Source organism: Pseudophryne corroboree, chromosome 10 (genome assembly GCF_028390025.1).
Source record: "Pseudophryne corroboree isolate aPseCor3 chromosome 10, aPseCor3.hap2, whole genome shotgun sequence".
Classification (NCBI taxonomy): domain Eukaryota; kingdom Metazoa; phylum Chordata; class Amphibia; order Anura; family Myobatrachidae; genus Pseudophryne; species Pseudophryne corroboree.
The window spans coordinates 29,572,775-29,644,863 of record NC_086453.1 but is presented as its reverse complement, the minus strand read 5'-3'; the positions used below and the strand labels follow the sequence as shown (position 1 = coordinate 29,644,863).

Below are 72,089 nucleotides of genomic sequence, written 5' to 3'. Positions count from 1 at the left end.
AATCATCCAGATCCAAAACCAAAACACAAAAGGGTGGTTTTGGCAAAACCAAGCCAAACCAAAACACAAAAGGGTGGTTTTGGCAAAACCAAGCCAAAACCAAAACACGAAAGTGGAATTAGAACCAAACACAAAACATGAAAAGTGCCAGCCGCACATCTCTACTTTAAACCAATGAGTGCTAATGTATTATACACTAATAACCTTCCTTTCCTGTTTTTTCATATTCCCCTTATAAATCTATTGCTAGCAAGACTCTCACAGGATAAGCTGCCTTTATTAATTCTAATTATATTTTTAACATGTTTAGTTTTTTTTTAACGCATAGAAAATCAACTGAATTCTTAAGTGTAAAACAATTAATTAAAAGCTTAAACACAATTTTTGGCAGTCATCTGGAATAGATGGATTAAGTTACTTTTTAATATATGTGTTATATCATGCACTTTAATCAATATCATTATTATCTGCCATCTTTATTATTTAGAATATTAGGTCGGTACCTTACATTCCAGTGCTCTCTTCCATTTAAACACTTTTGATAAACCATATCTACCGTATGTATATTTATAGAAATAAAAATAATTAAATATATATAAATAAAACTTACTGAAAGTAAAAATCCTCATCAAATAAGGTGAGATTTGAGTCTGGAATCTTCATGTTCACTTTGAATCTACAAACACATCAATACATGTATAGTAAGAATTTTGCAAATGTTTTGTCTATGAAAACTTTTTATTACAATAACTATTTTTTAAAATCATTAACAGGATAATACTTTAGCTGGGTAAGCTGTGTAAACAGCATTTACATTACCGAAATAGTGGTAGGTGCTGGAGGACCTAAATCATACCTCTTGTAGAAGTGAGGAGTAGATGTCAAGCACTACCTATGCCCCAGTAGTATTTATGGGGTCTATTCATGAAGCAGTGAAAAGTGTGTATAAGTGAGAAAGTGGAGAAGTTGCCCATGGCAACCAATCAGTGTTGAGGTAACATTTATAAAATGCATTCTATAAAATTATACATTGCAGCTGATTGGTTACCATGGGCAACTTCAACACTAGCTCACTTTTGCATACTTTTCACTGCTTCATGAATAGACACTTAAATTAGTTCCCATCCTAACCATTGGCAACAGAACTCTATATTGCAAAACATTAATGGAATACCTCCCTTAATGTTTCACAAATGCTCACAGTTTTTCAACGGATTCCATATGTAAAGGAAACAACAGAATGGCATATAGTGTAGTATGTTTATACAAGGGTATTTAATATTTCTGTAATAGCAACTTCTTTATAAAACTTAAACATGTAATAAAAATTACAAATTAACACACAAACAATGTAGAAATCTTGTTAAAAAATGCACCCAAATGGAGGGTGATATTAGGGTGGAGGATTACCAGATAGTAGTGAAAGTCAGGCCTTAAGATGTAAATATGGGATGACAGGCTCCGGATGTCAAGCTCTTGCGAAGATCAGATTGACACCATGAAGAAGGGTTTTGAACAGAAAGGTTACGATAAAAAGAAACTAGAAAAGTTTAAGGAAGATGCACTTAATCGAGATCGAGTCGGACTATTGAAAAACTCTAAGAACAAGAAAGTTGATAACGGAAAAGCACAGTTTGCGTTCATTACACAATACAACCATAAACACAAAAAGATGGAATCTATTATGCGGAAACACTGGCACCTGTTACTAAAAGACCCAATATTGAAAGAAGTAATTCCAAAAATGCCTAAATTCATCCACAGGAAGGCTCCTAATCTTAAAAATAAACTGACTAGAAGTGCTCTGCCCTATCAAGATTAACATCCTATAAGGAATAAAGGATTCTACAGATGCGGAACATGCCAAGCGTGTAGGGAGATTAAGATGGAAAGATCAAAATATGAAGAATTTACAGTAAAAGTTAACAACTATAAATTGCATCAATTTATGACTTGTCACACCACGAATGTGGTCTATCTCATAGAATGCAGCTGTCATCTTGTGTACATCGGGAGAACCAGCAGAGCCTTAAAAACCCGGCTCAGTGAACATATACGAAATATAAAAAAGGGTCTGACGACGCATTCACTCTCTAACCACTTCAAAGAGAAGCATAATTATTCGACCAAAAATATTATTCGCTTCCTGACGATTGAAAATGTTAAGAACAACTGGAAACAAAGGGATGAAGCCACACGCCTAGCCAAGAGTGAAATGAGGTGGATACACAAAGTAAAGAGCCTTATTCCGCATGGTCTGAATGCAGACTTTGAATTAAAGTGGTTCCTCTAAGCTGTCCCATCACTTTAGTTCACCACCCTATACACGTGCCTCTTTCCTTTATCTATATAGTGCTATATCTATATAATCTTCATAAAGTGATCAAATTACATTGCAATTGGGTTAATCATTGGTTGTTTTAATTTTAGGCATTATTTCAATAGGAATTTTACACATATTGCCATCAAATAACATGGAAGCATCAGGACTCTGCAGGAAACGCATCACCGGAAGTGACTGGATATCCATCATGCGTTCCAGGATGCGTTCCATGTGTTTGTTTGAGCACTAAGTATATTGGACCAACAGAATAATACTGACATATATAGATTGTGCTAAGAATATGACTGCTATCCAAGACTGTGTAAAACGGGGAGAATAGACGTTATCCACGGACCCAAACAGAAGCGGAAATACGTCACCGCAAGCTAACAGGAAGTCCGCAATGCGTTCCAGAATGCGTTCCAGGAGGAAACTACGCCGGGACCGGGCGCTACACGTCGGGCTCCTGGTACCATGTAGATCATTATTTAAGGAGTCCGGACATTATTTAAGCCTGCCATGTTATGATGTTAAAAGATGTTTGTTTATGATTAAAGGAAGCCGAAACTGGAAGTTGCGGAACGATCACTTCCGGTCATTACATCCCATGAAATCCCAGGACTTAAATGATTTACAAATACATTCAAAGTTGCCTAATTATGAATTGGATTATATCAAGTTTTATTTATCAGGTTATATGATGATATGTACTGTGTAAAATTTTTAAGATAATTTATTACATCATTTGACCCCTAACCTGGAAGTGATTACGGAAGGGAGTTTAAAAGGAAGTCCATCACACTCCACCCTCACTGACTGAGGAAGGGAATACCCCGAAACGCGTTGCAGCTGGAGAGTGGAGTGTGTGCCTCTATCTAATTGGGGAAAAGGTGAACCAGACGGAAGAGGGATACGGTCAAGAGAACAAGGTTCCGGAGCCTGACATCCCATATTTACATCTTAAGGCCTGACTTTCACTACTATCTGGTAATCCTCCACCCTAATATCACCCTCCATTTGGGTGCATTTTTTAACAAGATTTCTACATTGTTTGTGTGTTAATTTGTAATTTTATTACATTTTTAAGTCTTATGAAGAAGATGCTATTACAGAAATATTAAATACCCATGTAAAAACAGACTACACTATATGCCATTCTGTTGTTTCCTTTACATATGGAATCCGTTGGAAAACTGTGAGCATTTGTGAAACATTAAGGGAAGTATTTTGATTCCATTTTTAGGGGAATTTTATCACCATTGTACAAAGGATTGTGATATTTTCACATTTAGGAATCTATCAGCTCATTAGCTGTTGTACCTACTTTTTTGCATGCCACATTCTATATCTAGGTATAAGGGAATACCATTGGTTCAAAGGGGTGCTGCTTATAAGGGGCTCACCTGGCGCCATATTAGCTCTATTAGCTCTATAGATCTATCTACACCACATTAATGGAATACCTGTTTCGCCTCTAATCATTAATTGTTTTTATTGCTGCAATCGGATTTTTCATGCTTAAATGTCTATATTTTCTCCAGCCAGCTATAAAGACCAGTCCAACCTGCTCTGCTTCTCCTGCCAAAATATTTCTGCTTCTACTATAGTCTGTGTAAATAATATTGTTTAATTCTTATAATATCAGGACTAAACTTTTTACAGTACTTGGGAGACTAACCAGATGCAACATCTTTATCTATTTTTTTCTCACATAATTCTATACATTCTGTTACCTTAGTATTACATTCACCTTGGTAACTATAAATACAGTATATAAAAATTACTATCTACAGTATCTTCTTACTTGACCACTATCTTAGAAGTTACAAGATACTCCTGATTTTTTTGGTACTGCCCTGCACCCCTGGATCTCCCACATCTCACCAGCATAGTAGTGATGTAGGCAGGATGGGGAGAGAAACACAGGAATTGTGGCGCAGTATGGACTGGAAGGGGTGGGGCTAAATTATGAAAATCATATCATTTTAACCCCACCCCTCCCTGCGCGTTTTTCTAATTTAATTAAGTGATCAACAAACAATAAATACAAGGGTCTCCCTTCATTAAAAGAGGTAACAAACAGGGCCGGCTCCAGGCCTACTAGCACCCTGAGCGAGAAAATGTAAAAGCCCCCCCCCCCCCCCCCCCCGAGCGTGCTCCTGGAAAAGTGGGTGTGGTCTCTGGAAAAGTGGGCGTGGACTCGTAACTTCATATCACCAAACTATAAATAAATATATTTTACACTCCCTCTACGCACACAATTAGCAGCCTTACACATAACAGCCACAGTAGTGTTCCTTACACATAATGTCTCCAGTATAGTGCCAGATACACATAATGTCTCCAGTATAGTGCCAGATACACAATGTGCAGTGCCAGATACACATGATATGCAGTGCCAGCAACACATGACATGCCCCCCAGCAGTGCCAGCTACACATGACATGCACCCCCCAGCAGTGCCAGATACATAAATGGCCACACAGTGCCAGATATGTCCCCACAGTTCCAGATACATAAATGCCCCCACAGTGCAGATATGCCCCCACAGTGCCAGAGAGATACATACATACCCCCACAATGCCAGATACATACATGCCCCCACAGTGCCAGATACATACATGCCCCCCACAGTGCAGATATGCCCCCACAGTGCCAGATACATACATGCCCCCACAGTGCCAGATACATAAATGCCCCCACAGTGCCAGATACATAAATGACCCTACAGTTCCAGATATATAAATGCCCCCACAGTGCCAGATACATAAAGGACCCTACAGTTCCAGATACATAAATGCCCCCACAGTGCAGATATGCCCCCACAGTGCCAGATACATAAATGCCCCCACAGTGCCAGATACATAAATGCCCCCACAGTGCTGATATGCCCCCACAGTGCCAGATACATACAAACCCCCACAGTGCCAGATACATACATGTCCCCACAGTGCAGATATGCCCCCACAGTGCCAGATACGTACATGCCCCCACAGTGCAGATATGCCTCCACAGTACAGCTATGCCCCCACAGTGCCAGATACATACATGCCCCCACAGTGCAGATATGCCCCCACAGTGCAGCTATGCCCCCACAGTGCCAGATACATAAATGCCACCAAAGTGCTGCCAGATACACAAATGCCCCCACAGTGAATGTCAGATACACTAATGCCCCCACAGTGCTGCCAGATACACTAATGCCCCCACAGTGCTGCCAGATACAAAAAATGCCCCCACAGTGCTGCCAGATACAAAATTGCCCGCACAGTGCTGCCAGATACAAAAATGCCCCCAGTGCCAGATAACTGTATCCAAGTGCGGAGAGGAACGGGCGGTGCGCAGTGTTCAGAATGCTGAGGTATGGGAGCTTTGCTCCCGGGACCTCAGCTACATGCAGGCAGCAGGGGATCCAGCTACGGCAGCAGGGACAAAGGACACCCATACCGCCCTCAACCCCCGGACCAGACTCACCCGTGCGTGACCCACCGCAATGTCTGCGGAGCTGCGGCTGCTCTCCGGTGCCGGTCATCTGAAATATGGCGCCGGTCCTCGAGCCAATCAGAGCTCGCGGCCCGGCAGCCAATCAGAAGCCGCTGCTTCCGGGCCGTGAGCCCTGATTGGCTGATGGCCGGCACCATGTTTGAAATGGGCAGCCGCCCTTAAATAGCTGGCGCCCTCTTCGGCCACTCCAGTGGAACATGGCTGGAGCCGGCCCTGGTAACAAATATATCTTTCAGATGACCCCAAGGTATTTTGACACTTAGGAGGTAGATATATTTGTTGTCTTTATTGGTGGTTGTATTTCTAAGCATGACTAATCATCAGACAACTGACAGAAAGGGGCACTCTAGTTTGATAGATGTACAGTAACTATAGTCTATTGAACAAGTGAGAATTTTTATAGAATAACCCCCCTTTAAAAAATATATATTTACTGAAACAAAAAGGCTGACTTCCAGTTGTAAAGAGGTAGCTATCCTCTTTTCATGTAGATGCTTCTGGGTTTTTTTTGTGGCTAGGTAGTTAAGATCTGAGATCTTATACCCAAACAGTATTGCAACAGGTCTCAAATGCTCCCAGTGCTGACTTGCTTCCTGAGTGCCCAACATCATGACATTGCATGCATGATGCCATTTTATTGCACAATGAAGGTGGGGCTGGCAGCACTGATAAGTGCAGCGCTGACCAGTACATTCTGGTGATGCTCCTATTGGCTGTGCTTGCTGCACAGTGCCTGTCTGAAGCATCTAAAGTACACTATGGAGGCACTGCAGCAGCAATCCAGGCTGCCATTACAGGCACCTTGATAGCCTGAAGCACTCTGAGCAGTGGCATTGGTCACACATGCCTAATTACGGCCCTGGACCAAACCATCACTCATTTAACTACTAACTGGTCAAAATTGATCAGCAAGCAAACGGGAGCAACCACATTTGAAATAGGTGATGTTTCTTTTTCCAAATAAGAGAACCTCAAAGATTCACTGAGCCAATATTAAAGATATTAAATAGTTTTTTTCTAACCAGGTTCTAAATCCTGGTGCTGCCAATCGTGTTTATACCCAAAATTTAAAAAGTTAATGCTTTAACTAGCAAAACATGCTTTAGCTAGTAAAAGCATTGACCTTTTAATTTTCAGACATAGACATGATTGAAAGTGCGGATTGTACAATATCTACTAGAAATAACTGGACATTTTGCTATAATATATTTGCTTCCCTTCAAGATATGCCCAGTGTTCACATTGTATTCTGTATACTAAATTTAAACAAAATGTCATGAGTTAATTTTCATTTTACTATTTCTTATGTAGAAAACATGCACAAATACTGTAAAATACAGTTTGTTTATATATATATACATACAGATGAGTCCACATTTATCTTGACCTTTTATAGGATTAACTGAGACTGTTCAATCGGACTTAATCCTCTGCTGTATTGTTCTCTGTATTGTATTGCAGCTGAGAACAATAGATGAAGGGTTTATGCTAATAAGTCATGTTGTGCCTAGGCGCAGAAAACTAGTCAAGATAACCATGGACCCATCTATATATATATTTTATTTTTATTATGCTTGATTTCTTACCTTAGAATGGCAATGCCACAGATTCTGTTGTAATAGACTGAAATCAATATTGTAGATGTTTTTGTAGATGTTTTTGAGTGAGAGTATTTAAAAAAAAATATTTTTTGTCTTCACAAGTTACCAGCTGTTCCAAAGCACTAAAAAAGGAAGATGACTGAACAGACAAAAATACATATACATTTAAATACTTTTATATAATTGTACTATACCAAAGTCAGTTGTTGGATAAAACTTAGATTTCATTATAAAAACATTAACGATAATAATATAACAGTACATGAATGACTTAGGAATTAATGGAATTATTTCTTTGTTTATAATTAAGTTTTTGTTAGTAATTCCCAGAATAAATATGCCATATTTTAAACATACATATGCTCTCTTTGTCAACGACTGACCAATTTCAATGTGAGTGATAAAACTCATTGTGTATGATAAATTAGCTCTAGCCATTCAGCTCCCAACTGGTATTTTTCAAAAAGATGAAAGATAGAAGCTGATTGGCTGGATCACCATTTATCATATGCAACGAGTTTTTATCACTCGCAGTGAAATGTATCACTCGTTGATAAATGAGCCCAATACTATTATAAATTGATGTTTAAGCCCAATCTTTAGTTGACATCAAAAGAATAACTGTAATAGGTACCCCATGCTGGGGGACAAAAAAAAAATCACAGCCCTCTCCGCCATCAATGGCAGAGAACTATCCGATCTCCTCCATCAATGGTGAATCAGTTAACCATTGATGGGTGCCAGCCATCAATAATCAATGGCCATCTCTCTATTACAGTTGAGCAATGAAAGGATGTGGGACCCATTTTCCTTTTGCAAAAATGAAACATTGGGGGAAATTTACTAAGGTGGGAGATTTTTAGAACTAGTGATGTTGCCCATAGCAACCAATCAGATTATATCTATTATCTGCTAGAAGCAGCTAGATAAATGGTAAGTAGAATCTGATTGGTTGCCATGGGCAACATCACCAGTTCTAAAAATCTCCCACCTTAGTAAATTTACCCCATTGACCCTTCTAGCTGCATAAACTCTTAACTGAAATCAGACTCACGGTGTAGTCAATTGTCTATCTTTATTAAAAAAAATAATTGCACTGTAGATATTGTAGCTTTGTATGTTGGGTCAATTTTTCTATCTAATAAATTGCAATATAGGTGAAACAAATGATATATTTTTTTAAAATGAATAAGCAAATATAGGGGGTTATTAAGACTGTTAGCAAATAAAAAAAGTTAGCAATTGGGCAAAACCACGTTGCACTGCAGGTGGGGCGGATGTAACATGTGCAGAGAGAGTTAGATTTGGGTGAGGTGTGTTCATTCAAACTGAAATGTAAATTACATTGGAAAAATAAATCAGCCAGTATTTACCATGCACAGAAACAATATAACCCACCCAAATCTAACTCTCTCTGCACATGTTACATCGTCCCCATCTGCAGTGCAGCTTGGTTTTGCCCAATTGCTAACTTTTTTAGTTTGCTAACAACTCTGAATAACCCACACACTCTGCCTAGCCCTGACAATTGCATGTTTACTGTCTGAGAACTCCAGCAATGTATCTTATTCATTGTTTTGGAGTCCTCTATGCCTGACAACAAGTAAATCTAGACTAAACCCTTTACAACACTCTAAAAACTTAATGGGTGTTTTATTCTGTTGCATACAATTTCACTTTACAAGGGGAGATAATATTTTATTATTGCTTTATGTACTTCTACATCATTTATGTAAACTGATAAACATGGATCACTATTGAGACTGAAATTGCGATTACCTCAAAACTACTATATCTAAAAATTACATGTGAGGAGTCACCATGAAATGATAAAAGATGCTCACCGATGCGATTGCAACTCTGCATATGCATTTGCAGAATTGCCATCCATACACAGAAACTGAGTACTATTGGCAGTTGCAGTTGACCCATGCCTACTCAGAATAATGCGGATTCAGATGCACCGTTGCTATGTTTTTAATCGCAAGCGATGGCACCTTATGCATATATTCTGTACACCCCAAAAACAGCCATGACATACCTGCATTTTCACAACCACTCCCCACAAATCCATTCGCAGTGCACGCACAGTCTGCTGACAATTGGACGATTTGCGTTATTAAAATTTACCAATCTATGCTGAATGAGGGCGCATGCCCTCTATTCTGCACATAAATGTAATTTCCAATTTGTTCCAGTAACAGAAAATATTTTCTTTAACTCATGGGAAATTAAATATGATCAATGGAAAACTAAACATCAGAGGAAAGTTGAGCTGTAGATATTGACTATAAGCATAAATGTTGTAGAAAATGTGAGGTGATCTAAAAAATACTACAGATGTAGCAGGTGATATATTGTTACGCAGTACTATATTTCACCTATTTCTGAGATACATAGTTTCTTTGCGGAAAATAAGACAATTTCTATGCATAGCAAATAAAGTGCATTTTCATTCCTTGTATTGTAACATGGTTTGCCCAGAGCCAGGAGTAAACTTGCTCGTTTTACCTGAGTTTACCCTAATTCTAAGGGAAGCTCTTCTGTAGGGGTGTAGTAGGGCATGCCAGCAGCCGGGCTCCCGGCGACCAGCATACCTGCGCCAGAATCCCGACCGCCGGCATACCGACAGCTGGGCGAGCGCAAATGAGCCTTTACGGGCTCGCTTTACTCGCCACACTGCGGGCACAGTGGCGCCATTTGCGCGCCACGCTATCTATTCTCCCTCCAGGGGGGTGGTGGACCCCCAAGAGGCAGAAAATATGTCGGTATGCTGGTCGCCGGGAGCCCGGAGGCCGGCAAACAGAAGACCACCCATTCTATAGATGTGTACACTGTATGTAAATCACTTTAACAAAGACTTACCTCTCTGTTTCCAAGTGAGTCTCTTCATATTCATAGTATTCTTCTCTCAGAGCAGCACAGCAATGAATATGCAGTATTTTATTACAACACTTTATAACTGACTGTTTAGCAAAGAGATTGAGTTCTAAGATTTTGCAGCAACTTCCTTACATCTGGATAATACAGTTTATCACAGTTTCTGTTGTTATTGAAGATCAGTACTGTAGATTTGTATCTGTCCAGATAGGAGACATTAAATGTACAGTACTGTATTTTTCACAATTATTTCTGTTAGAGATAAAGTAAAAGCAAACACTAACTTACAGTAAAATCAAGTGTGTCTCATTTTTTAGCTACTGTAATTCTATTCATCAGTTTTCCCAAGCCATCATTTGGCATAGACTGTGTCTAATTTATCAAATGCTAACTGCCCGAGAACCAGGCCAACAACTTCTATGGTATTACCATGCTCTTCAGATTTTGCCGTTGCCTATAGATTTACACCAAAGCACATGAGTTTGTGATATTATAGAATGGAGCATGCAGAGAATGGGCAGTTTGCTCCTGTCTGGTGGAAGGAGTTGAGTACCGAGTAATTGCACCAATGAGCCTAGTTTGCAGAGGCGTGCATAGATGAGATCTCACTTTACACAGCTAGATACAACATATGATAGAGTATAAACCAGAGGAGATAGAGCATTTTCAAAGCAATCCCTGTGCTGAGATAATTTTTGTTCTGCAAAATGAGTTGATGTTTGAGCCAGCTCGGACCTTTAATGTCACGTGTTGCCCTTCAACAGAGAAGTGCATTTCTAGTTATACTTTGCTTATTTTAAAGCAAATTATCAATCATTCAAAAGTGACACATTTAATACACACATTCTCAATATCTCTGTACTCAAATTTACACTTAATGCAGTGTTGATATAAACCAACAAAAAAAATGCATTGGGTGATATGTCTTTATTAAATAAATTATTCACCCATCTAAACCCTACAGTAATTCTACATTTTTGTACAATAAATAACCTAATTATTTCTAAATCATTGTAGTCCAACTGGATAAGCAAAAAGACAAAAAATAAAAAATAAATAAAAATAACAAAATGAACTGTCTGGATCTAGCACATATGCAGATCAGGATGGTCAATACCTTCCCTTCACCAGTACCCACTAACAAGCAGTCAGCATGAAAACTGCTTATGTTTGAATCAATTATAGTTTTAGAAGAAAATTGTGTGTTTGTATTTTTCTTTAATCTTTTGGTAAACTAGGCAGGGTCTTGTAGCTAACTGGAGGAGAATGACTGGAGGAGAGTGACTAGCACAGTATCCCTTCCATGGAAGCAGCTGTATGATAATGCAGAAAGAGGCAATTAGACATCTCCTATTGCAGCAATGATCTGACCGGCATCCTAGGACACAGCAATTAATCACTCATTCACCATCAGGCGACTTGCGGCACCCATGGGTATGAGCATGCCTTGCGTCGCAGAGGCCAGGAAATCTCCATCCTACAACAGAGATCCCTGGCCTCCTCTCTCCCCATAAATGGCGACGACGCACCTCCATTTTAATAAATGGATGCTGTCGCTGCTAGCTGCCCTTCATGACAGTCTGCTGCTGTCCTGTTTCCTACATCAAAGGACCTGTATGTACATGAGCAGCATGAACAAAGTACCGATAATTGGTACTTTGTGAAGCAGGATGACACTCCAACCACATCTGAATAGAGATGAGCGGGTTCGGTTCTCAGAGAACCAAACCGCCCCTGAACTTTGTCTTCTGAGTCCGGATCCTAGCCAGGCTCAGATCTTCCCTCTTGACTCGGAAACCCGAACTCGGCAAAATGTCATCATCCCGATGTCGGATTCTCGTGGGATTTGGATTCCATATAAGAAGCCGCGCGTGGCGGCTATTTTCACTCTAGTCTCGGAAAGTGAGAGGATGTGTACTATTCAGTGTGCTCAGTCTCTGTTTATTCGGGCAGGAAAGTGGGGTGACAAGTGTTGTGTGTCAAGTCCAGTCCATATAGCCAGTGTAGCTGTAAAGTGGTGCTGTGTTGTGCAGACCAGTCCAGTGTAGTCAGTGTATTGTGCTGCATCAGTCCAGTCATTCACAGTGTTGGTGTTCTCTGCAGCCATATATCAGTAATTCCGGTATATATATCAGTAATTCCAGTGCCGATATACGCTGCTGCTATATATATCCACTGCTGCAGTATAACAACCTGTTGGGCTGCATCAGAGCAGTGGTAGTGTCCTGTGTCATCAGTAATTCCAGTGACGATATACACTGCTGCTATATATCCACTGCTGAAGTATAACAAATTACTTACAATTATATTATTATTAAAAAGCTGTTGGGCTGCATCAGACCAGTGGTAGTTTGTGTCCTGTGTCATCAGTAATTCCAGTGGTGATATACGCTGCTGCTATATATAGCCACTGCTGCAGTTTAACAAATTACTTACAACTATATTATTATTAAAAAGCTGTTGGGCTGCATCAGACCAGTGGTAGTTTGTGTCCTGTGTCATCAGTAATTCCATTGGCGATATACGCTGCTGCTATATATCCACTGCTGCAGTATAACAATTATAACAACCTGTTAGGCTGCATCAGACCATTGGTAGTATCCTATGTCATCAGTAATTACAGTCATTCCTGTGATGCATATTGTCTCTTATAACTCCCAAAAAATAACGGAGAACAAAAATTTTGAGGAGAAAATAGGGAAAGATCAATAAGAACCACTTCCTCCTAGTGCTGAAGCTGCTGCCACTAGCCATGACATAGATGATGAAATACCATCAACGTCGTCTGCCAAGGCCAATGCTCAATGTGATAGTAGAGGGCATGTAAAATCCAAAAAGCCAAAGTTCAGTAAAAAGAACCAAAAAAATAAATTTAAATTGTCTGAGGAGAAACGTAAACTTGCCAATATGCCATTTATGACACGGAGTGGCAAGGAACGGCTGAGGCCCTGGCCTATGTTCATGGCTACTGGTTCAGCTTCACATGACGATGGAAGCCCTCATGCTCCCGCTTGAAAAATTAAAAGAGTTAAGCTGGAAAGAGCACAGAAAAGAACTGTGTGCTCTGAGATGGTATCACAAATCCCCAAGGAGAGTCCAATTGTTGTGATGCCTGACCTTCCCAAAACTGGACGGGAAGAGGTGACTCCTTCCACCATTGGCACGCCCCCTGCAAGTGCTGGAAGGAGCACCCACAGTCCAGTTCCTGATAGTCAGATTGAAGATGTCACTGTTGAAGTACACCAGGATGAGGATATGGGTGTTGCTGTTGCTGAGGAGGAAGTTGATAATGAGAATTCTGATGGTGATGTGGTTTGTTTAAGTCAGGCACTGGGGAGACACTTGTTGTCCTTGGGACGAAGTAGCCCATTGTGATGCCTGGGCAAACTACCAAAAAAGCCACCTCTTCGGTGAGGAATTATTTTCCTCAAATCTGGACACAGGTGTCAAGCCATCTGTTGCCTCTGCCAATCTGTAATAAGTAGGGGTAAGGATGTTAACCACCTAGGAACATCCTCCCTTATACGTCACCTGCTGTGCATTCATCAGAAGTCACTGTCAAGTTCAGAAACTTTGGGTAAGAGCATAAGCAGTCCACTGACACCTAAATCCCTTCTTCCTCCTGTACCCAAGCTCCTGCAAGCCACACCACCAACTCCCTCAACGTCAACTTTCTCCTCAGCCAGGAACGTCCATAGTCCTGCAGGCCATGTCACTGTCAAGACTGAGGAGTCCTTTCCTAACCGGGGTTCCTCCATACGATCCTTGAGTGATACGCCTGCTATTGCTGCCGCTGCTGTTGTTGCTGCTGGGAGTCGATCGTCATTCCATAGGGGAAGTCGGAAGACCACTTGTACTACTTCCAGTAAGCAATTGACTGTCAAACAGTCCTTTGTGAGGAAGAGGAAATATGACAGCAGTCATCCTTTTGCAAAGAAGATAACTGAGGCCTTGACAGCTATGCTGGTGTTAGAGGTGCGTCCGGTATCCACCATTAGTTCAGTCACTTAAAGATTTGTTTGAGTTACTGTGTCCCTGGTATCAATTCCCATCTAGGTTCCACTTCTCTAAGCAGGCGATACCGAGAATGTACACAGACGCCAGTAAAAGAGTCACCAGTGTCCTAAAAAATGTGGTTGTATCCACTAGATGTTTTCAATTGTTGTAATTATGTCCAGAAGTTTTATGTGGAAAAATAAAAAATAAACATACAATGTGTAATATTGTTTTGTGTGATTTTCCTTTTTTATATAAAGCTGTCCTTTTCCCATCAGAATGAGAGGAGACAATAGCATAGATAAGCGATCTATATAAGGTGCATACCCCGACTCACACTAAGAAGAACAAGTATGTGCATAAAAAGGTTTCTTCACATACTTGTTCTTCCTAGTGTGAGTCGGGGTATGCACCTCATATAGATCGCTTATCTATGCTCCGGTTCGTCCTGTTAGGGATCTCCCCGTGTGCCTGCGTCGCTCGCTGGGTTGGTCGTGTTTGCGTGGGGGGGGGGAGCTCAGCTGCAGGATCTAAACAGAGCCTGTGGCAGTGTTGCACCTCCCCATAACGGAGTACTCACCTGTGTGGTGCTCCTGCTGCCCGTCCGTCTGTACTGCTTACCGATGTCTGCGCCGTAGGTCCGAGGGTCTCACAGCACTCTCCTGTCCTCCAATGGTTTGATGTCTCTTAGTCGTCTCCTGTTTTGCACATACAATTAATTTGGTGGTTCAGAATATTTTTTTAAATGAGGGGGGTGTGCAGGAGATGCTGTTGGTGGCCTGAAAAATTTCGGGCCACTTTCGACATTCTTCCACTGCGTGCCGAAGACTGGAGCGCCATCAAACACTCCTAAACCTGCCCCGCCATCAACTGAAGCAAGTGGTGGTAACAAGGTGGAAGTCAACACTCTATATGCTTCAGAAGATGGAGGAACAGCAAAAGGCCATTCAAGCCTATACATCCACCTACGATATAGGCAAAGGAGGTGTAATGCACCTGACTCAAGCCAGGGGAGAATGATTTCCGTCTTGTGCAAGGTTCTCCAACCCTTTGAACTTGCCACACGTGAAGTCAGTTCAGACACTGCCAGCTTGAGTCAGTTCATTCCTCTAATCAGGCTTTTGCAGAAGAAGCTGGATAAATTGAAGGAAGAGCTAAGACGGAGCAATTCCGCAAAGTATGTGGGACTTGTGGATGGAGCCCTTCATTAGCTTTGCCAGGATTCAAGGGTGGTCAATCTGTTGAAATCAGAGCACTACATTTTGGCCACCGTGCTCGATCCTAGGTTTAAAGCCTACATTGTATCTCTCTTTCCAGCAGACACAAGTGTGTAGAGGTGCAAAGACCTGTTGGTTAGTAAATTGTCAACTCAAGCGGAACATGACCCGTCAACAGCTCCTCGTTCAATTTCTCCCGCCACTGGGACTGCAAGGAAAAGGATAACATTTCCTAGCCCACCCGCTGGCAGTGATGCAGGGCAGTCAGGAGCGAAAGCTGACATCTGGTCTGGACTGAAGGACCCGCCAACGATTACTGACATGTCTACTGTCACTGCATATGATTCTGTCACCTTTGAAAGAATGGTGGAGGATTATATGAGTGATAGCATCCAAGTAGGCATGTCAGACAGTCTGTATACTGGCAGGAAAAAGAGGCAATTTGGAGGCCCTTGCACAAACTGGCTTTATTTTACCTAAGTTGCCCTCCCTCCAGTGTGTACTCCGAAAGAGTGTTTAAAATGAATTATAAAGTCTTCCGGGAAGACCTTTACAAGCAATTGCCTCCAGAATGTACACAGGAACCTGTGATGGTGGATTCCAGTAGGGACGACTTAATACTCAGTGAGGAGGATGTACACGGTGAAAGGGGTGAGGAATCGGAGAATGATGATGAGGTGGACATCTTGCCTCTGTAGATCCAGTTTGTGCAAGGAGAGATTTATTGCTTTTTTTTTGGTGGGCGCTCAAGCAAACTAGTCATTTCAGCACACAGTTGTGTGGCAGACCCCGTCGCTGAAATGATTGGTTTGTTAAAGTGTGCATGTCCTGTTTATACAACATATGGGTGGGTGGGAGAGCCCAAGGACAATTCCATCTTGCACCTCTTTTTCTTCTTTGCATCATGTGCTGTTAGGGGACTAGTTTATTTTGTGCCATCCTGTCTGTAACTGCAGTGCCACTCCTAGATGGGCCAGGTGTTTGTGCCGCACACTTGTGTCATTTAGCTTGGCCATCCAGCTACCTAATTGCACCTCTTTTTCTTCTTTGCATCATGTGCTGTTTTGGGCCTTTTTTTTTATATCTGCCCTCCTGTCTGCCACTGCAGTGCCACGCCTAGATGGGCGTAATTGTGTTGCTTGGCTTAGTCATACAAATACCTCATTGCAATTATTTTTCTTCTTTGCATTATGTGCTGTTTGGGGACTAGTTTTTGAATAGTGCCATCCTGTCTGTAACTGCAGTGCCACTCCTAGATGGGCCAGGTGTTTGTGCCGCACTCTTGTGTCACTTACCTTAGCCATGCAGCCACCTCGGTGCAACTTTTAGGCCTAAAAACAATATTGTGAGGTGTGAGGTGTTCAGAATACACTGGAAATGAGTGGAAAGGATTGTTATTGAGGTTAATAATACTGTAGGGGCAAAATTACCCCCAAATTCTGTAATTTTAGCTGTTTTTATGGGGGGGGTTTCAAAAATCATTCAAAGCCAAAACCAAAACACGAAAGGGTGGTTTTTGCAAAACCAAGCCAAAACCAAAACACGAAAATGGAATTAGAACCAAAACACAAAACACGAAAAGTGCCAGCCGCACATCTCTACATCTGAAAAACCCTTTGTGTTTTCTATTAAAGCAGCCCAGTATATCTAACACTGATGCTGATTAAGAATTTGGGGGTAGGAAATTTTGTTTATTTTTTTTACTAATTAGGGTTCTCTGCACAAAGACTTGGAGAAAGATAAAGTGGACGGAGATAAAGTACCAACCAACCAGCTCCTAACTATCATTTTTCAAACACAGCCTGTAAGACGGCAGTTAGGAGCTGATTGGCTAGTATCTCCGTCCACTTTATCTTACTCCATGGCTTAGTGAATAGACCCCTTAGTTATTTATCTAATCTAAAATTAATTTGAATGTATTATATAAATTATATAATGATTCATCATTATATATTTAGTGTTAATTGTAAATTATGTATAAGAATACATATAATAATTTAAATTTTTAAACTACTGTTCATTGGAAATTTTACAGGTCACTGTGCTTTATTCAACAGGAAGGGTTTGTAGACAATGTTATTTTTAGGAAATTGCACAATGTAACGAATATGCAACACAGTACTCATGTCCCACATGCAGGGCCGGTTCTATGATTTGTGGCGCCCCGGGCAAAATATGGGGGCGTGGCTTCGATTGGGGGCGTGGTCAGCGCGCTGAAAAAAAATAAAATAAATAAAAAGTATACTTACCATCCCCGTTCCTGATCCAGACCCCCTCCGTCGGCGGCGCCGCTCTTCTCCTCTCCTCCTCTCTTCTGTTCTCTTCGATCTATGGGAGAGACGTTATTACGTCTCTCCCATAGAACAGCATAGACACTAGAGGTCAATTATGACCCCTAGTGTCTGTGCCACTATGCTGTGCGGTGCGCGACGACGTCATCGCGCATCGCACAGCAAAGGTCCTCTAGACGAAGGGAAACTAGACCGTAGCATCTAGTTTCCCTTCATGGAGAGGACCTTTGCTGTGCGGTGCGCGATGACGTCATCGCGCACCGCACAACTAAGGTCCTCTCCATGAAGGGAAACTAGATGCTACGCGTCTGGTTCCCTTCAAAGCGGGGGGCACAGCAGGGCACTACGGGGGGCACAGTGGCGGATCTTGCCCTGGTGCGGCGCCCTCCGGATGGCGCCGGCGCCCTCCGGAAGGCGGCGCCCCGGGCAAAAGTACCGCTTGCCCGTGGCAAGAACCGCCACTGCCCACATGATGTGTAGTACAAGTTATACATCACCATGTTATGGACTGGACATAATTTTATAATATAATTTTACAGATTATATTTTGTGGGATTTATTTTGCCCCAGGAAGAAAAAGATGATGATGATGAAGATGGCGATGATGTTGATGTGTATGATTGATAATGATGATAGTGATGGTTGTGGTGATCATGAAGGTGATGAAGATGCTGGTGAGGTTGATGAATTGATGGTGATGATGAGGATGATAGTAATGATGATGATGATGATTATTGAATAATATGAAACTAGCAACTCCTTGTATATTGTACAATTTTAATATTATTAAATCTTATATATTTCAGGTGTAACATACTATATACAGTATATGTCACAAAGCGCCAATATAAAAAAAAGGCAAATTCAGACTACTATATACATGCAAACTGCACATTCCTTAAAATAAATGAAATAATTATATTTCTAACATATGTTTCTTATAGCTCTTACAGTGTGTTCTTCAAATGTACAAACTTGTAGCTGTACATAACAATAGATGACTGACATGTGTAGCTTGCTATTGACTAGAGATTCTGTCCATTGGTCTAGCTTACTCTAATAGTCACATGCATAGCGTCACCAAACAGTCAAGTGTTCCATCTCATACATAGAACACATTTAATTTCATGTTAATTGTAAAGCTTATTACGTCTCATTCACCTCTTCCATCCATCTCTCACTCTGTCTCTCTTTCTCAAATTTGTCTCCCCACATCCCTCTCTTTCTGCTGTCTTTCTCACCTCCCTTTCCATACAACCCTCTTTCTACTTCTCTGCCTCCCATCTCTCTCTCCTGATCTTCCTCTCATCTCTCTCTCCCCTTTTCCACCCATCTCTCTCCCCCTCTTCCTCCTATCTCACTCTTGCCTATCTATCATCTTCCCTTCTCCCTCTATATTCCTCCCATATCACCCTCTGTTATGGGACATCTGGGTGGGATACTTTGTAAAAGGTGCATAGCTTCAACTCGTACTGCATGAGCAGTAGTATGGGTCTTCTGACTTCACGTACTACACTTGCAGTACAGGAGAGCTGCATGGGATGTTTGAGGTGGTCTCCTACGGTGGGGGTGCACTGTGACATGCCTGGTTTGGGATATTTTGGGGTTGGGTATGGGGGGCGGGCTATGTCCTGTCAGGTATCCAGTGAGAGCAGACAGGGGATGGGGAAGGGGTCTCTACCCAGCTCCCTACTCGGCTTGTGCAAGACAGACAATGGAGTTGAATTCAACTGCCTATGGTAATTTACCATGGGTTAGTTGATCCTCCAAAAGTAGCCTGATGCCGGCACTTATCTGTGTTTTTTTGGAGGACTGGAAAAGTGCCCCGTGTTCCCATCAGAGATGGTGAAAACACATGGGTTCGGAACTAATCCTGGATCCTACTATGTGTTTTTACCCAAAAATAGGACATTTTTTGGGAGAAAAAACAAAGGGCTATAATTGAATTGCCCCCCCCCCCCCCAAAAAAAAAAAAAAACAAACAAAAAAAAAACCTCCCAAAAAACTGGTCATAAAAATGCAGTAAAAGACATTTTCTTTCTTACAAAAACATTTTGGTACTTGGTGAATTCCCACAACAGTTTGCCTATAATATACAGCAGATGTTATAGCATTAAAAAGAGTTTTCTGACATATTTCATTAGATGAGCTAAAACCCATTTGTATAATATATCAAATTGAGTTTACGTACATAAAGTTATCAAGTGAAACATGACAATAATAAGCTTGTATACATTGCATTGTTCATTATGTCAACTAGTAAAACATGAAAAGTATAATTATGGTAAAGTCTGACAAGTAGAATATTATGCAGTTGATTCAGGGTCGTGTGCAAGTTGGCTGCAAATTGCATGTTTGTAAACAACTGCAGATTTCCACCTATGTTTAGAGCTGGAAGGACTTCCCCTAGTCATCTGCTTATGAAACTAGCCTTGATCACTGTTAGCCAGCACTGCACCAGTCCTATCCTACCAGTCCTATCCTTGATGCAAGAGATCTGTCTGATTTGACTGCCATTCTGGCTACACGTCCTCAGAACACTTAGGGGTATAATTACTGAAGCTTCTAAAAATGAGAAGTGTTGATGTTGCCCATTGCAACTCTGTCTACTGTATTCTAGAAAATGATATACATAATCTGATTGGTTGCAATGGGCAACATCACCACTTTTCATTTTGAGAAGCTTTAGTAAATATATTCCTCAGCCTATGTGCCGGAAAGTTACACACAGTCTGGGATGCCTGGTACTCTGAATACTCTGTTATTCCTGTAGTTGCTCAAAGTTTCTTACTCTTGGCTATGGAGCATGCACAATGCAAAAACTTGCAAAATGGACATGTGTGCAACTGAATCAGCCAATATGTCTAGTATACTCTGCATCATAATAACTATTGAGCTTGATATGTATAATCATAATAGTAAAAATCTAATGATAGAAAATGTATATATAGTTCAACTTAAATTGTGTCAACAATTAAAAACAACAATATGTTTCAGATATCCATTGTAACAGTTATCTCATTGTATTTTTTCTTTACAGATTCAAGGATCATCCACCTTCAGATGACTTTCATTTATTGGTTTGTACAGTTCTTATCCTCTTGCATTATAACCTAAATAAATTGCTTTACTTATTACTTATATATTTTCTTTTTGTTCTTTTTTTTGTATACTATAACTAGATATCTATTAGTTTCAGGATAATTTATACTTCTGAATGGAGATAATTAAATTTGATGGACATAGTTTAAAAATGCCTAGTGGAAACATCTCCAGTGTGATTCTCTTTCTTCTGAAGTTTAAGAAGAGATCTTATTTAGAGCACTTTCCAGCCTGGAAGGTATCGATTTTATAAAAGACTCTTTAAAGTCTTGGCCTATGAAGACATAGAGGATGGGATTAATGCAACTGTTGAAATAAGCCATTCAGACACAAATAATATTTATTGTATTATCTATGTGCCATGGTATGTAATTTGTTGGTATTAATGGCCAAGTGTAATATGGAAACCAGCAGATAAAGAAACATGTCAGAACTGCAATGATAATCCTGTACGATCGCTGAGATTTTTTTGGTCTTTTAACATTTTTAAGTTTAGAAAGGATGACACCATAACACAACAGAATAATGGTGAAAGGAAGTAAAAACATTGTGACAAATCTGATGATTTTCACTTCCCTTCCGTGAGCTGTTGATAAAGAACATTTTCCTATACACTCAGAAATATCAATATAGGCAACATTTAATGCCACATGAGGAACACTTAAGATCAGACTCAAACCCCAAATTAGTACTGAAATTGTGCGGACACGTTTTGGTGTTCTGTGAATCTTAGACCAAATCGGCCACATTATCGATGCACAGCGATCAATACTCATGGCGGACAGAAAATTGACACTAACACACATGGTTATATACAGTACACCGGTACTGATTTTGCATAATGTCTGGAAAACATAATCATCTATATACAAAGCCAATTCTCCAATTTTAAAAGGAAGAGATGCGCAACATATGAAATCAGCTATGGCCAGATGAAGGAACCATACAGCGCTGGCTTTCTTCATCTTGTATCCAGCAATCCAGATAACTAAGCCGTTCCCTGGAATTCCCAAAACAAATGTGATGCTGTAGAAGATGTTAGACAGGATCCGAAAGATTTCAAAATATGAGCTGATTAATCTGCTGTCTTTGAAATTAAAGTTATAGCCATCACTGTACGTAACATTGTATGCCCAGTTGTATTGAATTCCAAACCTAAAATGAAAGCAGTTTGGGCAGAAAGTGCGGTATTATTACTCAGTGCATTCTGTATGTAACTTAAAAACTACAATGCCAGAAAAATAACTCAGGAATGCTACTTTATTTTATTTATATTTTGCTATTTAACCCATTAATGTAAATAAAAGTTAACTAAAATAATAATAATAATAATAATAATAATAATAATAATAATAATGGAACATGATACGCACAGTCACAATATTATATAATCACCTAAAAAACTGTATCAAACAGATGACAGCAGCTCAGTGAATGAGTAAGTTAAGTAAAAAAAATAGGATGGGATACAACGGGATCAGTATGAGATCCCGGCGGTGAGTGCGGCGTGTTCCCTCATGCTCTCACTGCTCTTGCCACGCTTCGGGCCCAGTGGCGACTTTTGATTGCCACAGGGTTCTATTCCCCCACTGGTGGTGGTGTGGACCACCACCCAAATGTGAAAACCAGCCGGCGGTTGGGACTCTGACCGCCGTTATTGCAGATGGTGTCGGGATTCCATTGTCAGTATATTGACCGCTGGGATCCTGCCCGGGTGGTCAATAGACTGCCTCCCAATACAACAACTATAAATAGATTACTAACATACTGTACAACAAATTAAGAGATAAACTGCTACTGCTTTTGGAACCGACACAAAATACATAAATGACAAATTGATGTTAAATAATAGCAAACATAAGTAAGTGAGAGCATTTCTGCCAGCAGTTATATAATATATGCCTTTGTGACATAACATTATGTGGCGGATGCAATGAAGTCTGATTTGGCTGGAGGTGCAGATGCCTGGCTGAACTTAAACTTTTTTTTAAAGCAGCAATCATGTATAATGCATGGTTTTGACTTGTACATGATTGGCGATTTAAAAAAAAAATTCTGTTTGGACTCCATCTGCTACTTTGAGGGGCTTCTCTGCGGTGACGAGGACTTGGGCATCCAGAGCTCACATTTCCACCCGCTTCTTCCATCTGGCACCCCAGGATTCCCGACTAAGGACTACAGCTGTTGGTGATATGCCTACGGAGTTTATTTGTGACATGCTGTTTTTAATTTTTGTTTCTGTAAGTGCATCTTGTTAAAAATAAATGTGTCTTTCTTTTAGAGATACTGCACTATGATCAGTTTATTTAAAGTGTCCCTTGAGCAATTCCCTTACAAATAGGGAGAGGCGACACATAGTTTGCAGGCTCAAGATTGGAAGCATTACATACAGCTGTCTACCGATGAATTTACAGAGGGAGAAAATTGTTGTATGACTTTATACAAGGAAAGCTTTGAGGATATCTCCCTCCTTCTATGGTGAATCAGCGTATTCAGTCTTTTTTGCACACAGTGGTGTATAAACCTATGTTCCATGGTTTCTAAATAGCGCTATAATTTGATGCACATTTCTTTGTCATTTTGTCTTTTTAATGTGTAATTGGATGCACATGCATGTACATTTTTTAGCTGCTTTTTAGTTTTATTGCGCACTGTTTTCTGGAGTTCTTTCTTTATTCCATTGGCCAAAATGGAGGACAGACCATGCGGCTCCTATGTCACAAAGAAATCACACTCTATACAGGCACCAAAAGTTACTTTAGGCCTGAGTTTAAAAAGTATACAAATTTTCTCAGCATGCTAACACAGCTATATTATGGCTATGCAGCAACTTTTAAATGTACTTTAAATCTACTTAACAGATAAACAATCCAATCTGAACCAAACACAATATGACTTATTTGAACTTTGTTTTGCAACAATAAAAATATGTTTTAGCATTTTAAATATTGTGAGAAACACACTGTCCCTTGAATTTCATATCAGCGCCTTACTGGTAACACAACAGAACACACAAATGTGATTCGTCAGCATCACAATGCTGACAGCGTTAGCTGGTCGACCACAGCGTCATCTGTACAGTGAAATCATTAAGAACGTGGTATTGCAGTTCCGAGCCCCATCTGTAAAAGTCAAATTACTTTTCTAACAAATATTTAAAATGGCAGCTATTTTATATACTGTGGATGCCTGCGCATCTTATTACCATGTGCTATGAATGTGCGCTATACATCACAAAACACTACATCCCAAAAGAGAAAACATTACACCCACACATTATCTGAGTTCCAAAGATCATTGATGTATATATATTTGTTATTAAAATGCTATGTATTCAATATATCACAATGTACAGTATATATATAGTTACATTGTTACAATTTACACAGTAAGCAGATATTACAAACTAATTCAAATACAGACACAGCCAGAAATACATCACCATATTTTGCTCAAATGCTCACTACGCTCCCCATCCATGCTCACAGCAAAGTATCGGCAGAAAACCCATCTCGTTCAGCATCTGGGACAAACAGGGCCATCTGTGGTGTGTGTGTGCTCAGCAATACACTGAGAGTTGGGGGCGTGCACGAGTCTTTTGTTATTAGTCTAGGGGAAGGAATTTTCTCATTCATGATGAGTCATTGGTCAGTTCATATGCAAGCCTTGAAGACATTAAAAGGGCTGACCTGAGTTTCCTGTCCATCACATGCTTTGAATGGAATGTCCATTGTTCTCATCAGAATTGTGGCTTTATATTCCTACATTTAATCATAACTACTCATGGCAACTTAATAACAGGCATCAAATGAATCTACACATTAATCTGGTTACTTTGACACCAAGCACGACATATCCATCTTGCTCCGCTCCAATGATACACACACATGACGTTACTCCATTATATAATTTAAAACTTTATGATGCCTGGCACTTGATATGTTCAATTTATGTGCTGTATGAAATATGTGTTGAATCTATCTTTGTGGCATGTCTGTGTAAATGCATGTTACCATATATTGCTGTGCTTGCTGCGCATATTTGCAAGCATAGCGACTCATATTGTGTGGAGTCTGTATGTTTTCTCTATGTAATATTTTTGACTCTGACAACCTCTTCTAAAATCCTACAGTAATTTAGATCACAAATGCATGCCCAACTGAAGACCAATTTCAAACCTTCCTTTTCTAGGAAAGGTTATTGAGAAAGTTGTTGCAAATCAACAATTTGAATCACTAGTGAGGCCACACCTTGAATACTGTGTGCAATTCTGGGCACCATACTTCAAAAAGGATATCCTGGAGCTAGAAAAGTTGCAGAGGCGGGCGACCAAGCTAATTAAGGGTATGGAGATGCTGGAATACAAGGAAAGGCTTGCAAGACTTGGCATGTTTACACTGGAAAAGAGGAGACTAAGAGGGGACATGATAAACATCTACAAACATTTAAGGGGACAATACACAGCTCTTGCACATGACCTGTTTTTGGTTAGATCAACACAGAGAACTTGTGGACACTCGCTTAGGGTAGAGGAGAGGAGATTCTGCACAATACGTCGTAAAGGCTTTTTTACAGTAAGGATGATATGTGTTTGGAATTCCCTACCTGAGGGAGTTGTAATGGCAGAATCAGTCAACACCTTTAAGAATGGATTATATAAATTCCTAATGGATAAGGATATCCAGGGTTATGGTGCATAGTCACGCACTACAGTTACTATAAAAAAGAGGGATAAAACGTAACGGCAGACATCAGCATCAGTCAAAATTTTATACCAAATAATCCTGCATAGGAGACCACAAACAGATTGAACTCCATGGACAATTGTCTTTTTTTAACCTTAGATACTATGTTACTATGTTACTGCTTCACAATCCATTATATTTACAGTATGATCCATTACAACCAGGATTCAGCAGAAGACACATCACTGAAACAGCCCTGGTTAGTGTGTTAAATGATCTTCTGATGGCAAGAGACAGAGGTGACTATTCAAACCTTATACTTCTGGATCTCTCTGCTGCGTTTGATACCATGGACAATGGCATTCTGATTGAGCATCTGAAAAATTTCCCTGGATTGGATGGCACAGTCCTTAGCTGGTTCAAATCATTTCTCACTGGCAGGTCACAGAGAGTTTTGTCTGGAGTACACTTATCATCATCACTGCTATGTGGTGTTCAACAAGGTTCTATACTATCCCCCATACTTTTTGCAGTATACATGTTACCACTAGTGATGAGCGGGTTCGGTTCCTCGGAATCCGAACCCGCCTGAACTTCAGGTTTTTTTACACGGGTCCGAGCGACTCGGATCTTCCCGCCTTGCTCAGTTAACCCGAGCGCGCCCGAACGTCATCATCCCGCTGTCGGATTCTCGCGAGGCTCGGATTCTATCGCGAGACTCGGATTCTATATAAGGAGCCGCGCGTCGCCGCCATTTTCACACGTGCATTGAGATTGATAGGGAGAGGACGTGGCTGGCGTCCTCTCCGTTTATAGAGAAGAGACTAGAGTAGAGAGTTAGAGACACTATTTAGTAATTTTGGGGAGCATTAGGAGTACTACTACTTGCTGATAGTGTGACTGTATATCTGACTTGTGGGGGAGACTGGGGAGCAGTTAGAGCAGGAGTACATATTTTAAGTACAGTGCACACTTTTGCTGCCAGAGTGCCACACTGCCAGTGTGACTGACCAGTGACCACACTGACCACCAGTATATTGTGATTGTCTGCTTAGGAGTACTACTTGCTGATAGTGTGACCAGTGACCACCAGTTTAATTAATCCGTTCTCTGCCTGAAAAAAAAAGATACACAGTGTGACACAGTCACATACCATATCTGTGCTCAGCCCAGTGTGCTGCATCATATGTAATACTGTATATCATTAATTATTATCTGACTGTGCTGAGTACTCACTGCTCATACAGCTTAATTGTGGGGGAGACTGGGGAGCAGTTATAGCAGGAGTACATATTTTAAGTACAGTGCACACTTTTGCTGCCAGAGTGCCACTGCCAGTGTGACTGACCAGTGACCACTGACCACCAGTATATTGTGATTGTCTGCTGACCACCAGTATATTGTGATTGTCTGCCTGAAAAAGTTAAACACTCGTCGTGTGGTGTTTTTATAAACGCATTCTGCTGACAGTGTCCAGCAGGTCCGTCATTACATAATAAATATATACCTGTCCGGCTGCAGTACTAGTGATATTATATATATATATATTTTAATTTTATCTCATTATCATCCAGTCTATATTAGCAGCAGACACAGTACGGTAGTCCACGGCTGTAGCTACCTCTGTGTCGGCAGTCGCTCGTCCATCCATAATTGTATACCACCTACCCGTGGTTTTTTTTTTTTCTTTCTTCTTGATACATACTAGTAGCTTACTTTAGGAGTCTGCAGTGCTGAGCTGACAGTGTCCAGCAGGTCCGTCATTGCATAATAAATATATACCTGTCCGGCTGCAGTACTAGTGATATTATATATATATATTTTAATTTTATCTCATTATCATCCAGTCTATATTAGCAGCAGACACAGTACGGTAGTCCACGGCTGTAGCTACCTCTGTGTCGGCAGTCGCTCGTCCATCCATAATTGTATACCACCTACCCGTGTTTTTTTTTTTTCTTTCTTCTTGATACATACTAGTAGCTTACTTTAGGAGTCTGCAGTGCTGAGCTGACAGTGTCCAGCAGGTCCGTCATTACATAATAAATATATACCTGTCCGGCTGCAGTACTAGTGATATTATATATATATTTTAATTTTATCTCATTATCATCCAGTCTATATTAGCAGCAGACACAGTACGGTAGTCCACGGCTGTAGCTACCTCTGTGTCGGCAGTCGCTCGTCCATCCATAATTGTATACCACCTACCCGTGTTTTTTTTTTTTCTTTCTTCTTGATACATACTAGTAGCTTACTTTAGGAGTCTGCAGTGCTGAGCTGACAGTGTCCAGCAGGTCCGTCATTACATAATAAATATATACCGGTCCGGCTGCAGTACTAGTGATATTATATATATATTTTAATTTTATCTCATTATCATCCAGTCTATATTAGCAGCAGACACAGTACCGTAGTCCACGGCTGTAGCTACCTCTGTGTCGGCAGTCGCTCGTCCATCCATAATTGTATACCACCTACCCGTGGTTTTTTCTTTTTCTTTCTTCTTGATACATACTAGTAGCTTACTTTAGGAGTCTGCAGTGCTGAGCTGACAGTGTCCAGCAGGTCCGTCATTACATAATAAATATATACATGTCCGGCTGCAGTACTAGTGATATTATATATATATTTTAATTTTATCTCATTATCATCCAGTCTATATTAGCAGCAGACACAGTACGGTAGTCCTCGGCTGTAGCTACCTCTGTGTCGGCAGTCGCTCGTCCATCCATAATTGTATACCACCTACCCGTGGTTTTTTTTTTCTTTCTTCTTGATACATACTAGTAGCTTGCTTTAGGAGTCTGCAGTGCTGAGCTGACAGTGTCCAGCAGGTCCGTCATTACATAATAAATATATACCTGTCCGGCTGCAGTACTAGTGATATTATATATATATATTTTAATTTTATCTCATTATCATCCAGTCTATATTAGCAGCAGACACAGTACGGTAGTCCACGGCTGTAGCTACCTCTGTGTCGGCAGTCGCTCGTCCATCCATAATTGTATACCACCTACCCTTGTTTTTTTTTTTTTTTCTTCTTGATACATACTAGTAGCTTACTTTAGGAGTCTGCAGTGCTGAGCTGACAGTGTCCAGCAGGTCCGTCATTACATAATAAATATATACCTGTCCGGCTGCAGTACTAGTGATATTATATATATATTTTAATTTTATCTCATTATCATCCAGTCTATATTAGCAGCAGACACAGTATGGTAGTCCACGGCTGTAGCTACCTCTGTGTCGGCAGTCGCTCGTCATCCATAAGTATACTAGTATCCATCCATCTCCATTGTTTACCTGAGGTGCCTTTTAGTTGTGCCTATTAAAATATGGAGAACAAAAATGTTGAGGTTCCAAAAATAGGGAAAGATCAAGATCCACTTCCACCTCGTGCTGAAGCTGCTGCCACTAGTCATGGCCGAGACGATGAAATGCCATCAACGTCGTCTGCCAAGGCCGATGCCCAATGTCTTAGTACAGAGCATGTAAAATCCAAAACACCAAATATCAGTAAAAAAAGGACTCAAAAATCTAAAAGAAAATTGTCGGAGGAGAAGCGTAAACTTGCCAATATGCCATTTACCACACGGAGTGGCAAGGAACGGCTGAGGCCCTGGCCTATGTTCATGGCTAGTGGTTCGGCTTCACATGAGGATGGAAGCACTCAGCCTCTCGCTAGAAAAATGAAATGACTCAAGCTGGCAAAAGCACAGCAAAGAACTGTGCGTTCTTCCAAATCCCAAATCCACAAGGAGAGTCCAATTGTGTCGGGTGCGATGCCTGACCTTCCCAACACTGGACGTGCTGGAAGGAGCACCCGCAGTCCAGTTCCTGATAGTCAGATTGAAGATGTCAGTGTTGAAGTACACCAGGATGAGGAGGATATGGGTGTTGCTGGCGCTGGGGAGGAAATTGACAAGGAGGATTCTGATGGTGAGGTGGTTTGTTTAAGTCAGGCACCCGGGGAGACACCTGTTGTCCGTGGGAGGAATATGGCCATTGACATGCCTGGTGAAAATACCAAAAAAATCAGCTCTTCGGTGTGGAAGTATTTCAACAGAAATGCGGACAACAGGTGTCAAGCCATGTGTTGCCTTTGTCAAGCTGTAATAAGTAGGGGTAAGGACGTTAACCACCTCGGAACATCCTCCCTTATACGTCACCTGCAGCGCATTCATCATAAGTCAGTGACAAGTTCAAAAACTTTCGGCGACAGCGGAAGCAGTCCACTGACCAGTAAATCCCTTCCTCTTGTAACCAAGCTCACACAAACCACCCCACCAACTCCCTCAGTGTCAATTTCCTCCTTCGCCAGGAATGCCAATAGTCCTGCAGGCCATGTTGTCACTGGCAATTCTGACGAGTCCTCTCCTGCCTGGGATTCCTCCGATGCATCCTTGAGTGTAATGCCTACTGCTGCTGGCGCTGCTGTTGTTGCTGCTGGGAGTCGATCGTCATCCCAGAGGGGAAGTCGTAAGACCACTTGTACTACTTCCAGTAAGCAATTGACTGTCCAACAGTCCTTTGCGAGGAAGATGAAATATCACAGCAGTCATCCTGCTGCAAAGCGGATAACTGAGGCCTTGACAACTATGTTGGTGTTAGACGTGCGTCCGGTATCCGCCGTTAGTTCACAGGGAACTAGACAATTTCTTGAGGTAGTGTGCCCCCGTTACCAAATACCATCTAGGTTCCACTTCTCTAGGCAGGCGATACCGAGAATGTACACGGACGTCAGAAAAAGACTCACCAGTGTCCTAAAAAATGCAGTTGTACCCAATGTCCACTTAACCACGGACATGTGGACAAGTGGAGCAGGGCAGACTCAGGACTACATGACTGTGACAGCCCACTGGGTAGATGTATTGCCTCCCGCCGCAAGAACAGCAGCGGCGGCACCAGTAGCAGGATCTCTCAAACACCAGCTTGTTCCTAGGCAGGCTACGCTTTGTATCACCGCTTTCCAGAATACGCACACAGCTGAAAACATCTTACGGCAATTGAGGAAGATCATCGCAGAATGGCTTACCCCAAATGGACTCTCCTGTGAATTTGTGGCATCGGACAAAGCCAGCAATATTGTGCGTGTATTACATCTGGGCAAATTCCAGCACGTCCCATGTTTTGCACATACCTTGAATTTGGTGGTGCAGAATTATTTAAAAAACGACAGGGGCGTGCAAGAGATGCTGTCGGTGGCCAGAAGAATTGCGGGACACTTTCGGCGTGCAGGCACCGCGTGCAGAAGACTGGAGCACCACCAAAAAAACCTGAACCTGCCCTGCCATCATCTGAAGCAAGAGGTGGTAACGAGGTGGAATTCAACCCTCTATATGCTTCAGAGGATGGAGGAGCAGCAAAAGGCCATTCAAGCCTATACATCTGCCCACGATATAGGCAAAGGAGGTGGAATGCACCTGTCTCAAGCGCAGTTGAGAATGATTTCAACGTTGTGCAAGGTTCTGCTGCCCTTTGAACTTGCCACACGTGAAGTCAGTTCAGACACTGCCAGCCTGAGTCAGGTCATTCCCCTCATCAGGCTTTTGCAGAAGAAGCTGGAGACATTGAAGGAGGAGCTGACAGAGCGATTCCGCTAGGCATGTGGGACTTGTGGATGGAGCCCTTCATTCGCTTAACAAGGATTCACGTGTAGTCAATCTGTTGAAATCAGAGCACTACATTTTGGCCACCGTGCTCGATCCTAGATTTTAAACCTACGTTGGATCTCTCTTTCCGGCAGACACAAGTCTGCAGGGGTTCAAAGAACTGCTGGTGAGAAAATTGTCAAGTCAAGCGGAACGCGACCTGTCAACATCTCCTCCTTCACATTCTCCCGCAATTGGGGGTGCGAGGAAAAGGCTACGAATTCCGAGCCCACCCGCTGGTGGTGATGCAGGGCAGTCTGATGCTGACATCTGTTCCGGACTGAAGGACCTGCCAACGATTACTGACATGTCGTCTACTGTCACTGCATATGATTCTGTCACCATTGAAAGAATGGTGGAGGATTATATGAGTGACCGCATCCAAGTAGGCACGTCAGACAGTCCGTACGTATACTGGCAGGGAAAAGAGGCAATTTGGAGGCCCTTGCACAAACTGGCTTTATTCTACCTAAGTTGCCCTCCCTCCAGTGTGTACTCCGAAAGAGTGTTTAGTGCCGCCGCTCACCTTGTCAGCAATTGGCGTACGAGGCTACTTCCAGAAAATGTGGAGAAGATGATGTTCATTAAAATGAATTATAATCAATTACTCCTTGGAGACATTCACCAGCAGCAATTGCCTCCAGAAAGTACACGGGGATCTGAGATGGTGGATTCCAGTGGGGACGAATTAATAATCTGTGAGGAGGGGGATGTACACAGTGAAAGGGGTGATGAATCGGACGATGATGATGAGGTGGACATCTTGCCTCTGTAGAGCCAGTTTGTGCAAGGGGAGATTGATTGCTTCTTTTTTGGTGGGGGCCCAAACCAACCAGTCATTTCAGTCACAGTCGTGTGGCAGACCCTGTCGCTGAAATGATGGGTTGGTTAAAGTGTGCATGTCCTGTTTATACAACATAAGGGTGGGTGGGAGGGCCCAAGGACAATTCCATCTTGCACCTCTTTTTTCTTTAATTTTTCTTTGCATCATGTGCTGTTTGGGGAGTATTTTTTAGAAGGGCCATCCTGCGTGACACTGCAGTGACACTCCTAGATGGGCCAGGTGTTTGTGTCGGCCACTAGGGTCGCTTAGCTTACTCACACAGCTACCTCATTGCGCCTCTTTTTTTCTTTGCGTCATGTGCTGTTTGGGGAGTAGTTTTTTGAAGGGCCATCCTGCGTGACACTGCAGTGCCACTTCTAGATGGGCCAGGTGTTTGTGTCGGCCACTAGGGTCGCTTAGCTTACTCACACAGCTACCTCATTGCGCCTCTTTTTTTCTTTGCGTCATGTGCTGTTTGGGGAGTGTTTTTTGAAGGGCCATCCTGCGTGACACTGCAGTGCCACTCCTAGATGGGCCAGGTGTTTGTGTCGGCCACTAGGGTCGCTTAGCTTACTCACACAGCTACCTCATTGCGCCTCTTTTTTTCTTTGCGTCATGTGCTGTTTGGGGAGTGTTTTTTGAAGGGCCATCCTGCGTGACACTGCAGTGCCACTCCTAGATGGGCCAGGTGTTTGTGTCCGCCACTAGGGTCGCTTAGCTTACTCACACAGCTACCTCATTGCGCTTCTTTTTTTCTTTGCGTCATGTGCTGTTTGGGGAGTATTTTTTAGAAGGGCCATCCTGCGTGACACTGCAGTGACACTCCTAGATGGGCCAGGTGTTTGTGTCGGCCACTAGGGTCGCTTAGCTTACTCACACAGCTACCTCATTGCGCCTCTTTTTTTCTTTGCGTCATGTGCTGTTTGGGGAGTAGTTTTTTGAAGGGCCATCCTGCGTGACACTGCAGTGCCACTTCTAGATGGGCCAGGTGTTTGTGTCGGCCACTAGGGTCGCTTAGCTTACTCACACAGCTACCTCATTGCGCCTCTTTTTTTCTTTGCGTCATGTGCTGTTTGGGGAGTGTTTTTTGAAGGGCCATCCTGCGTGACACTGCAGTGCCACTCCTAGATGGGCCAGGTGTTTGTGTCGGCCACTAGGGTCGCTTAGCTTACTCACACAGCTACCTCATTGCGCCTCTTTTTTTCTTTGCGTCATGTGCTGTTTGGGGAGTGTTTTTTGAAGGGCCATCCTGCGTGACACTGCAGTGCCACTCCTAGATGGGCCAGGTGTTTGTGTCCGCCACTAGGGTCGCTTAGCTTACTCACACAGCTACCTCATTGCGCTTCTTTTTTTCTTTGCGTCATGTGCTGTTTGGGGAGTAGTTTTTTGAAGGGCCAGCCTGTGTGACACTGCAGTGCCACTCCTAGATGGGCCAGGTGTTTGTGTCGGCCACTAGGGTCGCTTAGCTTACTCACACAGCTACCTCATTGCGCCTCTTTTTTTCTTTGCGTCATGTGCTGTTTGGGGAGTGTTTTTTGAAGGGCCATCCTGCGTGACACTGCAGTGCCACTCCTAGATGGGCCAGGTGTTTGTGTCGGCCACTTGGGTCGCTGAGCTTACTCACACAGCTACCTCATTGCGCCTCTTTTTTTTCTTTGCGTCATGTGCTGTTTGGGGACTGGGGAGTAGTTTTTTGAAGGGCCATCCTGCATGACACTGCAGTGACACTCCTAGATGGGCCAGGTGTTTGTGTCGGCCACTAGGGTCGCTTAGCTTACTCACACAGCTACCTCATTGCGCCTCTTTTTTTCTTTGCGTCATGTGCTGTTTGGGGATTGTTTTTTGAAGGGCCATCCTGCGTGACACTGCAGTGCCACTCCTAGATGGGCCAGGTGTTTGTGTCGGCCACTAGGGTCGCTTAGCTTACTCACACAGCTACCTCATTGCGCCTCTTTTTTTCTTTGCGTCATGTGCTGTTTTGGGAGTGTTTTTTGAAGGGCCATCCTGCGTGACACTGCAGTGCCACTCCTAGATGGGCCAGGTGTTTGTGTCGGCCACTAGGGTCGCTTTGCTTACTCACACAGCTACCTCATTGCGCCTCTTTTTTTCTTTGCGTCATGTGCTGTTTGGGGAGTGTTTTTTGAAGGGCCATCCTGCGTGACACTGCAGTGCCACTCCTAGATGGGCCAGGTGTTTGTGTCGGCCACTAGGGTCGCTTAGCTTACTCACACAGCTACCTCATTGCGCCTCTTTTTTTCTTTGCGTCATGTGCTGTTTGGGGAGTGTTTTTTGAAGGGCCATCCTGCGTGACACTGCAGTGCCACTCCTAGATGGGCCAGGTGTTTGTGTCGGCCACTTGGGTCGCTGAGCTTAGTCACACAGCTACCTCATTGCGCCTCTTTTTTTTCTTTGCGTCATGTGCTGTTTGGGGACTGGGGAGTAGTTTTTTGAAGGGCCATCCTGCGTGACACTGCAGTGCCACTCCTAGATGGGCCAGGTGTTTGTGTCGGCCACTAGGGTCGCTTGGCTTACTCACACAGCTACCTCATTGCGCCTCTTTTCTTCTTTGCATCATGTGCTGTTTGGGGAGTGTTTTTTGAAGGGCCATCCTGCGTGACACTGCAGTGCCACTCCTAGATGGGCCAGGTGTTTGTGTCGGCCACTAGGGTCGCTTAGCTTACTTACACAGCTACCTCATTGCGCCTCTTTTTTTCTTTGCGTAATGTGCTGTTTGGGGAGTAGTTTTTTGAAGGGCCAGCCTGCGTGACACTGCAGTGCCACTCCTAGATGGGCCAGGTGTTTGTGTCGGCCACTAGGGTCGCTTAGCTTACTCACACAGCTACCTCATTGCGCCTCTTTTTTTCTTTGCATCATGTGCTGTTTGGGGAGTGTTTTTTGAAGGGCCATCCTGCGTGACACTGCAGTGCCACTCCTAGATGGGCCAGGTGTTTGTGTCGGCCACTAGGGTCGCTTAGCTTACTCACACAGCTACCTCATTGCGCCTCTTTTTTTCTTTGCGTCATGTGCTGTTTGGTGAGTGTTTTTTGAAGGGCCAGCCTGCGTGACACTGCAGTGCCACTACTAGATGGGCCAGGTGTTTGTGTCGGCCACTTGGGTCGCTGAGCTTAGTCATCCAGCGACCTCGGTGCAAATTTTAGGACTAAAAATAATATTGTGAGGTGTAAGGTGTTCAGAATAGACTGAAAATGAGTGTAAATTATGGTTATTGAGGTTAATAATACTATGGGATCAAAATGACCCCCAAATTCAATGTTTTAAGCTGTTTTTTAGGTTTTTTTGAAAAAAACACCCGAATCCAAAACACACCCGAATCCGACAAAAAAAATTCGGTGAGGTTTTGCCAAAACGCGTTCGAACCCAAAACACGGCCGCGGAACCGAACCCAAAACCAAAACACAAAACCCGAAAAATTTCAAGTGCACATCCCTAGTTACCACTGGGTGAAATAATCAGATAACAAGGCCTGGTCTACCACTGCATTGCAGATGATACACAACTGTACCTGCCCATTGCTCCATGTACTGAGAATCCAATATCAACCATAAATGGCTGTCTAGCTGAGCTCTAGTAGTGGATGAGTGACAGTTGGATGCAACTTAATACTGATAAAATATAGGCCCTTATAATAGGACCTCAGCATCACAGGAGAAGACTGCAGCATTAAAGGACAAGACTGCAACATAGCCAACCAATTGGACTTACACTTGGGGATTCAGAATTTCAAACAACTGATCACATGTGCAGAATCTTGACATTGTCCTGGATGGTGGCTTGACACTTAAACATCAGATATCAGCCACAAACAAATTCTCATTTTTTAATGTGAGAAACATGGCGAGAATCAAGCACTAATTTCCTCTGAAGATCTGACAATACAGTACATGCATTTGTATCATCTTAATTAGAATACTGAATGCCCTCTACATTGTTCTCCCAGCAAAAGAATTGCACTGCTTACAGCTGGTACAGAACACAGCTGCCAAGCTGTTAACCAACCAGCCCCACTCCAGCCATATAAACCCCATTCTCTACTCTCTCCACTGGCTACCTGTAAAGTGGCAAATTGTCTTCAAGATTGGTTTACAAACATTCAAAGCACTATGTGACCAGGGCCCAAGGTATGTACCTAAAGTAGCTCTTGATTCCATACTGACTTGCTCAATTATTATGATCTGTAGATGAAGGACTTTTAGCAGTACTTAGAATGTCATGTAATTCATGTGGGTTCGAGCTTCTGAGTCTATGGAACTCTCTTCCCCACACAGTTCTAGAGGCTCCAACTCAAAAACCCCTCAAAAACTGTCTCAAAACTTTCATGTTTACTAAAGCATATCCATATTGTCGCTTTAATATCTCCATGCTCTCTGTATTTTATGAAAAGCTTTTCTGTACTTCATTGTTTCTGTACTCTATTATGTTAATTATGTTAAGTGCCTTAAGTCCTCTCTGATAAAGCTATATAAAGCTATATAAATAAAATTATTATTATGATTATACTGAGGAGGGTGTAGATTGGAAACAGGCTGTGTCTACTCTACCAGCGACTCAACATCGAACACACATCGACTCCTCAAGCAAGCCTGAGTAGCACAGGAGCAGCTATTAAACAGTCACTAAATATTGACCCCATGGCTGCCATGTTTTCATTCACTTTTGTTCACCACACCATCTACAGAGACAATGGAAAAGTCAGCATGTGGGTTTAGTTGTCCACAGCAGTTGTCCATCGCAGGGTGGCTTACAAGGTCAAGAAAATTGTGTCTTGTGACACAGTAATTGACCTTGCCACTCCAAGAAAATGGGGGCAACATGACCCTGTGTCCAGCAACGCCAGCTGATCCCTCACCCAGACTTCCCCCAGACTGCCTCTGCCTGTCAATCAAGCAGAGGCATTAGCATTTCTACAATTCGATCCCAAGACCCATTGTGGACATGCTCAAAATGGGTCCTGCGTGTTCACATTTTCCTGACCATCTGGAAACTGCGGGTTGTATCACATAAGATCCAACATGAATTAGGCCCCCTGTTAGCTTGGACTTCACAGTCATCAGCTCTGGTTAGCTCCAATGCACGTTTCATACAATGAGTACTTTTTCAAGGATGATTGCAGTGGGAGGTAATTTTTTTTAAAAGGAATCCATTAAAACTTGAATACATTAATACCATTGAATCTGACAGCATGTCAGACTTTTAATTGAAGTTTGTTAAGAATAGAAAAAAACTGATTGCTATTGGTTAAAATTTGTTGAAGGAAAAAAAGGAACTGTCTTAGTGCTATGCTACATTTACAGGGCATTGTTTAAGATAGTCAAAATGTTAAAATTATTGCTACATGTATGTGAAAATATAATGTCATGTATGCAATTTTGCTCCATTTTATCTTCCTCTTCTTGTTCTACGAATATATTTACTTCAGTATTGAAACCATTTGGTTTACCATACTTACTGTATTCAGGAACTGTTGTAATATACTCTGGGATGTTAATCCCATATTTATATTATAAACATGTTCTGCTATTCTTGTTATTATTTTTATTTTTGTTTGAGAACAAGTAAAAAATTGATAAAATTATGCTGATTTAAAATGATTGCATATTGGAAGTCTAAATTAATGAGACTGTACTTAGTCCTCCAATTTCTTTCTTCTTACTAACTAAAACAGTTTGTAGCAGAACGTTGTAGGTAAAAAATAAAACTGGCTCTGCTAATAAACAGAAACAGGTCAATACAACAACAGATCTAATGCTTAAAGGCTTCAGCCCACACTAATTGCTACTATACAGTATTTTCAAAACTCAATTTATAATGTACAGTATACAGTATCTTGCACTGGAAAAATGAGCATATTAAAAGTCCTTGCAAATATGAAACCTCTAAGCTCTGTAATTAAGATAGTCTTTATAACTTCTGGAATTAAGTGAAACTGTTGTTCATATTTTATGCAAATTGTACAATGAGCTCCAGTGCCTATTCCAAATATGCAGTAAATTGCAGATACATTGCTGATTATATTTAAATAATTTGCTCTTAGTATAATTTATGAAAAGAGATAGACTAGCCTGATGTAACAGGTCTCCGTGCCCCCCTTCACCCCCCCTTGCCCATCCCCAACAGCTATTCACCAGCACATTCCCTTGCATTTCAGCTGTCATGATTAACAGGTTCTCCTTCATGTTAGCTGCTTCTGGTTGAGTGCTGGTGGACTTCCTCGATAGGCCACCTGACACAGAAGCAAGCCATGCCCCCCCCCATGAGGCAGATCTGGTAGCTGGATCCCCTTATGCTTTTTTTGCAGCATTATTGGCCACAGTGCCACATTCTCTGTTTCCTGGTACCCTCCCCCAGTGCCTATCATGCTGCCAATCCGTACTGAGTGGACAGTAAGGCAGCACACTCCACCCCTCCTCTAGAGATACTAGCACCCATTGGGGGAAATGTTAGAAACCAGCCCCTCACCTTATGTGTTGCCAGCTGAAGCGGCCCCCCTTCCTCTCTGCCAGTGTCTGTGTCCCTCCATTATCTGCCCAAGATATGGTTACTTTCCCATTTCTCTGCTCAGCATCTGCCCCCTCTCTTCTCTATGCCCAGCATCTGTGTCCCCCTCTCTCTGTCCAGTATCTGATTGTCTTCCTCCCCTTTTTGTCTCCTTGTACCCCATCTATCATATCAATAATCCATCTTTCTTCCACCATTTTCCAACAACACCCACTTTTCCCTTGTTACATTCACAACTCACTGTTCCTCTTACTTCCACCTTCTCATACCTCCCCTTTCTTTTTCCTCTTCTGCTCTCTTCACACTTTACATCCCTACTAATGTGGTCATTATGTGTATAAGGGGCAATACAACTATGGGAATTATGTATAAGGGGCACTACTGTGGGTGTTGTGTATAAGGGGCACTACTGTGGACATTGTGTATAAAGGGTGCTACTTAGGGCTTTTTTTATAAGAGGCACTACTGTGTGATATAATGTGAATATGGGACAGTATTATGTGGTATAATGTGAATCAGGGGCACTACGTGCAGTGTAATGTGAATAAGATTGTGCTACTTTGTGGTGTTATTGAATTGGGGGTATTATAGTGTGGCCATACCCCTTCCTTGTGAGGCTACACCCCCTATTTGCACCTTCAGCGTGCACTGTCACTTTTTTATATATGTGATGTAGGGCACAAGTTTATAGTTTGCAGGGAGTCACTGAACAACCTAGTACCGGCCATGGTAAAACAGTTTAAATCCATACAATATTTCTGACACTTCTATCCCCTTCCCTGTTCCCTGTGGTGCAAATCCTTTCATTTTCTTCTGGACCTGCCAGTGCTACATACAATACATTGGTGCACCAACAAGGAGATGTACTTTTAGGGGTCCTGAAGTGTAGTTCTTCTTACCAAATTCTCTTTAGCTGTCAGCATCTTACAGTGTAAGGAAGTGTTGGAGCTACAGTCTTCTCCAAAGCTGTTGTTCACTTTTTTCATCTGGACTTGGTACATTTTGGTTACTGATGAGTTTGTGCAGTTGCCTAAACGTTTCACCTGGATTAAAAGCTTTATTGGAACTAGCCACTAACTTCACAGGAATCTGCTATATACCATAAGCTTTAAATGCCTTAATTGGTCTATAAAATCTTTAATTGGTAATAAATTAAAACACAGATTTTAGTTCATTTTTTGTTTTCTTGCTACTTAATTCAGTTATAAGAACCTATTAGTAAGTCTTTGTTAAAATGTTTCTCAGATGGTGCTTTCTTTATCCTAGGGCAGTTGGTCCATTTAATATATTTAGCAGACCTCATATTCATATAATTGCTGCTATAATTTTTTTATATTATGTGTAATTCAGCTTGTTCATTCATTGGGACTAGTTATCATTTTCGGGGGACCCCCACTTCATCTGTTTGAAATTATCCAATTTTTCAATTTCTTATACATGAAAGACTGCACAGATCCTATTGATCTTTCCTCTGATTGAAATTTTCTGAAGCAGATCATGTGGATTTTAAAGTGACAGAAGGGCTTCAAAGCCAATGGCCATCACTGGCTGATGTTTACATGACACTCAAAGCCGATGTTGCTGCTACAGTAAACCTTAGAAAATAAACCATTGTTGGTTATGAATTGAATCAAAAACTGATACCTACTAAATTTACGTCATACAGGTACAGCCAGTTTACAAATAAAAAAGTTTAAGAATTTGCAAAAATTTTACTTTTGAACAAACTTCTTAAAAACTTGAACAAACTTTTGTAATGTCATTTTGTTTTTAACACTCAAATTGTATATTTTGTAGCTTTTAAATTACTTTTTTGTTTGAACCATTTATCAAAGATTTATTATTTGATTTCCTAATAAAAATAATAATAAAATAAGTCAAACCTGCAAATTAATTTGTGAAAAATGTGCAACATAGAAAATGTTAAAAATATTTAATTGTGATAAATCATACATAGTTATGAAAAAAATGTGTACATAGTAAAATAACTTTATCTACAGTATATAAATTAATATGCTTACCCAGTACACTTATATGTATGAGTTTCTTGGTTTACTTTTATCCTACAAACACATGAATAATGTAAAGTTTAGTAAGTACTGTATTTTAAAGGTATTAAATAAGCATAAAAATCAAAATACATTTTACTGTTCACTAAAATTGTTAAAAGTTAGTATATAACATCCACTTAAACAAAGAAATAAAAAAATGAATTACAATCAACTACTCAGTTGTATTTTATAGATGTAATTTGCCACCTGTCTCAATATATAGAAATAACAAATGCAAATAGTGTAATAACAAATGCAAATAGCTGGCTTTAATGTGAACTGATCACTTTTACATAAATGGTCCACTCAGGGCCACACTTACATTCTTGTAATTGGTGAAAACACAGCACACTGCAGTGTGCCAAGGTTAGAGGGTTGTGCAAAAATCTTTTTCAATTTTGCTCCTAAAATGCTATTTGCTTTGTTCTAATGAATTAAATGAATAATGAGAATCAGGGCTGTATTTGTTATATGTAAAACTTTGGTGTGCTTAATACTTCTTTTAAGTTTGAGAAAGTGCATCTAGAAATGTGGAAGATGGGAAATAGCCCCATTAAAAATATAAGAAAATACATGATAATCAACTCCTAAATAATGTTATTTGCTCTTCCACTAATCAAGAATTACCCTCTCTGCATTGCTCCGTAAAATGGAATATATTTTTTTAAGTACTCCACACACCTATAGTAGGTATAGTACAAAGGTGCAGCTACAATATATTTTGCAGTATAAGTCCTCAATCCAATGCCTCCCATAGGCCTATAAAAATGTTTAGCCCTTGGCATACTATATGTCATTAACTAAAAATTATCACTAATGTGTTTCGGTGAACCAGTGAAAATCAAGGCATGTGATGTTATCCAAGAGCTCTTGTGCTGTCTTGTACTTTATAAAGTATCATTACTGTAGGTTTAATGATGTCAGTATTTCTTTAAACAAGTTTCACTACAGAAAATTACTTTTGGTACACAGCAAAACAGTCATACTGTTAAGAGCCGTTGTGGCTCATGGCTGTAGCAGATCTGGTCATTGCCAGGTGACCAGGACGCCACGTCATGCAAGTTGCACTGTCTGATGGTCCCTACAGCTGTTAGGCTGCACTGATTCCTGGTCCTGGCTGTTACCAAGCAGCCAGCATGCCTCTGTCTGTATCTCTTTGATCATTAAGGGAGCTGGTCTGCCTGGTTCTCTGCAGTTGTTCCCTGTTCCTGATAAATGGCATCCAGCCCTGCACAACCTTGCTGGTGTTAGTTTCTGTGTCCAGTTGTCAGTTCCTGTTTTCAGTAACCTAGTCTATGGTTGGAAGCTTTGTCAGCAAGTACCTGTTTCTGAACAGTTCCTGCCTTGCCTAACCATGTTCCTAAAGAGTCTCTCAGATATTGCTATTGTGCTATTGTAGTAGAAAATAATCCCTTTCTTGGCGCTGCACAAAAAAGCTGCAATTAAAAGTACTGAATAGACCACCAATCTATTAAAACTTGCAAGAAAGAAAAGGTACTCTCACTTTTGCGCTTAATGTCCCAGAAGTCCAAGTTTGTCCCAGTGGACAGATGTCATCCAATCAATATAAAAAATAAAAATAGAAATACAACATAGTGTAATCCTGCAACAAAGATGGATGTTTCACCGCTGTGTGACACGTAGGATGAAGGTGTTGGGATAGTCCCAGATAGGAAGTTTATACATCCACCTCTTTTTTTAAAGGCACCACGTGTGGTATGCAGGAATTAAGGTGATGAACTCTTACATCTATGCTTACTTCCATAAGCGTGTTGAAGGCACATAAAGGTTTCTTTAGTGATCTTCAAGACTCCCCTCACACAAATGGATGAACCCCGTTGTTTCTCGCACCAAATCAAAAAGCCAGAGATATAATCCAATTAGGAAAACAACACTCCTTTTATTAGAGTAGAATAAAATGGGAAGCAAAAACAGTCATACCATATGGGGAACAAGAAAGTTGGTATTCAGCTAGCAGCAAAAGATCCGGATATCAATTACTGATATATCCCCACTATGGATAGGCTGGTCTGCGACCCACCAAATACACTGTGTCGACGCGTTTCGACGCTATGCAGCGTCTTTTTCAAGATTCACAGTGTAACACACCTGGAGCACAGCGTGTCCTGTCTGATCTCCTCCAAAGCTATTGTACCTTGTCCTGGCTGCTAAATGGTTTGCTGTGTGCTAAGTGAATACATTATTTCTGTGGATCTTACCTGTGCTCTGCTGGGATCCTTGACTAATTACCACTGCTATCTGACATTAGAATTCTGTGTAAACTCTGCATATAATTTACTGTGTAAACCGGTTTCTTGTTATTACTCTGCTGCTGTAATAAAAGTACTGATTATATCTCTATGATGGGGATGTTTGTTCCTAGAGGTCCCACTTACTGGAGGTAGCACCACAGGCTCCCCCCTTCCCCTGCTGTCCACTCTATATGAGTAGCTGGCATTTTTTTACCCAGAGAGGAAAGGGAGTGTGACTTGTGAACAGGGGAGTGTAGCTACATGAGACCAAGGAGGGCTGCTGTCAGAGAGAATGATGGTGCTGCTGCATGTCCCTGGTCAGCCAGAGAGTGACAGAACTATTTTGCCACTTATGACAAAAGCATGTGTGTGTAGTGTTTGTGTGTTTGTGTGGGCAGTAGAGGACACAGTATACTATGTGAAGGGATGAAGGGGTCAGAAGATGAGAGCTGAGGAAAAGAGGAAAGGACACAAAAGAAGAAAATAAAAGCAATAAAGCAGGTAAGGATGATAAACAAACAAAAGAGTGAAAACTACAATATAGTAAACAGATCAGACAGATAGAAAAATGGGAAAGCATTGACAAGCAATACGTCACTGGGGTGACTTGAAGAAGAGGGTGCAGTCAGAGGACAGATATGATTATATGCTTATATGCATCAGTTGTATTATCCCAGAATGTGCAGTTAGTGGGATATGATAATGAAGTCTCTAATGTTGCTTGTACTGTGCTTTAAGCACTGAATGTTACACTAGTGTACTTTAATGCTAGAAGAATAACCTATTTTGGACAAAATCAGATAAAGTAATAGCACTAGAATCGACAGTTGCAGAAATATAGTCAGAAACTTCTAAACAATTTTCTCTTTTAGAGGGTTGTGCACACCTGAATGGAGCAACACTTGAATTCCTCCCATAGAGCTGAGGAGCAGCATTAACCTTTTATTATATAGGATACTGTAATTCATTCTTCAGTTTCCACAAACTAATTTAAAATTGTCTTGGAAATTATACATTTAATCATAGAATCTTAAGAAGAATATGTGGCTACCAACATTTAAAAGAATAACTCACTTACAGCTATATTATTGCACTGAGTTAACTAGAATGCACCCAAGTTAACATAAGGTTCATACTGTATATATAATATCTTTCACAATAATCAGTTTCTAGATTGTATCACAAACATATACAGGAGAATAAGGACATTATTTGTCTTAAGATGGTTTATAACTAACTTTCTCTTACGTTCTAGAGGATGCTGGGGTCCATTTTAGTACCATGGGGTATAGATGGTTCCGCAGGAGCCGTCGGCACTTTAAGACTTTTCAACAGTGTGAACTGGCTCCTCCCTCTATGCCCCTCCTCCAGACCTCAGTTTAGAAAATGTGCTCACGAGACTGGATGCACACTAGTGGAGCTCTACAGAGCTTTGCTGGGAAAAAACTTTCTTAGGTTTTTTGTTTTACAGGGAAGCTGCTGGCAACAGCTTCCCTGCTTCGTGGGACTTAGAGGGGGAAGTACTGTAGGAACCAACTTCTCAACTAGTTATTAATTCTGCTTCCACTGACAGGACACCATTAGCTCCTGAAGGGTACTGAACACAGCCCAAGCCTGGCCAGCATTCACTCCCACAGCACTGCCGCTACCCCCTAACAGAGACAGAAGTCAAAAGGCTGGTGAGTATATTACCGGAGTCCTGCAGAGAGGAAATCCTCTGGTCATTGTTGGTGGCATACAGGTACATGCGCAGCAGCGGGACGCTGCGCGCCATGTCTCTCAGCACAAGGGTGCAGAGCCCAGGGGGGGCGCACTCTGAGGGCATGTTTTAAAACCTCTCTCTCACTGGCAAAAAAGGTACATACATGTACAACCACTGATGTGCCATCCCCAGCGAGTATAAATATTACATTGCTGAGGCTGAAGGGCGGGGCTTCTCCTCAGACTTGCCAAAACACTCACTGGGTGCCATTTTATCATGCAGAAACTCCAGTGTGAAGCTCCTGAATGCTGTTTCTCCTCATGACAATGCTGATACAAGTACAGGGTGTTATAGAAGGGTCAGAGAGTGTTCATTATAATTAGGTCCGTGGGCCTATTATTGGTATATGCACTGTAAGTTGGTAATATTTCCACAATAAGGCACAGTGTGTGGACTGGCAAATCTCTCTGTGTCTCTCTGACAGACTTTAGAGTGTGTCTGTCCCCAATAGCTCCCCTGTGTGATAGGGGTGTGTGTGTGTGTGTGTGTGTGTGTGTGTGTGTGTGTGTGTGTACACAAGTGTGTAACATGTCAGACATTGGGGAGGGTTCTTCCCAGGAAGAACCCATTTTAGATGCACAAGAGGGTAATATGGTGGCTCTTCCCTCTCAGAAGGAGCCAGAGTGGGTGAGAATGTTGCAGAAGAATATGGCAATACTTGAACTACTCTGAACAGTAGACTAAATATTGGAGGCAGTCTGTGGAGGATGCACTGTTTACCGACTCCTTCATATCATCCACTCAGGTCCCAGAAAAGGTCTTTGGCCCAGATAATGCAAGGGGACACAGACACAGATTCCGATTCCAACACTGGGGATTTGAGAGGGGTAGACCCCAAATTAGCCAAAAGCATAATATGTATGATAGTTGCTATAAAGAAGTGTTGGAGTTTCCTGAAACAACACTGGTCCCAGAGGAAAAGGATTATTTTAAATTAAATAAAAAGCAGGTTGGGACTTTTCCTCCTTCAAAGTATTTGAATGCGTTCTTTGAGGAATCCCGGGCTTTCCTTGAAAAGAAATTTACCCTTTCCCGAATGATATGTGTAGCGTACCCTTTCCCTGAGGAAGACAGGCTCAAATGGGAGACATCCCCAATGATAGACACCTCAGTTTCTCGGCTGTCTAAGAAAATAGAGGCTGACCTGTCCCTGGTCAGCCTCTTTAAAATATCCAGCTGACCGTAAATTAGAAACAACCCTAAAATCCATATATACGGCTAACGAAACGGTGCTCAGGCCCACCATTGCTTGTGCGTGGGTAGGTAACGCTGTGGAAAAATGGTCTGACAACTTGCTTGTTAACATAGACAAAGTTGCCAGGGATGAAATAGTCCTAACTTTCGACCATATCAAAGATGCTGCAGGTTACTTAGTTGAAGCTATGAAGGATATTGGGTTGCTGAGTTCAAGATCCTCCGCTATGGCGATTTCAGCCGCAGGGCGCTGTGGATCTACCAATGGAATGCTGATGCAGAATCAAAAAATAATATTGAGGTGCTTCCTTACAATGGAGAAGCCCTCTTTGGAGACAAGCTGGATGCCATGATTTCAACAAATGCATTAGGCAAGTCAGTATTTCTGCCTTCAGCAGCTGCTCCACCTAGGAAAGGATTTCATTCTCATACGATGCAATCCTTTCGGCCCAACAAGTCCAAAAAGGCAAAGGGTACCCCCTTCTTCACAGTAAGAGGTCGAGGAAGAAGTAAAAGATCTACAACACCATCAGGCTCGCAGGAGCAGAAGTCAACAGCTACTTCTTCTAAAACCACAGCATGACGCTGGGGCTCCCCTGCGGGAGTACGGTCGGTGGGGGCACATATACTGTCTTTCAGCCAGGTCTGGGTTCACTCAGATCTGGATTCTTGGGTATTGCAGATAGTATCCCAAGGGTACAAACTGGAATTTCAGGACTTTCCCCATGTCGATTTTTCAAAGCAGCCTTACCAGCTTCTGTTCAGGACAGAGCAAAAGTGCTGAACGCAATACAGAAATTTTGTCAAGACAACGTAATTTCCTTAGTTCCTGTGTCACAACAGGAAAAAGGGTTTTATTCAAGCCTGTTTGTAGTGCCGAAACCGGATGGCTAAGTCAGACCGATTTTAAACCTAAAAACTTTGAACCTTTATTTGAAAAGGTTCAAATTCAAGATGGAATCCTAAGAGCGGTGATCTCCAGCTTGGAGGAAAAGGAATTTCTGGTATCTATGGACATCAAAGATGCTTATTTACATGTTCCCATCTGCCCGACGCATCAGGCATACCTGAGGTTTGTGATGCAGCAATGCCACTATCAGTTCCAAACATTGCCTTTTGGGCTCTCCACGGCTCCAGGAATATTCACCAAGGTGATGGCGGAGATGATGGTTCTTCTTCGCAAGAAAGGAGTCAAAGTCATCCCATACTTGGACGATTTCCTCATAAAAGTGAGATCCAGGGAGAAACTAGTGCAGAACATTGCACTTTACCTGACGGTGCTTCAACAGCACGGTTGGATCATAAACCTTCAAAAATCACAATTGGAACCCACAATGAGGTTATCATTTCTGCAAAAAAAGAAAAAAGAATGTCTCTTTGTTGGCGCACAGAAGATTATTAAAAATTAACCTTTAATAAATTCTTTAAAATTGTTGTCTAACCACGAAATAAGACACTACAATACATTTAGGTGATACAATTAACAAATCGTGAATATATTAAATTGATCGAAATCAAGGCTCACTACCTGTGTTGTGTCTTTATTAATCCAGTTTGAATATATCTTAAACAAACTATAATCCATTTGTGCACTTCAATATTTAGCTAATTAGCTATTAATTGACCAACGATTAAATCGATATTGAGATGATGATTATTATGTAATATTTATTAGGATTTTATGAATAGTTTTCTTGCATGCAATAGTGTGCTGAACTCACTCAACTACTGGCTTTTAATAAAAAGCTATCCAATATACCAGGCTACTGATTTTTATCAAAGTTATCCAGCATACCATGTATTTATCAATGATTTGGGATGTCTCTCAATATGGCATCTCTTCAATAGTAGCTTCCTTTGTTACAAATTAGTGTATTTCAACTTACCATAGTAACTATAATTGTTGCAATAGAATGAAATGCAGCGATTAAGGAAAGCCTTTCAAAAGGGAACACTACATGTGTCTCCCTGTGAAAGCAGCTATTTGTAAATAAGCTAGCTTATCAATTATTGCATGAGAAATAGCAGCATGTAAATACATGCTGAGTATTGCATGAATAGTGTATGCATATAAAGATATTTAATAAATCAACTTATTAATTTACAAATATTGCACATCTGTGCACATTATAGTTATTATGAACTGTGTATTATTTATTTGTATATTCCCACTAAATTAATTATATGCATGCGTTAAACATGTGTTCATATATTTAGATGGGACTATTAGTAGTCACCGCAGTAGGGACTGTGTTTGTTACCATAAATGTCATATAACTATTAAATGTGGATGCTGGCTTGAGTTTAGGGTCTATAAAGGTCCAAATTTTGGCCTTGTCCATTTTCTTTCAGAAACAGTTGGCTTCCCTTCCTGAGATCCAGTCGTTCGTGAAGGGGGTTCTTCGCTTCCAACCTCCCTTTGTGCCTCCTGCGGCACCATGGGATCTTAATGTGGTGTTGCAGTTCCTTAAATTAGACTGGTTTGAGCCTCTACAAGAGGCAGAGTTGAAATTTCTCACTTGGAAAGTGGTCATGCTGTTGGCCCTGGCCTCAGGCAGACGAGTGTCTGAATTGGGGCTCTGTTACAAAAGAGTCCTTATTTGATTTTTCATGAAGATAGAGCTGAACTGCGGACGTGTCAGCATTTTCTTCCAAAGGTTGTGTCTTATTTCCATATTAACCAACCTGTTTCAAAGTCCTTGGATGTCATCAGAGCATTGAGGACTTATGTTGCAAGAACAGCTCGGATAAGGAAAACAAAATCTTTGTTTGTCCTCAATGACCCCAACAAAATTGGGGGTCCTGCTTATAAGCAGACTATTGTGCGCTGGATCAGAGGTAACATTCAGCACGCTTATTCCACGGCAGGATTGCTGTTACCGAGTTCGGTAAAGGCCCACTCTACAAGGAAAGTGGGTTCTTCCTGGACGGCTGCCTGGGGTGTCTCAGCATTGCAAATTTGCTGAGCAGCTACTTGGTCAGGGGCAAACACGTTTGCTAAGTTTTACAGGTTTGACACCTTGGCTGCTGATGACCTTCAGTTTGGTCAGTCAGTTCTGCAGGAACATTAGCACTTTCCCGCCCGTACTGGGAGCTTTGCTACATCCCCATGGTACTTAAATGGACCCCAGTATCCTTTAGGACATAAGAGAAAATAGGATTGTAATTACCTACTGGTAAATCCTTTTCTCGTAGTCCGTAGAGGATGCTGGGCGCCCGCCCAGTGCTCATTTTTCCTGCATATTACGTTTTGTCTTTTTACACAGGTTCTCATGTGTTAAGATGTTTTACAGCAGTTGCTGTTACGTTATGCATGCACGTTAGCATGGGTTATATTAAAGGCCATGTTAGGCGACATGTTTTTGGTATGGTGTGAGCTGGTGTAAATTTCACCACTAGTTTAATGTAAATTCTTCTCTTGAAGTTGTCCGTCTCCTCGGGCACAGTTCCTATACTCAGGTCTGGAGAAGGAGCATATAGGGAGGAGCCAGTTCACACTGTTGAAAAGTCTTAAAGTGCCGAAGGCTCCTGCGGAACTGTCTATACCCCATGGTACTAAAATGGACCCCAGCGTCCTCTACGGACTATGAGAAAAGGATTTAGTGGTAGGTAATTAAAATCCTATTATTATCAATAGTTAGTTAATCATTTGTACTAGTGAACAACAATGTGAGATGGACATACTGTATTGGAAATCTCCTGAGTAGGATTAGTTGCAGTACAATTATCTCTCTATACATTATTTAAAGCTGTATAGAGCATGTATAGTATGAATTAAATTAAATTCTATTTAGAATTCTGACAACTGCTTAAGTAAGTAATTTAAATTATACATGTCTAATTATCTATATACTGTATAAATATACTGTATGTATACGAATTGTCCAAAAATACATAGAAAACAACAAAGGTAAAAGAGTTATTAATACACTTATATTAAAAATTAAAATCAAGGTTGCAGTACCCAGATTAGTTACAGTATAGAGTAGATGAGAGCTACATACTATATAGCAAATTATGTTATCACTTAACATAATTTGTGTTCCTGAAATATAAGACTTCTATATTCACAATCAATTCTCAAAGTCTAAAATTAATTTCCAAATAAATGAACGCAGGTATGTAGCCTTCTACTTTAACCACAATCATATGCATTGTCTTTTATGCTTTTTCGCATATATATTCCATTAATATTTCTGTGCATATGCATTATGTATTATTCATTCTTCTGTCATATTCCATACACAGTCATGTGCATTATGGCTCAGTGTTTCTTAGCTGAAAGAATGTAGCCCTATCTATATGGGGCACAAGTTATGTCATAGCTTTTCTTATTGATAAGTTATTGCGTGAGTGATACTAAATTGAGTTGAACCTTTAGAGGTCTAGTTACTGAAATATATAGTGGAGGGAATTCAATTATTTGAAAAATCGATTGGGTGTTGGTTTTCTTTTTTGTCTATTGGATAGGAAAAACAGACACCCAACTGACTTTTCAAACAATTGAATATCCCCCACTGTCTTCTTACCACAATAGTGAATTCTCTTTAGCTGCTCAAATCTCATGGTGTGAGGTAGTGTCGGAGTTGCAGGCTGTACAATTGCCTACATGTTTCATCTGGCTTACCAGCTTCAGCAGAAATAATTTCACACTGCACAGGAGCCTTCATTATACCCAGAGGTGGATTTCCCACACTGCAGTGCAAGCAGCCACCTAATGCCTGCCTGCCACTAGTGTTTTTTGTTCTTCTTAGCAACTGTAGGGAGAACAATCATTGTGAGCAGTACCTCTGTCTGTCTGTGCCTGTGTGTGACCAATACTAAGGGGTATATTCAATTAGCAGTGATAACTGACTTTTCAAGTGAAACGCAATTACAGCCTATTCAATTATCCTGGAAAATTTATCGGTGATCATTTTTTCACTAATTTCACTTCACCTTCTCTGAAGCAGGTGAAAAGTTGGGAAAAGTCACTATTTTAAGGTAAAAATGTTTGGATATGGTACAGAACTCCTGGGACACCCCCCTTAATGACTAATTAGGCACGTTGAAGTTTTTAATTATTTTTAATTGGCCAATAATGACATGTCATTTTTAGGGTGAAAAAGTAAAAAGTGATGGAAATTGGGGTTCAAGGTATGGGACAGGTATATTGGGGTGCTTTATGAGTGGGACAGGTGTTTTTTAGGCTTGCAGATGGGAGTAATCAGTCTGTTTACACTTTTTTTTAAAGTACCCTAAAATGACCCAAATATATACTTATACCCATTTTCATGTACCCCAAATTTAATGAGAGCATTTATTTTGCTCAAAAAAACTTGCTTTCTATCATTTTTTTACATTTTTAAAAAAATGCATATAACAGCCATTTCACGCAATTTAAGTCCCCAAAAACTCTCTAATGTGATCTCTAATACACTTCTCTTCTGTTTTCCTATGTTAGTTTAGCATTTTTTGGGGTACAGGCTGATTTCCCCATTTTCACCTGCACTTTTCACTGCAAGAATTTTCACGTGAAACCCGGTCGGAATTGAATAGGTCGAAAAACGGAGCGTTTTCGCTGCAATTTTCGGCCGATTGCCGCAAAAAATTTTCGGACGGAAAATTGCCGCAAATTTGCGGATAATTGAATACCCTAGTAAATTTCATTTTCAATTGAATAAATCTTTTGTTAAAATGTTTCTCAGTTGGTGTTTTTTTATGGGGGGAGAAGTTATCAATTTTTATATATTCTGTAGAGCTCCTAATCATATAATTGCTTATTTAATGGGTACTTCAGCTCAATCATTTTTCATGATCATTAATGCAAACAAAAAATAATAATAATTAAATTATAAATGGGGGTATATAGCCATGAGGCCCATATATTTAAAAATCTGCAATACCTGTATATAATAATAGTGCATTATGAACCATTAATAGAAATAATGTGAGCATCTTCTTCTTTTACCTGTATGTGATACAATCCAGAAACAATTTTTTGCAGAGCAAACAGTATGTAGTCATGTATATATGAAGTTATAACACTTACAAGGGTGAGTGACTTTTCCTTTCAAATCCTAGCAGCCAAATATTCTTCTGGTATAATTTTGAAAGGAAATTTATTTTAACAAAGGAGAAATGATTTAAATATATGAGCTCTGCAGAATAAATTAATTTGACCAATTACCCCAGGTTAAATAAAGACACTAATTTAGAAACAGTTTAGTTTATTAATCTGGCTCTTTTAATTAGATTAAGAAACCAGAATAATAGAAAATATGAAATAGTAGCTGTAAAATTAGTTACCTAAAAAATTAAAGCCATTAAGACTAATTGAGTAATTTAAAGTTTAAGGTAGAAAGAGGAATCATCTGCAATATGAACCTATCTGTGGTGAAGCTCACAACCCTAGGGTAGGTTATTTCACAAAATCACCTGACCACTCTCCATCCAGCTAAAGACAATCCACTTCTTTTCTAAAAAGACTGATACTTCAGAACTGGTCTGCATAAGGTAGGAGACAAACAGGGCTTCACTCATCATTTACCAGTAAGCAACTGTGAAAATTCCATATAGAGTGTGCTACGTTCATTTAGACGTTACTGTGTATGAATTACAATTCTATTGTGTGTACAGTATGCACACGAATCTTACCAGAATATGATTTACCAGACAAGCATAAAAGACTGAAAATGTTGGATAGTTACCTGTATTCTCTGCTTTGGAAATTCGTTTTAGACTTTAGAACTTATTGTGAATACTGTAGTATATTTGTTTGGTGAAAACAAATGATTTTAAGAGATCTATATCTACAGTATTTGCTCATTTGTAATAAGCCTGGATTCTACTGCCTTAACGTTATGCTTTATATTCAGAACTCATGTTATGACATAATATTATATTAGTAAGTGAGACCAGGCCACTATCAGGATTGTTTTAGTATATTGTTTGTCAGTGTTGTGATTGCCGGTATTTCATCTGTCGGCATGTGTGCTGGGATTACTCTGTTAATATTGTATTGGTGTCGGTATTTTGACTACCAGGATTGTGTTAGTATCGGTATTATGTTTGTCAGTCATGTGATTGCAGGTATTCCATCTGTCAGCATGAGTGCTGGGATTATTCTTTGTCGGTATTGTATTGGTGTCTGTATTTTGACTATTGGGATTGTGTTAGTGTTGGTATATTGTTTGTCTGTATTGCATTGGTTTTGGTATTTTGTCTATCGGGATTGTGTTAGTGTAGGTATATTGGCCCTCATTCCGAGTTGTTCGCTCGCTAGCTGCTTTTAGCAGCCATGCAAATTCTAAACCGCCGCCCTCTGGGAGTGTATCTTAGCTTAGCAGAAGTGCGAACGAAAGGATCGCAGAACTGCACCAAAATATTTTCAAGCAGTTTCTGAGTAGCTCAAGACCTACTCCTAGCTTGCGATCACTTCAGACTATTTAGTTCCTGTTTTGATGTCACAAACACGCCCTGCGTTCGGCCAGCCACGCCCGCATTTTCCCAGGCATGCCTGCATTTGCATCTGACACACCTGCGTTTTTCAGCACACTCCCTGAAAATGGTCAGTTACCTCCCAGAAACGCCCCTTTCCTGTCAGTCACTCAATGACCAGCAGTGCGACTAAAAAGCGTCGCTAGGACCTTGTGTGAAACTGCTTCGGCTTTTGTGAAAGTACGTCGCGCATGCGCATTGCATCTCATATGCGTGTGCAGAAGTGCCGCTTTTTAGCCTGAATGCTGCTCTGCAAACAACGCAGCTAGCGATCAACTAGGAATGACCCCCCTTGTTTGCCATGTTGTGGTTGTCGGTATTTCGTATGTCAGAATGTCAGTGTTCGGTATTCTGACTGGGGGGTTGGTGGTCTGTCAGGATTACAACCTTGCCTGCATTGTGTTTACCGGTATTTCTATTTGTCAGTAACTTCACTGTGTCGGTGTCTTCACAGTGTCGGTATTTTGTGTTGTCGTTTTTTTTATATCGTCTTGACCTGTCAGTATTTTGAGTGTCAGTATTTGAGGTGTGCCGGTTTTTAAGCTGTATTGGTATATTGATTGTTTAGTGTGCCTGTCAGGATTTTTTGGATTGTGATTTGGTTGCCGAAATTATATTTGTCAGCATTGCATCAAGCAGTATATTAACTGCCACCATATTTATCAATACTAGCCAAGCCTGTACTAAGAAGCCTGGGATTAGTTATAATTTGTTTGTTTTTTTGAGGGGGGGTCCTCACATAATTTTTTTTTCTTTTTATACATCAAAATCTGTACAGATACCATGGGTCTGAGCAGTGCTTGACACCCATTGCTGATTGACAGCAGCTTTCATGGGTTTTGCGGTGATAGAAGGGTTTTAAAATGGATAGCCATGAATTGGCAGATTTTAAACGACAATCAAAACCAATTCTTGGTAACCACTTTAGACACTAAAAAGCCATTGGTTATTAATTGAATCCAAAACCAATGCTAAGTAAATTTACATCATAGACTTTCATCACCAGTTTGCAATGATCACTACTGGAAAGTTTTAGAATTTGTACAAAAGCCACTTTTGAACATATTTTTTATATATTTAAAAAATCAAATTGCACATTCTTTAGCATTAAAATAGCTTTTAATTAACTTTTTTTGTTTTAATCATAGACTAAAGATTTGTACTTTGATTATCTGATAGTAAAATGAGTAAAACCTGTAAATAAACTTGTGAAAAATAGTACATTATCACTCATTACCACAAATGTGCAAAATAGAAAAGGTAGCAAAAATTTTCATTGGGATAAAACATACCTAAATATGTATAACATTTTCACATATAGAAATAACTTTTTCTACATAAACAATATACTTACCCAGTGTAGGAATTCTCTGTCCAATAATTTGAGGTCTGATTTAAGTCAGCAATCTCCATGTTGGATCTTCCCTACAAACAGATCAATAATGTGCAGTATCATAGACATTTAAAAGGTTGTAAACAAGCATAAAAACTAAAATACATATTACTGTTCACAAAAGTAATTTGTTACAAATTTAGTAAATGACATCCATTTAAATTAAGAGATTAAAAATAAATGACAATTAATTCCCCATACCTCTTTTATAAATTGTTCATAATCTAAGTGTTTGAAAATGAACAGCGGAATAACACAATCAAAACAAGTTTTTGAATGTTTAACTGTAACAATTGCAACTTTATTATTCTCTAAGACTAAATAACTTTAGTTTTATTTCAAATACATCATGTACAACAAATTACTTCTCTGCATTTCACTCCATGATATCCTTTCCAAAGCAATTACTTAATTCATTCTCCCTGTCACTCACCCATCTGTACACATTGCCTCCTCAATTGTCCACTCCCCTCTTATTAACACTCATGAGCTTTTTACTTATCATTATACATTAACAATAACATCCACAACCTGTCACCATAAAAAAAAATCACAAACCTCCTACACTCACATCTCTCTCTCTCCTGATTCTGATAGCTGGTGATATTTCACCAAATCAGGGACCAAACCACTTGTCCCACTCACATTCACCTGATTTGCAGCAATGTAGAAATCCTGCCAACGTCATACACCTCATGTCTCCCTTCACCCTCCAAATCGCTAAAATGTGCCTTATGGAATTCAAGCTCTGTTTTTACTAAATTAACATCTATCCATAACACAGCCTCCCCTGCAGCACTGTCACATGGTGGTCTCCAATTCACACATACCTCCAGTCCAGGTAACAGTAAAGGAGGTGGAGTTGGACTTTCCCAATCTTTTACATACACAGTTCTACAACAGGTTTTATCGCTCACATTTACATCATTTGAAGTACATTTTAGCAAGATTTACACATGTTTCTCTCTGTTTGTTGCAGCAATCACCCACCTTGGCAACCTAAATAATTTCTGGAAGATTTTTCTGCCTGGATCTTTCACTTCCTATTTTCTGGTGTCTCCACCATCATCATGGGTGATTTCAATATTGCTATTGATAGTCTGAAATCTGCTGTTCATGCCCCAAAACTACTCTCTCTAACTTCTACTTTCGGCCTCTCCCAATAAACTGACTCCTCTACTCATCAGTAGGGCCACTGCATTGATCTAGTATTAACCAGGCTATGCTCAGTTTCTGAATTCACTAACACTTCTTTACCTCTCTCAGATCACAATCTTACAATTGATGTGCGGTGGGGTGAGGCAGAGCCTTTCCTGTCATACTAACATTTGTGCCAGAGTTTTGACTGTACAAAGTACATAAAAATACAAATAATTTGATTAAAATATCTTCTTTGCATTATTCTAATAATTTTTATAGCCAAAACTAAAAAAGAAGAAGTCTATGGCAGGTGAGGCAGTGCCTCGCCTGTCTATCCTGTCAGTACATCTCTGATCAAAACTCACCAAATTTCCAGGAGTTTATACTGCTGCACCTGTGTATAATGCCCAGATGTACCCTTTGGCTCATATATTGCATGTAAATCTGGCTCTGCAGCTAGCCAGTGCCTTCTGTGCTATTTATCTCAACGCACGTCCCTGAATCTTACCACCTGCATGCTCTCCTCCAATACTACAAACTCAGTGTCACTGAAGTATTCCAATCCTTCTCAAACACACAGAAATATTAATGCAAATAATTTTCAAGAACTTTCCACCTCTCTGCAACAACTGCTTTAACCTAATTCACTTCTCCGGAGATGGCTGGATCATACCTGAACCAGACTCTAGAAATAGCTCTTGATGAAGTAGCTCCAGCTAATCATCACACTCTACATAGGTCTAGATGTGAACAATGGCACTCTGAATTAACAAGACACCTACAAAAAATCTCATGTAAAGGTGAACGTCAGTGGCATAAATCTCATATTCCAATGACTTCCTCAAATATAAAAAGGTACATTTCAGTCCTGGCGCTAGTTAGTGATTATAACCAGTGTAGCAAATGTGAGATTGCAGCTGCATGGCTGTCTAGAGGAGTGCAAACTCTCTAACATACATGCTATCAGAAAGAAAACTGCAGCACTGCTGTAGCACAAACTTAACACACTGTATACAATTTTTAACAATTTATTTATTTAGAAAAGAAGAAAGCTATATTGAGCAACATTTTTGCAATTGGATAAAATAATGTAGCTCTGCATCAGCAGTTTAAAAAAAAACAGTAATTAAAAAATGTAAAAATTAAAAGGCTGTATATTAATATATCTCAGAGATACTGTTTTAGCAAACAAAATGACAATACAAATTGCCCAATAGCAGCTTTTTGTATCAACATGAATATATGATAATAGTAGTACCAACAGTGGTTGGCATACAGCTTAATGCTGTGGAGACTCTCAGTGCAGTCCCATCAGTCTCTACACAACAAAGTGTCACTCACCGGAGTTCTCTGTTAAGAGGCTTGTCTAAGAGAATCCGGGTGTTAGGCACATAGGTAGCATTGTAATATATAACAAAGCAGGGCACATATGTGAGCAATGTATAACCTGCTGGATTGGAACTCAATCTAACAGGAGGTAATGATCTCCTTAGTAGCCCACCAGGGCCATTGGTGCAACTGGGTATATCACCCTTCATCCGATGGTGATGCTCTGTGGGGAAGCTGGCAATAGTGTTGTGCTTTAAAAATCACTCTGCATGAGGCTTCAATGCACTTCTATGCTCCTGGCAGCTTTCTTAGAAGAAGGTGTCTCATGCAGTACAGGAAGCTGTGTAGATCCTTGAGCCACAGCTTAGTCCAATTAATCAATTAATTAGTTGAAAGGGATTTCAGCATACGTAAGCTTGCAGTTTTGTTATAGATGTTCAGTAAAAACACATCGATCAAAAATCAAATATTGTAGACAAATATATAAACACATGTACATAGACAGTTTAAATACACAAAATAGAGTTCACAAAACCATAAGTACATTATATGTTTATATTTATGTGAACATCACCTGCTATAGATGGACAGTTTCTATCATCATAAAAAGAGGGGAAAACAGAGGGAGAAAAAGAGGGAGCAAAAGAGAGGTTATACAATCCGGTTGGTGTAGAGTCTTGTACAGACGTTCCATCACAGTACTGTGTAAACTGCTGGTGGGGAATTGGTCATGAGGAAAATATGTGTTAGATAATCTATTAATTCAATATATTTTTATATAAGGAGGTAGAAATTAGAGATGTGCAGCGGGCATTTTTCGTGTTTTGTGTTTTGGTTTTGGATTTGGTTCTGCAGTCGTGTTGTGGATTCAGTTGCATTTTGGCAAAACCTCCCTTTCGGATTTTTGTTGGATTCGGATGCGTTTTGGATTCGGGTGTTTTTTAAAAAAAACCTCAAAAACAGCTTAAATTGGGGGTAATTTTGATCCTATAGTATTATTAACCTCAATAACCATAATTTCCAGTCATTTCCAGTCTATTCTGAACACCTCACACCTCACAATATAATTTTTAGTCCTAAAATTTGCACCGAGGTCGCTGGATGACTAAGCTAAGTGACCCAAGTGGGCGGCACAAACACCTGGCCCATCTAGGAGTGGCACTGCAGTGTCAGACAGGATGGCACTTAAAAAAATAGGCCCCAAACAGCACATGATGCAAAGATGAATAAAAAAAGAGGTGCAAGATGGAATTGTTCTTGGGCCCTCCAATCCACCCTTACATTGTATAAACAGGACAGGCACACTTTAACAAACCAATCATTTCAGCGACAGGGTCTGCCCCACGACTGTGGCTGAAATGACTGGTTGGTTTGTGCCCCCACCAAAAAAGAAGCAATCAATTTCTCCTTGCACAAACTGGCTCTACAGAGGCAAGATGTCCACCTCATCCTCATCCTCCGATTCCTCACCCCTTTCACTGTGTACATCCTCCTCCTCACAGAGTATTAATTCGTCCCCACTGGAATCGAATCCACCATCATAGGTCCCTGTGTACTTTGAAATAAGGGTATAACGGTATGAAGAGCAGTTGTTATTGAGGGCCTTGTAGGTGAAGGGAAATAATGTTAATTGTATTTTAAAGGACATGGGGAGCCAGTGTAGAAATTTGCATAATAGCGCATCACACCCTGCTGCGGACAAAATATGAGTAGGTGTCACTGTCAGTGCATGCCATGTCTCCTCCCCTCCAAGCTAAAATAAGTGTGTGTGTGTGTGTGTGCCCTCTGTGTTCCATATCTCCCCCCTTCGCTCCTAGCTAAACTGCCTGTGTGCCATTTCTCCCCCCTCTTCTCCTAACTAAAGTGTACATGTCCCTGCATTATTTTGGCTCATTCAGTGTACTGTAATGTGAATTTCAGCTCAGTCTGCATGCTGTAATGTGAATTTCGGCTCATACATTGTGCTATGATGTGAATTTCGGCTCATTCAGTGTGCTATGATGTGAATTTCGGCTCATTCTGCGTGCTATAACGTGAATTTTGGCTCATTCTGCGTGCTATAATGTGAATTTTGGCTCACTCTGCGTGCTATAATGTGAATTTCAGCTCATTCTGCATGCTATAATGTGAATTTCAGCTCATTCTGTGTGCTATAATGTGAATTTCGGCTCATTCAGTGTGCTATAATGTGAATTTCAGCTCATTCAGTGTGCTATAATGTGAATTTCAGCTCATACAGTGTGCTATAATGTGAATTTCGGCTCATTCAGTGTGCTATAATGTGAATTTTGGCTCATTCAGTGTGCTATAATGTGAATTTTGGATCATACTGTGTGCTACAATGTGAATTTCAGCTCATACAGTGTGCTATAATGTGAATTTCAGCTCATTCAGTGTGCTATATTGTGAATTTCAGCTCATACAGTGTGCTATAATGTGAATTTCGGCTCATTCAGTGTGCTACAATGTGAATTTTCGGCTCATTCAGTGTGCTATAATGTGAATTTCAGCTCATACAGTGTGCTATAATGTGAATTTCGGCTCATTCTGTGTGCTGTAGAAACAGAATTTGTCAGCAGATAAGAACCACTTGGCCCATCTAGTCTGCCCCTTTTCTTTTTTTTTACATTATTTTTTTATCTCTAACCTTATCTGATCCTTATTTCTTTGTAAGAATATCCTTATGTCTATCCCATGCATGTTTAAATTGCCCTACGGTCTTAGCCTCTACCACCCCTGATGGAAGGAATGGCGATTCGCCAGTCTGTATCACCAGTGCGCAGGGTTCTCTCCACTAACTGGCAACATTTTATTAGTAATGGCAACAATAGGAAATTTTAGAAGCGAACGGGAAGGACATTACTAAGTGGGAGGGGCTATGATTAGGGGGAGGAGTCATAATTCTTAAACCCCCCCTAAAAGTTAAGTCTAGATCCGCCACTGCCTTCAGTCCGGACCAGATGTCAGCACTTGCTCCTAACTGCCCTGCATCACTGCCAGCGGGTGGTTTTGGAAATGTTATCCATTTCTTGGCAGCTCCAGTGGTGGTAGAAAATGAAGGAGGAGCTGTTGGTGGGTCACGTTCCACTTGACTAAACAAATGTCTCACCAGCAGGTCTTTGAACATCTGCAGACTTGTGTGTGCCAGAAAGAGAGATACAACATATGCTTTAAACCTACGATTGAGCACGGTGGTCAAAATGTATTGCTCTGATTTCAACAGATTGACCACCCGTGAATCCTGGTTAAGCAAATGAAGGGCTCCATCCACAAGTCCCACATGCATAGCGGAATCGCTCCATTTTAGCTCCTCCTTCAGTCTCTCCAGCTGCTTCTGCAAAAGCCTGATGAGGGGAATGACCTGACATAGGCTGGCAGTGTCTGAACTGACTTCACATGTGGCAAGTCCAAAGGGTTGGAGAACCTTGCACAACATAGAAATCATTCTCCACTGCACTTGAGTCAGGTGCATTCCCCCTCCTTTGCCTATATCGTGGGCAGATGTAGAGGCTTGAATGGCCTTTTGCTGCTACTCCATCCTCTGAAGCATATAGAGGGTTGAATTCCACCTCGTTACCACCTCTTGCTTCAGCTGATGGCAGGGCATGTTCATGAGTGTTTGCTGGTGCTCCAGTCTTCGGCATGCAGTGGCTGAATGCCGAAAGTGGCCCGCAATTTTTTGGGCCACCAACAGCATCTCCTGCACACCCCTGTCGTTTTTCAGAAAATGATGCACCACCAAATTAATTGTATGTGCATAACATGGGACGTGCTTGAATTTGCCAACATGTAATGCACGCACAATATTGGTGGCATTGTCCGATATCACAAATCCCTAGGAGAGTCCAATTGGTGTAAGCCAATCTGCATTGATGTTCCTCAGTTTCCTTAAGAGGTTGTCAGCTGTGTGCCGCTTATGGAAAGTGGTGATACAAAGCGTAGCCTGTCTAGGAATGAGTTGGCATTTGCGAAATGCTGCTACTGGTGCTGCCACTGTTGTTGCTGCGGGAGGCAATACATCTACCCAGTGGGCTGTCACAGTCATATAGTCTTTAGTCTGGCCTGCTCCACTTGTCAACATGTCCATGGTTAAGTGGACAGTAGGTACAACTGCATTTTTTAGGACACTGAGGACACTTTTTCTGACATCTGTGTACATTCTCGGTATTTGAATCTAGGTGGGATTTGGTACTGGGGACACATTTCCTCAAGCAATTCTCTAAGTGCCTGTGAATTAACGGATACCGGACGCACGTCTAACACCAACCTAGTTGTCAAGGCCTGAGTTATCCGCTTTGCAACAGGATGACTGCTTTAATATTTAATCTTCCACTCAAAGGACTGTTGGACAGTCAATTGCTTACTGGAAGTAGTACAAGTGGTCTTCCGACTTCCCCTCTGGGATGATGATCAACTCCCAGCAGCAACAACAGCAGTGCCAGCAGCAACAGCAGCAGTAGGCGTTACACTCAAGGATCCATTGGTGGATTCCCAGTTAGGAGAGGACTCGTAAGACTTGCCAATGACATATCCTGCAGGACTATTGGCTTTCCTGTCTAAGGAGAAAATTGACACTGAGGGAGTTGGTGGTGTGGTTTGCAGAAGCTTGGATACAAGAGGAAGAAGGGATTTAGTTGTCAGTGGACTGCTTCCGCTGTCACCCAAAGTTTTTGAACTTGTCAATGACTTCTGATGAATGCTCTCCAGGTGACGTATAAGGGAGGATGTTCCTAGGTGGTTAACGTCCTTACCCCTACTTATTACAGCTTGACAAAGGCAACACACAGCTTGACACCTGTTGTCCGCATTTCTGTTGAAATAATTCCACACCGAAGAAGTGATTTTTTTGGTATTTTGACTAGGCATGTCAATGGCCTTATTCATCCCATGGACAACAGCTGTCTCCCCGGGTGCCTGAATTAAACAAACCACCTCACCATCAGAATCCTCCTCATCAATTTCCTTCTCAGCACCAGCAACACCCATATCCTCATCCTGGTGTACTTCAACAGTGACATCTTCAATTTGAATATCAGGAACTGGACTGTGGGTGCTCCTTCCAGCACTTGCAGAGGGTGTGCAAATGGTGGAAGGAGCCACCTCTTCCCGTCCAGCTTTGGGAAGGTCAGGCATCGCAACCGACACAATTGGACTCTCCTTGGGGATTTGTGATTTAGAATGCAGTTCTTTGCTTTGTTTTGCCAGCTTAACTCTTTTCATTTTTCTAACAGGAGGATGAGTGCTTCCATCGTCATGTGAAGCTGAACCACTAGCTATGAACATAGGCCAGGGCCTCAGCCATTCCTTGCCACTCCGTGTTGTACATGGCATATTGGCAAGTTTATGCTTCACCTCAGACGATTTTAATTTAGATTTTTGGGTCATTTTACTGAACTTTTGCATTTTGGATTTTACATGCTCTCTACTATGACATTGGGCATCGGCCTTGGCAGACGACGTTGATGCCATTTCATCGTCTCTGCCATGACTAGTGGCAGCAGCTTCAGCACTAGGTGGAAGTGGATCTTGAGCTTTCCCTATTTTACCCTCCAAATTTTTGTTCTCCATTTTTTGTGTGGAATTATATGCCAGTAATATATATGGAATTAGACGGCAGTAATGTCTGGAATTAGAGACCACTAGATAGATACCAGATACTACTGTGACTGGAATGATGATGACCTATGCACAGTGACAGCACACTACCACAGCACCCTACAGCAGCAAGATGCAGCAAAAGACACTGTAGTAGTATTAGTAATGTAGTATTACTGAGCACCACAATGCAGCACAAGATAATGAGCAGTGATACTGGGCACTGATGATGATACTACTAAGAACTGACACTGAGCAGCATGATGCAGCACGAGTGTTAGGCGCGGCGGTCTTCGGCCGTGCCCTGACTGAGCAGTGGTCATGGCCGCCGCGCCTCTCTCCTTCCCTGTCCCCAGCACGGCGCCTAGCAACGCCAGGACGCCGTGCGTACGATAGCCGCCGGGTCCCTGGCAATGCAGGACGCCGTGGTTGTTTCAGTTAGAGGTCCCCTTGTTATTACCCTGTCTCAGTTCACGCCTTGTCTCTCTTTAAGACCTGAGGCGGCATCGGAGTTGGGCAGACCTAATCCGCCCTTCAAACGCGGCTGCCATGGGCCCAAGAAACCATAGTCGTTCAGGCGTGAATTGATAACACGGGTAAGACAACGGAGGTAGGGTGCTAGGGGCTATTTCCTTCCCATTTCCCAATCCCAGCATTCCATCTTGGTGCTCAGGGCTCACTACATAAGATCTCCCCTGTCCTGAGCATCAGGACCGTAACATTATCACCGGCCCACATAAAAAAAATAAAAAAAAAATAAAAAAGGGGTTTAATTTTTTCCATTGTATTGGTGGGCCTCATGAATCCGGCAGGTTTAGGGCCAAACCCCAGTCAGCTTTTGGTTAACCAAATACAGGAATTAACTCAGATGGTTCAGGACCTTACTCTTCGGGTGAGGTCGCAGGAAGATCTTTTGTGAGCCTCCCGGAGTATGGTTCCAGAACCAAAGATGCATTTACCTGACCGTTTTTTGGGTAACCGAAAGGATTTTTTTAATTTTAAGGAAGCTTGTAAGCTTTATTTTCGTTTAAGGCCCCGTTCCTCTGGTACTGAGTCTCAGTGGGTCGGGATTGTGATGTCTCTACTTCAGGGTGATCCACAGACCTGGGCGTTTGGGCTAAGAGCGGATGATGCTGCTTTGTTATCGGTAGACGCCTTTTTTAAGTCCTTAGGCCTCTTATATGATGACCCAGATAGAGAAGCATCAGCTGAGAGTCACCTGCGTGCCCTTAAGCAAAGCAAAAATCCAGCAGAGGTGTATTGTACCGAATTTTGCCGTTGGTCGAACGACTGTGGCTGGAATGACCCGGCCCTGCGCAGTCAGTTTCGCCTCGGTTTGTCGGAAGTTATTAAAGACAGTCTCCTTCAGTAGCCCGCTCCTGAGACTCTAGACAAACTCATGGAGCTCGCTATTAAAATTGATCGTCGTCTCCGAGAGCGGAGGGCTGAAAGAGGAACAACTTTTAGGCCTAATCCATGTGTATATACTTTTTCTGAGGACGTCAAGGAGCCCATGCAAATGGGTCTCTCCCGGCTGTCCCCAGAGGAAAGAACCAGAAGGTTAAGTTCTGGTCTTTGTTTGTATTGTGGTGGTAAGGGACATATCGCACCTAACTGAACAACCCGGGAAACGCTCTGACCAAGTGAATTGTGAGGGGGTTCACTTGGGTCTGCAGTTAATCTCCTCTAATGATTCTCTATTAGTTCCGGTAAAGATTTACTTTGGCAGCCTCAGTTCGTTTGTGTCGGCCTTCGCCGACAGTGGAGCTGCAGGAAATTTTATGGATTTAGCTTGGGCTAAGGCTTTAGGCATTCCACAGATACCCTTAGATAGACGTATCACCATGCACGGTTTGGATGGGGGTCCGCTTTCCAATGGGGTTATTACTCACCGCACACCTCCAGTATTGCTGACAGTGGGGGCCCTAAATTCAGAAGAAATAGAATTTTACCTTACACATTGTCCGGCAGTTCCAGTAGTTTTGGGTCACCCCTGGCTTGCCTTTCATAATCCCACCATAGATTGGCGGTCTGGGGAGATTTCCCAATGGGGTCCTTTTTGTGTTAAGGAGTGTATTTCCCATCCAGTCCGGGTTGCGGCAGTCACCCCAGATCTTATTCCTTTGGAATATCAGGATTTTGCTGATGTTTTCTCCAAGGGTAATGCAGACGTTCTGCCTCCCCATCGGTCCTATGACTGCGCTATAGATTTAGTTCCCGGGGCCACTTTACCTAAGGGGAGATTATATGCCCTCTCCGGGCCAGAAACCACGGCTTTGGATAATTATATCCAGGAAAGCCTGAAAAAAGGCTTCATTAGGCTCTCAAAATCTCCTTTGAGTGCAGGATTCTTTTTTGTTGAGAAAAAAGATGGGTCGCTCAGACCATGTATTGATTTTCGGGCTCTGAATAAAATTTCTGTTAAAAACACCTACCCTTTGCCTTTGATTTCAGTACTTTTTGATCAGTTACGCTCTGCCGTTATCTTCTCAAAAATCGATCTTAGAGGAGCTTACAATCTCATCCGAATAAGATCTGGGGATGAGTGGAAGACGGCTTTCAGCACACAGTCGGGTCATTATGAATACCTGGTGATGCCCTTTGGGCTGCCAAATGCTCCTGCGGTATTTCAAGACCTCATCAATGATGTTCTTCGTGACTTTCTTGGAAAGTTCGTTGTCGTTTATTTAGATGACATTTTGATTTATTCTGAGTCTATGGAACAACATGTTACCCATGTGCGTCTGGTTGTACAAAAACTACGGGAGAATCATTTATACGCAAAACTAGAGAAATGTGATTTTCACATCATGGAAGTGTCCTTCTTGGGGTATATTATTTCTCCCCAGGGATTTTTCATGGAACCGAAAAAACTCCAGGCCATCCTTAATTGGGCGCAACCCACAAATTTAAAAGCAATTCAGCGCTTTTTAGGGTTTGCAAACTATTATAGGTGGTTCATTCATACCTTTTCTGATTTGGTCGCTCCTATAGTAGCATTGACTAAAAAAGGAGCGGACCCTTCCAATTGGTCGCCTGCAGCCGAGTCTGCCTTTCGGGCCTTAAAGCAGGCCTTTGTCTCAGCTCCTGTTCTCAGGTACCCTAACCCGGAGCTCCCCTTTATAGTCGAGGTAGATGCCTCAGGGGTTGGAGTGGGGCTATCCTATCTCAGGAAGATCCGGAGTCTCAGGAATTACACCCTTGTGCCTTCATGTCCATGAAATTCTCCTCTGCAGAATCCAACTATGACATTGGTAATCGAGAATTGCTGGCAGTTAAATGGGCTTTCGAGGAGTGGAGGCATTGGCTGGAGGGAGCTAGGCATACCATTACAGTGTTTACTGACCATAAGAACCTGCAGTATATTGAGTCAGCTAAACGGCTTAATGCTCGGCAGGCACGTTGGGCATTGTTTTTTACTCGTTTCAGGTTTATTATCACCTTCAGGCCCGGTTCCATAAATACTAAAGCTGATGCTCTGTCACGTTGTTTTCTTCCGGTTCACAATAACCATCCTGCTACTACCCCCATAGTTCCATCATCTGTCATCTGGGCAGGCCTCACACAGGATTTATTTACTCAGTTAGTCCAGCTTCAACAACAGGCTCCGAAACGTACTCCTTCTGATCGTCTCTTTGTCCCTGAATTTCTGAGAGGCACTGTTTTAGCTGAGTTTCATGACAACAAAGTCTCTGGTCATCCAGGTATCACTAAGACCTTGGAGTTAGTCTCTCGTTCGGTGTGGTGGCCTAGTCTTTCTAAAGATGTAAGGGAATTTCTCCATTCCTGTCAGGTTTGTGCATGGTATAAGGTTCCTCGTTCATTGCCGATCGGGCAACTCGTACCTTTAGCCGTTCCTCTCAGGCCATGGTCACATATATCCATGGATTTCGTGGTGGACCTTTTTCTTTCAGCCGGATTTCGAGTCATTTGGGTGGTAGTAGATCGTTTTAGTAAGATAGCTCATTTCATTGCTCTTCCCCGATTACCCTCTGCTCAAGGGTTGGCAGTTTTGTTTCTCCGTCTTGTGTTCAGGCTCCATGGGTTGCCCAGGGATATTGTCTCTGATCGGGGTCCGCAATTCATTGCTCGTTTCTGGAAACGTTTTTGTGCCTCATTAAATATGAAACTCTCTTTAACATCTGGGTACCATCCACAATCTAACGGACAAACCGCACAAGTTAACCAGTCATTAAAACAGTATTTACGGTTGTATTCGGCCAAACTCCAGAATAATTGGTCTGAATTTCTTCCTTTAGCCGAATTTGCTTATAATAAATCTTGTCATTCTTCCACCAAGGAGTCCCCATTCTTTTCAGTCTTTGGCTTTCATCCTAGAGCCAACTCTTTTTTTCCTCATTCTCCAGTCTCCTCGTTGACCTTAACCTCCCATCTCAGAACAATTTGGAGAAAGGTGCACCTTGCCTTGAGAAAAGCTGCCTTCCGAGAAAAGACATTTTCTGATAGGCTCCGACGTCCTTGCACTTTTAAGGTGGGAGATAAGGTATGGTTGTCAACTAGCAACATCAAGCTCCGACAACCCTCGGCTAGACTGGGACCCAAATTTATTGGACCATTCCTTATCATTAAGAAGGTCAACCCAGTTGCTTTTCGGCTACGCTTGCCGAGATCTCTCAAAATTGGCAATACTTTTCACTGTTCCCTTTGTAAACAGTATTTTTCTTCCAGGAGATTTCCTCGGAGGACTTCCCAGGGTAGATCTCCGGTGGATGTTCAGGGGCAACAAGAGTTCTTGGTGGAGAAGGTTTTAGATTCTAAGCTTTCTCGGGGTCGGCTCTATTTTTTGGTCCACTGATAAGGATTTACATGCTCCTAAGCTTAAGAGGATATTCTTTCAGGAGTTTCCTCAGAAACCTTGCTCTAGGGGTTCTTTAACCCCTCCTCAAGGGGGGGTACTGTTAGGCGCGGCGGTCTTCGGCCGTGCCCTGACTGAGTAGCGGTCACGGCCGACGCGTCTCTCTCCTTCCCTGTCCCCCGCACGGCGCCTAGCAATGCCAGGATGCCGTGCGCACGATAGCCGCCGGGTCCCTGGCAATGCAGGACGCCATGCGTGCAGGGCTGCCGGGTGCATAGCAACGGGGACGCCACAGGTGGACCGCGTTCCCCGTTGCTAAGAATAGTTAATTAGGTTGCTCGTGCAGCAGGGCAGCTGCACGGCAACTAGTAATTAGGGTCTGGGGGCTGGTTCTGCTGGCCCTCCTGTTATTGGCCAGCAGGGCCTTTTTATGTGAGCCAGCACACTGCAGCCCCGCCGGTGATAGCTTCTTGTATGCTGTTCCTGCCTTGCAGAACTCTGTTCCTGTCAGCTGTGTTTGGTGGATCTTGCTCCCTGCCCTCTGGTACTTTGGAGGTCCGAAGCCAGTCCTGGGAATCCTTCTAGTCCTTGCGAACCTGTTGCTGTCATCTGGGGTTCTCGCCCGGTTTCGTGAGTAGCGGCTTCTGCCGCGTGTTGCGGCCTATGCCGCTTAGTGTTTTCTTCACTGTGAATTGGTGCATTTTGCGGAGGTTCCCGCTTTCACTGTCCTCCCCGGAACTCGGTGGACAGTGGATTCTTTGTAGTTCTTCTCCTTTGGCGGCGTGCCGCACATACGTTTAGTTTTTTAGGTAGTTTATAGCCCCTAGCGTGGTTGTTTCAGTTAGAGGTCCCCTTGTTATTACCCTGTCTCAGTTCACGCCTTGTCTCTCTTTAAGACCTGAGGGGGCATCGGAGTTGGGCAGACCTAATCCGCCCTTCAAATGCGGCTGCCATGGGCCCAAGAAACCATAGTCGTTCAGGCGTGAATTGATAACACGGGTAAGACAATGGAGGTAGGGTGCTAGGGGCTATTTCCTTCCCATTTCCCAATCCCAGAATTCCGTCTTGGTGCTCAGGGCTCACTACATAAGATCTCCCCTGTCCTAAGCATCAGGACCGTAACAACAAGACACTGTACTAGTATTATTAATGTAGTATTACTGAGCACCACAATGCAGCACAAGACAATGAGCAGTGATACTGAGCACTGATGATGATACTACTGAGAACTGACACTGAGCAGCACGATGCAGCACAAGACACTGTTCTAGTATTAGTAATGTAGTATTAATTAATGTAGTATTACTGAGCACCACAATGCAGCACAAGACAATGCGCAGCAAGATGCAGCACAAGAGAGACACTGTACTTGTATTACTGAGCAGCAATAAGCACTGATACTGATATCATCATACAACATGCCCAGTGCCGTAAAAAAAGCATCAACACTTTTAAGCGACGGACAGTCAGGCTGCAACCCATATGCCCAGACCTGTGGGTCTCCTTGTAGCAAGTAAATCACTATGCCCACCCGCTGAATCTCCGACCCAGAAGACTTGAGTCCTAAGCCGGAAGTATAGCTTGCAGCTCTCCTTGAAACAAAAGAACTGCGAGCGATCTCCAGAAAAACGATCCGGGAGATTTACTTTCGGCTCCTTAACCCCTGAAGGTGCTGCTGCTGCGGGAGCTCCGCCAGCGGCCTGGGAGGTGTGCATTTTAATGGACAAATCATTAAATTGTCGAGTCAGGACCTGCACCTGATCGACCACCTGTTGCAATGTATTTTGAGGGGTATGCTCCATATTCCCACAAAATTTCAACAGGAGTATTGGGCTGCTGAATATGTTATGAACACCAGTGCCTGCAGGAATGTACTGGTGTCTGAACTGTTATGCACACCAGTGCCTGCAGGAATGTACTGGTGTCTGAACTGTTATGCACACCAGTGCCTGCAGGAATGTACTGGTGTCTGAACGGATAGGGATGCAAAACAAATGAACTCACAGACAGACTGGGGAATATGACATTACGTACACAGAAGGTGATAGGGTAACGAAATAAACACAAAGTGAACAGAGAAGCCCAGAGGCTAAGAAACTGGGTGTCTCCCTGGTATTAGGAATGCTCAGATGGAAAAAGCAAGATGTTGTGTTTTAATACGTAGAGAACCCGAAATGCTGTTGCTAAGGGCAACAGCAAAACCCTAAAGGGTTACCAACGGGTGTGGCAGTAAACTCCTTGGTCAGAGATGGAATGATAGACACAAGGAGAGTCTCCACAATCCTAATCCTCACTTGCAGTGCACAGGTTCAGCTTACTGCCACTAAACTGACACCTGAACACCTTGCACAGTGAGAAAGGATTTAGGCAGGCAAGTCTGAGAATACAGCCGCAAACTTGCTAAGTTCACAGAGTAGCAAAAGAACCCCAGCAAGTTAAACGACTAACTCCAGTCTTACTGCTAGGTCTGGATTGGCAAAGTGTAGTACCAAATCCCCAGGCCTATTTGCAGTAAGCAACAACAAATACAAAGCTACACAGTACTGGCTAACTTTCAGGAACTAACTAACCAACAAAGATTCAGCAGCATCTGCTTAACCTGAGAAGAGGGTTTATAAAGCAGGTGCTGTCCACGCCCCACTCAGACCTCACAGACTGTGAGCACAAAAACCAGCACCGGATCCCCTGCCGTGCACAGAGCCTGTAACCACTGCACAGCAAAAGACCCGAACCGGAGTATCAGCTGCGCTCAGGTTACTCCGCTAGCACTTGTCTCCCGGTTGCCATGACGACGTGGCAGCACAGGGCAGGAGACCCTAACAAGATGATACTAAATTCTACCTATCGTCCTAAGATTTGTCACCATCTGTATTGGGCCATATCACCGAATGCCTTTCTGCCATTTCATCTTGGATGTCAACTTGCCACCTCAAACTTAATATTTCCAAAACAAAGTTAATTTTATTTCCACCGGCCAATAGTAGTTACCAACCTGATATCTTTATCAATGTTGAGAACCTGACAATCAATCCTACCCCACAAGCTCACTGACAAGGTGTCATCTTAAACTCTGAACTGTCCTTTATTCCCCACATTCAATCTGTCTCAAAATCATGTTGCATGCATCTTAAAAACATATCCAATCTACAACCATACCTTACTCAAGACACTGCAAAAACTCTAATCCATACTCTATCTCCTGCATTGACTATTGCAATACTCTTCTTACTGGTCTTACCAAAAAGAGACTCTCACCACTACAATCCATTCTGAATGCAGCTGTGAGACTAATCTTCCTCGCTAGATGTTCATTGCCTGCTATGTCAGTCCCTCATTTTGTTACCTGTATTCTACCATAATCAATATAAAATACTTTTACTCACACACAAGGCCATTAACCTAAATACACCAATGTACATCACTTTGCTTATCTGAAAATATCTCCCAATTTGATATCTCCTCTATTCACAAGATCTACGTCTCAACATCCACACCCATTATTCGCTCCCTATTTGTGAGAACATTAATTCACAGGAACATTATTTCATTTGGAATGTATTTCACTTGAACTATTCATTGCACAACAATTAATTTCCTTAATATTGCCTTGAGTATTGAGGGTCAAGAGATATTCACTACTACTTACAGTAAACAAGTTGATTGATATATTTTTAAACTAGACATGTTGTCATTTTTCATCTTGGATGCAAAATATTCCCAAGATTCAATATTATAGGTTGCGCCATTACTGTTCTGATGAGTCTCAATTTGCTAGACAAGCAATGGAACTCACAGATGCCTTTAAAGAACAGGGATACCCAGAAGTTATACTAAAAAGGGATTTTCAAGAAGCATTTATTAAATACAGAGGATCTTTACTTTTAAAAAGCTGAAAAACACCAGAAACTTTCAAGGCTATCTTGCTCCTAGTCATTTGACTACTATTCCATTAAAACCAATCTCAGAATATATACAAAATAGTCGGTTTCATTTCTTTGTATAACCAAAAGACTGTTTTAAATGTTCACGATTTTGATGTATAACTTACAAATTTATTAAATGTTAAAGTAATAAATTTGTATCGCAAATTTTAGAACAATTTGATATTCAGGATTTCATTAATTGCCAAAAAATGTATGTGGTTTATCTGATTACCTGTACATGTGGAGCTCAATATGTGGGAAGATCCCTAAAAACTATGTTTTTTTTTAACATAGGCTTAATGAGATTAAAGGTATCACACTCATAGCTTGTTAAGATTCACCATAAGTGGAGGAGACAGATTTAACCTTCTCCGCAAGAGTAAAGCCTTTTGGATTTTTACTCTTAATGCCCTGTCTCCAACTGGGTTAAATGAAGATATTGAGATTATATTAATAATATCTGATATATATATATATATATATATATATATACATACAGTGTATATATACACACTGCTCAAAAAAATAAAGGGAACACTTAAACAACACAATGTAACGCC

General features: G+C 41.6%; 1 pseudogene; it reads right to left on the bottom strand.

Moving 5' to 3' along the window:
- Positions 1-21,005: 21,005 nt before the first annotated feature.
- LOC134966838 (C3a anaphylatoxin chemotactic receptor-like) lies at positions 21,006-52,376 on the bottom strand (annotated as a pseudogene).
- Positions 52,377-72,089: the final 19,713 nt, after the last annotated feature.